Genomic DNA, 72,089 nt, shown 5'->3' with positions numbered 1-72,089 from the left:
TCCCTTTTGTGTGGAGAAGTAACAGAAAATCTCCTGGTTCCTGATTTCACTGATCACTTTCCTATAAATGCCTGTCTCCAAATTCTCTTGTTCAATGGAAAAGGGAACAAAACACCTTCAGAGGCACTGACAATGTGGATTCTCAACATTGTTATTTGCAAAGAGTCAGAAGTAGTCACAAGAAAGCAATTCATCGCAGTCTGTGGTTTGGTCAAATTCTCACATTTGTTATTACTGCAAGAATTGTGAGGCACGACTTCGAATGCGGTACTCTGTGCATCGGGATAATTGGCTTAAGGACAGAAACATTCATTGTTTAGTTTTCAGATGCAGGATGTTGGACAATGGTGTCACTCAAGAGTTAGTGCTAGGACCACTATCTCTATGTAATTATATGCTGATTTGGAAATTGGAGTACAAAGTTAAATTTCAAAACTTCACATGATAAAACCTTAAAGGAGTGGCAAAAATGATGCAAACCAACTGCAACAGGACAAGGGTAAGCTCATAGAATGGTAGACAAGTAGAAAATTGGATTTAACATAGGGAAGAGAGGACTGGAAAGTTTTGGCAGAAGGGATAAAGAAAACAGACGAAGTAAGATTGTTTTAAAATGTGCGCAGGGTCAGAGAGGTCTTGAGACTAAAGGTGCAGAGACCTTTGAAGGTTGTAGGATATACTGAGACATTAATTCAGCAAGGATATGGGATCTGGGGCTTCACAAATATAAGGATTAAATACAAAAGAGAAGTTATGTTGAACCTTTATGAAACGTTGTGTGCCGGCCACAGTTCTTGTCACAATTCCCCAGGTGTGAGGGTCCTTGAGATTTTAGGAATACTTCCTGTATGGGACATAGGAATGAGAAATGGAATTTATAAAAGATTTCCAATTCTATCCTTTGCCCTCTTAAGCTCTGCACAAAGCCAGGCACTAAAGCATGCTGTTTTAGTTTTCATTTTGAAATTGTTGGAGAAGCTGTTTCAATGCTTTGCATTTTTAGAATCCCTACAGTGAGGAAGTAGGCCATTTGGCCCATCAATTCCATACTGACCCTCTGAAGAGCATCCCACCCAGACCCAACCCCTTACCTGTCACCCTTTATTCTCATGGCTAATCCACCACATTCCTGGACATAATGGCCAATCCACTGAGCCTGCGCATCTTTGGATTGTGAGAGGAAACCTGCACAGACATGGGGAGAATTTCCAAACTCCAAACAGCCAGTTGGCAGAGGGTGGAATTGAACCCGGGTCCCTGCTGCTGTGAGGCAGAAGTGGTGTGCTAACCCCTGAGCCACCATGCTGCCAACCTTTACAGAATCTCATTACCATATTGATAGGAGTCATTCAGACTTCCTAGGCTTCTTCCTTTGAGACAATAGAGAAGCACATCCATTACTGAGTACAGTATTGGTCTTTCAGCTTTAATTAAGTCTGTTCAAGTATCCATTATGTGTGTGCTGTACCTGCCAGCGCATTAGTCTGAAGTAAGAATTAATTCTGGCTTCCAAAAAACCTTAAAAGAATTCATAATATGAAAAGAACAAAGCCTTTGAAACATTATCATTTGGCTTTAACAGGCCATCAAGAAAATGACTGATAATTCCAGGGAAGAACATTGAGAGGATGGTCTGCTTGAAATGTGATAAAAGACCATTAGCTCCTCTGCTGGTGCTGCAGAATTCACAAAATGTTTTGCATTTTAATAAACTGTGTGGGAGTAATGGTCAATCTAGATGAGAAAAATCATTGTCTGAAACATGTAACGATCTGAATCACAGCATTCCTGTGGCCTAACAGGAAATAAGGCGGACAGAGGTAGTTCTCCCTATCCTTGTCCATGAGTAACACAGTTACTGCTGCAGTTGAAACCCTGTCCTTGAGGGAATGGGAAATAGCAGGCTACCATACAGGTGACAGGGAAAGACCCAGATCTTCCAGATTGAACTGCAGCTGGATACCCTGAAAGAGAGCTCATCAGCCTACCATCCACTCACTATAGACCAAGAAGTCATTGATAACACTGACATGATGATATTGTTTGAAACACTGCCAAAGGATATGGTTACTAGGATTACACTCCTGCCAGACGTCCAGGTAAAACATGGGGCTTTGCATGTATTCTTCATCCTGTAGGTAAAAACAATGACTGCAGATGCTGAAAACCAAATACTGGATTAGTGGTGCTGGAAGAGCACAGCAGTTCAGGCAGCACCCAACGAGCAGTGAAATCGATGTTTCGGGCAAAAGCCCTTCATCAGGAATAAAGGCAGTGAGCCTGAAGCATGGAGAGATAAGCTAGAGGAGGGTGGGGGTGGGGAGAAAGTAGCTTAGAGTACAATGGGTGAGTGGGGGAGGAGATGCAGGTGATAGGTCAAGGAGGAGAGGGTGGAGTGGATAGGTGGAAAAGAAGATAGGCAGGTCGGACAAGTCCGGACAAGTCAAGGAGACAGTTACTGAGCTGGAAGTTTGAAACTAGGATGAGGTGGGGGAAGGGGAAATGAGGAAGCTGTTGAAGTCCACATTGATGCCCTGGGGTTGAAGTGTTCCGAGGCGGAAGATGAGGCGTTCTTCCTCCAGGCGTCTGGTGGTGAGGGAGCGGCGGTGAAGGAGGCCCAGGACCTCCATGTCCTCGGCAGAGTGGGAGGGGGAGTTGGGCCACGGGGCGGTTTGGTTGATTGGTGCGGGTGTCTCGGAGATGTTCCCTAAAGCGCTCTGCTAGGAGGCGCCCAGTCTCCCCAATGTAGAGGAGACCACATTGGGAGCAACGGATACAATAAATGATATTAGTGGATGTGCAGGTGAAACTTTGATGGATGTGGAAGGCTCCTTTAGGGCCTTGGATAGAGATGAGGGAGGAGGTGTGGGCACAGGTTTTACAGTTCCTGCGGTGGCAGGGGAAAATGCCAGAATGGGAGGGTGGGTTGTAGGGGGGTGTGGACCTGACCAGGTAGTCACAGAGGGAACGGTCTTTGCGGAAGGCGGAAAGGGGTGGGGAGGGAAATATATCCCTGGTGGTGGGGTCTGTTTGGAGGTGGCGGAAATGTTGGCGGATGATTTGGTTTATGCGAAGGTTTGTAGGGTGGAAGGTGAGCACCAGGGGCGTTCTGTCCTTGTTACGGTTGGAGGGGTGGGGTCTGAGGGCGGAGGTGCGGGATGTGGACGAGATGCGTTGGAGGGCATCTTTAACCACGTGGGAAGGGAAATTGCAGTCTCTAAAGAAGGAGGCCATCTGGTGTGTTCTATGGTGGAACTGGTCCTCCTGGGAGCAGATACGGTGGAGGCGGAGGAATTGGGAATACGGGATGGCATTTTTGCAAGAGATAGGGTGGGAAGAGGTGTAATCCAGGTAGCTGTGGGAGTCGGTGGGTTTGTAAAAAATGTCAGTGTCAAGTCGGTCGTCACTAATGGAGATGGAGAGGTCCAGGAAGGGGAGCGAGGTGTCAGAGATGGTGGATGCCAGTGGATGATGCATCTGCTGCTGCAATATTTGGAATGACAGGGTCATTATTTAAAAGGATTTCAGTCAAAATGAGCATGTCATTGCTTCATTGAAATGAGTGATAACCTTTCTCAGTTGAGCATTATGCCCAATCTTGCTTCAAATGTTGTCTGAGAGAATCATTAGTTTGAGCTAAGTAGGGCAAGAATGTTCACACCTGCTTAACCATCCCCATGAACCTCGGAGATTCTGCAATATCTTTGGGTTGTGGAAATGATGAAGGAGCTGAAGATGGTTGAGCTTAGGACATCATCCTGAGGAAATCCTTTAGTGAGTTACAGGTTCTGAGATGATTGGCCTCCAACCATTACTATCATCTTTGTTCTTGCAAGGTATGGCCCCAACCATCGGAAAACATTTCGCCTGATTTCTATTGGCTTCAATTTTACTGGTGTTCCTTGATGCCACACTTAGTCAACCTTCCTGTCTCTCTCAGTGGAAGCGAGGAAGATCTGGTCTAAATGTAACCAGAGAATTTAAGGAATTACTGAACAGTGTGGGTTCAATATTATTATCTCATTTCCACATTACCCAAAGGAATGCATACACCTTTCATAGAAAGATTCACCCAGACCTCCATAAGAACATGCAAAATGCTGAGAGAGACAAAGGAAGTTCCAAACATTACCTTATTGTCACCCTGATCTACACCTCTCCAGGCTAACATGAAATCGCCTGCAGAGCAACTCAATGGTAGAGAGTGCAAGACAGTGCTGCCAAGAAAGACAGGCCCTACAATTGATCAGCAGTAGATAAGCCAGTAGCTTTCTGTTGTGAAAGGAAGTTGACACTTCATCAAGCAAGCTACGTCTTTACCTTGAGTTAGTGAGAGAACCAGCAGAACAAGTCCAGGATCGAAACATGAAAACCTGGAACACAGCAAAGTTGCTGAGGCATTGAAATTGACACTGGTAAGCAAATAAGAAGAAATATGTGAAAAGCAGAGAAACATCATCAACACCAGCAACATTATTAACTAATGAAAAATATTCACAAATAACAGCATGTGACATTGACAGCTTCACAGCAAATGACACAACACTTCAGTAAGGCACTCAACAAGGTTCCCCATGGGACACTGGTGAGCAAGGTTAGATCTCATGGAATGCAGGGAGAATGAGCCAGTTGGATATAGACTGGCTCAAAGGTAGAAGACAGAGGGTGGTGGTGGAGGGTTGTTTTTCAGACTGGAGGCCTGTGACCAGTGGAGTGCCACAACGATCAGTGCTGGGTCCACTGCTTTTCGTCATTTGTATAAATGATTTTGATGTGAGCATCAGAGGTATAGCTAGTAAGTTTGCAATTGACACTAAAATTGGAGGTGTAGTGGACATCAAAGAAGGTTACAATGGGATGTTGATCAGATGGGCCAATGGGCTGAGAAGTGGCAGCTGTAGTTTAATTTAGATAAATGTGAGGTGCTGCATTTTGGGAAAGCAAATTTTAGCAGGACTTATACACTTAATGGTAAGGTCCTTGGGAGCGTTGCTGAACACAGGTACCTTGGAGTGCAGGTTCCTAGCTCCTTGAAAGTAGAGTCACAGGTAGATAGGATAGTGAAGAAGGCGTTTGGTATGCTTTCCTTTATTGGTCAGAGTATTGAGTACAGGAGTTGGGAAGTCATGTTGCGGCTGTACAGGACATTGGTTAGGCCAACGTTGGAATATTGCATACAATTCTGGTCTCCTTCCTGTCAGAAAGATTTGTGAAACTTGAAAGGGTTCAGAAAAGCTTTACAAGGATGTTGCCAGGGTTGGAGTATTTGAGCTAAAGGGAGAGGTTGAATAGGCTAGGGCTGTTTTCCCTGGAGCATCGGAGGCCGAGGGATGCCCTTATAGAGGTTTATAAAAGCATGAGGGACATGGATAGGATAAATAGACAAAGTTTTTTCCTGGGGTGTGGAGTCCAGAACTAGAGGGCATAGGTTTAGGCTGAGAGGGGAAAGATATAAAAGAGACCTAAGGGGCAACTTTTTCACACAGAGAGTGGTACGTGTATGGAATGAGCTACCAGAGGAAGTGGTGGAGGCTGGTACAATTGTGACATTTAAAAGGCATCTGGATGGGTATATGAATAGGAAGGGTTTGGAGGGATATGGGCCGGGTGCTGGCAGGTGGGACTAGATTGGGTTGGGATATCTGTTCGGCATGGACAAGTTGGACCGAAGGGTCTGTTTCCATGCTGTACATCTCTATGACTCTATGACTTTATGGTTAACAACGTCAAGCACAATTCCTACAGTGTCAGAAACAAGCACATAAAATTGCCCATGCAGCCAATTCATCATAGAGAATGGTGAATACTAATTACTCAAGATGGAGGTGCAAAATTCTATCATGTAAGCAATGTCATGAATAATGACTTTTGAGTATAGAAAACAAGCTAAAAATATTCTTAAGGTTTTTCAATTTAATTATAAGATTCCATTTTCATCCACTTTTAGTTTAAGCCTATTATGAATGAAAGTTAATGATTGAAACAATTATACATGCATAGAGACATTATTATTTTAAAGAGAGATGCTGCATTATTATGTTACTCCAATATGAGTCAGGAATTACTGTATATGTCTCCATGAGTGTCTAGAATTATCACATCTCTCACTGTTGCCTGACAGTCAAAGTAGTGAAACACAATGTGTCAGTCTGCAACACATTGTGTGATCTGAGAAATACATGTGATGAATTTCAAACACTTGAGTCTAAATGTATGTGCATTTCAAACGTCTAGGAATCACATGACATAGCAATATTTTTCTGTGATAAATTGTTGTCAGTACCACTCATTCAGTACCCATTACAATCTTGTAATGTTTTTGTAACACATTTGTAGTATAACAGTAACAAATTCTGATGTGCAGCAAATGAGATTGATTCCCACGTTTCACTTATCTTTCTGATGTCACCATAATGAATTAATGCCTAGATTTAAGTGGAATAACAACATTACTTTCCTTTAGTGCCTGAAGTTCTGTTATCAGAAAGGGGCTGGCTGTACCTCAGTGCAGTTCCATCGCAAAATGATAAAAGGGACCTAAGCCAGCACTGGCTTTAATTGAGAAAGAAGTATCCTGTTTCAAAGAGCACTTTCAGAAATGGGTGGCATATGTAAAGGGCTTTAATCCACCTATAACCATGATAAGCTTCATCAGACAACCAAATGACAAGAATAAGAGATTCACACAGCCTGATTACATTTCAAAAGTATTCAGGCAGTGCATCCCAGACCATAACATCTGACTGGATAAAACCACTCTCCTTTGGCTCTTCTGTCAGTTGTCTTAAATATGTTTCCTCCAATTACCACCCAGTTTGACACTAGAAACTGCTTCTCCTCCTTTACCCCAGCAGAGAAATTCCTGAGTTTTTACACTTTGCTGTTCTAAGGAGAAAAATAAAATCCAACCTTTCAATCTATCTACATAACTGAAGTCCTGAATGCCTGTAAGATGCCAGGAAACCATCCATGTCAGTAGGAATCAGGAGTCATTTTTAATTGAAACAAATATAAGATCCTGAGAGGACCTGACCAAGATCGAAAAGATGATTCCTCAAGTGGGAGAATTTAGGATAAAGGGTCATTGTTTAAAAATATGGTGTCACCTATTTGACAGAGAGATGGGAAAATGTCCTTCTCTCAGAGAGTTGTGAGTGTTTGGAAAAGTCTTCTTCAAAAGGCAGTGGTTGCTTAAATTTTAAACATTTTTAAGAGATGGATAGATTCTTGGTTATCAAGGGGTGAAAAAATATTGGGAAATATGCAGGAATGTAAAGTTGAAGGTAAAAGTCTAATCAGTCATGACCGCATTAAATGACAGAGCAGGCTCGAAGGGCCAAGTGGCCTCGTTCCTTGTTCATATGCTCCTGTGGAAAGCTTCACTCTGGTTGGAGCCATGTCTTGCACAAAGGGAGATTGTGGTGAATGCTGGAGGTCACACTTCTCAGCCCTAGGACCACACTGCAACTGCTCCTCAGGATGGTCTCCTCGACCCAACCCTCCTTAACTCCTTCAACATTGCTATAACCCATAGATATGACAGAATATTAGTGGCTCATGGGGATGGTAAACCAGGGGGAAAACATAGAGGTAAAAACAATAACTGCAGATGCTGAAAACCAAATACTGGATTAGTGGTGCTGGAAGAGCACAGCAGTTCAGGCAGCATCCAAGGAGGATGCTGCCTGAACTGCTGTGCTCTTCCAGCACCACTAATCCAGGGGGAAAACATAATCTATCCTTTACATAAGAAAGCCTTGGTAGTTGGCTCCATCTAGTTAATGCAATCTTTAAGTGTGATGGCTATGTGCTAAAAGTAATTTTAAATATTTTTCATCAATAACCAAGAGGGGAGTAAGACATTGGAGAGTCAATTTCCCTTGCTTATCAGGTCAGAGTAAATTTGAAGGCTTGCCTGGAATATTTTCACAGATGAATGACTGAATCGAGATTGGAAAAACAAATTGTTCCATCCACAGCTGTTACAAACCAAAAATAAAACTGCAAAAGAGGTTTTCTGAGGTCTCTAAGATTAAAAGTGTGAAGGTGTCCACAAATGATATTACTGCTTTTATGGAGCAGGATGAAGTAACTTACATAAAGCTAGAAGTCCTGTCTCTGGAAGAAGCTGTACACCGGGTAACTCAACATATGAGGTCCTGCCCAAAAATCAGGAGAATGAAAATTGAAAAAGAGAGACAGAGAGAGGGACAGGAGAAAGTAAAGGGAATAGAGAGAAGAAAGGGAATTCCAGGATGGGGAAATGCAAGAGAAAAGGAGTTTAAATTGAATCAACTCGACCTGATAAGGGGGAATAGTTCCACTGAGGGCATTACACGTAACTCAGAGTAACGATTGAAGCAATTAGATTTGTCCATTTAATCCCTAAGTATGGTGGGGAAGAGGTAACACCCTTTTGAAATAACTCCCCAGAGACCACTATCCTATCACCAAGTCACCCTGTGTACATGAACAGTCCTTTACTGTAGTACAGCCTCATACAGAGTCAGACACAGAGTGTCTGTACCTCTGACACTTACCCTTTTTGTACGTCAGTGAGGGCTCCCTGGTTGGATCAGATTATCAGCCGCAATCAGGGAAAGATGTTATATGAGGGCCAACTGGCTGAGCTTGTTACAATCTCTGCATTTCTTTGTCATTTTTGAAGCAGTTAAGCGGTCAGTCCAGCAATGGTTATTGCTATTGTAGAGCAAGCTGACAGGGAAAGCTCACAAAGTTTATATCCTCTTACCTGAGGAGAGTGAAACAGACAATGGGGCAGCAAAAGGGGCAATTTGAAGTGCATCCCAGTTAGTACCAGAGGTGAACGGGGAAATGTGCTGTAAATTCAGGTGCCTGATCAGATATACCTGGAATTTATATGGCTTACCTTTTGACCAGTGAGTACAGTCACTCAAAATTAAGGCCTCCTACAAAAATCATCATGAGATAATTCTCCTTGATGAGTTCAAAAATCTAATATCCTTTCTAATCCAGATGCATGTAGAATGACAGACGTTGGCAATTCTGGTTGATGGCTATGAATTAAAATACAAATCTATAAACTCAGGGAAACTGGGCTCTGGGACTTATCACAGGCTAGAAGAGACAAGTGTAAGATAAAGAGTCCTGAGACAAGCTGGAGAAGACTAAAGGAAGACCGGCAGAGAAAACAGAACTGCATCTGGTTATTAAATGGAGGAAGACATATAGAAAATTGTCCAATGTGCCTCCTTGTGGGAGGTCAGTACATATAGAGGAAAATATTTGGTGTCAATGATAACATCCCCAATCCAGGAATTCAAGCTGTAAGACTAATGCCTGGAACATTAAAGGTCAGTATCTGCTCACACATGACGGTTTCTCAGAATACCAGTCCCCAGTTAGTGTCAAAAGGAACAGAGATGAAGAGAGAGATTCACATTTTCCAGGACACCAGCCGCTCACACACATTATTAGTGAGGAAAATAAAGATTTTCTACCCGAAAACAAATCAAATTACAGTGTGTGGATAAAAAGGGGCGAGTATGAGGTGCCATTGACTAGGGTTTATTTAGAAAGTAAACTTGTTATAGGACTTATAATGCTGGGTGCAGGCCCAGGTTTGTCAACGTCAGAGATAAATATTTTATTGGGGAATGATTTGGCCTTCAAATAGAAAAGGACAGCCGAGGGGGAATGTAAAGGCTGGGGCAAGTCATCAGAAAATGAAGAAAAAGTCAGGAATCAGGAATCTTAGAAACAAAATCCCCTCAGGCTCTCTCCACCCTGACTGCTCATCCTGGGGTTACATTTAAATATAGTGGGAGTGAAAGGGAACAGGAATATGAAGGCACATAGGTGACATGATCACTCTCATTGTAAAGAAATTATCATATTTGGAAATCCATGTTCACTTTTTATCATCAGCTGTGAAAGAAAGTGTCTTTTCAGCAGCAACTACAAGAAGGAAGTTGGAGGGGTTAGCAACTTAGCACCGCATAGTGTTCTAACGTAGTCTGAGTAATAGCAATCCATTCTGTGGCACCCACAGACTGAAACTTTTCCTAAGACTGAATGACGGTGTTGTGAAGACTTCCACCAGCTTGTAGAATTATCTTTTACTGAACAGTGGGAAAAAGATCAAACTGGTAAAGTGCAGTTGGGGTTAAACAGGAGGTACTGGCCTCTGCAGAATCAAAACATTGACAATCAGTGAATAATGATTTTACTCAATTCCACTCCATTGAATGAAGTTGAACAGAGGTGTCTACCTGCATTGCTTTGACCAACTCTGTTGCATTGTGGGATGCTGTAAGTGCTGTTCCTTGGGCTGAATGTCTTCACTTTCCTATTCAGTACAATGCAAGGGCTCTAAAGCATCCTGTTAGCTTTGACACATCCTCCCACTCTCAGACCTAAAGAAGGGTCACTGGACTTGAAACATTAACTCTGCTTTCTCTTCACAGATGCTGCCAGACCTGCTGAGGTTTTCTAGCAATTTCTGTTTTTCCTTCATGTTCCTTTCTGCCTTGCCTCTCTACCAGCTCCATCGGATTGAGCCTCCCCACATCTTCACCCAACTCTTTTATTTAGCTCTTCATCGCCTCACTTGCCCCTGAGCCCAGTTAGTTATATCAAACATCATCATACACTGTCGATGCATTGAAGCCAGGGTGATGGTGACTGTTAATGAAGCCGCCTCCCCTCCCCAACTCTCAGCAGTACCTCGTGCCCTCCTGAGGTTTATCATCTTCCTCTCTTGTGTGCTGAATAGTTCGTCTCCCCTCCACATTGCAGCATGCTGTCTCCAATCCCCACCATTGACTTCTTCAGATTATCGATCTGATAACCCATCTTTCACTTTTCGGGAACAAACCCTCTGGACTGACTGTGATCCACTCCCTGTATGAGTTGGCCCCTTCAAATTTACCCTGACTGACCTAACGGTAACCCCTGCACTGTGACCACAGGATTGATTTTGACTCACTCTCTGGACTGTAATGGTACAGAATCTCTGACCCTGATCATCTCAAGAGCCAGACTGATCATGTCCGAGCCCCTGAACTCATATTGAATGTCAACCATGACTCACTGTGCCAATGCTCCCAGACTGATAAGGGTTACCCTGGGCTTATCCATTTTGTTCAAGCATACGGAGTGTGTTTGCCACAGAAAACTGTGGGCATATTTACGGGTGTAACATTGATATCACAAGGTGCCCACAGTAACATGTCAACTCCCTTCACTGATCACTGCTGGAAGACATGACAATCTGCCCGGCTTTGTGCCTGCAAGGCAAGATGGGCATACCACGAGGCTGTATGGGCGGAATCAGGTGGCAATGTGTATAAAGACAAGGCCAGACAGCGACACTGTGAGTGTCCAAGCAGGCATGAAATGTGTAAGTGTGAGGAGAGCAAGTGTAGAGCTGACGATCTGAAACAATGCGATCAGTGCCTGTCCCTGTCCGCAGCTCTGTAATGCAGGATATTGGGCAGCAGTATTGAAGTGCGCTGTATTATAAATGAGTCAGAGATGTGCCATGATGATATGTTGAGACTGGTCTAAATCACTACCCACTAAGCATGCTCGGAACTGTTGTGGAATTCAAGACAAACTGCAGGCGTGAAGGAGCAAGCAGTGATCTGGAACCTTCAAGTATCCACTCAGAATTCCATGTTAGTAATTGTTGCTACTCTGTCTTCAATCACTTGGAAAAATAGCAAATTGTGTATAAATGAGGTGGGATTAGCTAAGTATGAGATGCTAATGCATGCAAATGGGCCTATCACTACTTGCTTGAATTATTAGTAGATTGTGGACAGGCTTTGAGGAGTCAGGAAGTTACCTGCTCTTATAGCCACAGTACTTACATGGCTTCTACAGTTATGTTTCTGGTCAATGGTAACATCCCAGGAGGTTGACGGTGGGGGCAGAGTCAGTAATGGTAAATCCACTGAATGTCACAGTGGTTGGACTTTCCCTTGTTTGCCTGGGACCTGTGCTGTTATCTGCTTTTAGCAATCTAAACTTGAATGTGGTATAGATCATGCTGCATATTGACATGGACTACTTCAGTATCTGAGGAATCATGAAGGAGAACATTGTGCAACCATGAGGAGACATCCCCACTTCTGATGGAGGGGAAGGTCATTGAGGAAACAGCTGTGAATGGCTGGGTCTCGTATCAGTGTTCCCTCTCATTCTCTTACCACCGAGGCCTCTGGGTAGCATTGACTTCCAGAGTCTGAAGTGATTGATGTGCTGACACTGGCTGTCCTGCATGGAACATCAGAACTGCACAGCTTAAAGGGAGCTTTGCTTAGCACACCACTCAGAGGAAATCCTGCAGAGGTGCCTTGCGGCTGATGCGACTGACCTCCAACAGACATAACCGTTTTTCCTTCATGCCAGGCACGACTTCAACCAGCAGAAAGGTTTTCCCTCTGACTTACGTTTCCCTGGGATTCATTTGCAATACATTTGGACAAAAGTTGCCTTGATAGTTTTACTTTTCCTCTTCAGTTCAGTTCTTCAGTATCGTTTCACACCAAGGCTGAAATGTGGTCAGAATCTCAGTGTGGCCAGCAGAGTCCAAACTGTGAATCCACGGGTGGATTGTTGCTGAGCAAGTGCCATTTGATAGCATGGTTGGTGACTCCTTTCTATCACTATGCTGATGATCAAGCTTAGATTGATAGGTTGGTAATTTGGGTGGGATGGCTTTCACCCACATTTTGTGCAAAACTGAGCACCATTCCACATCGCTGGGTAAGTGCCAATGTTGTAGCTGTGCTGAGATATCTTGGCCAGGACTGCAGCTAGATCTAATAAAATAGCTGGAATGTTATCAGGGCTCACAGCCCTGTGGTAGTGTGTCCCCCCAACTGTTTCCTGTTATAATATGGAGCGAAGTGAATTGAAGACAGATTGTGGTGGTGGGAGTCATGCTGGTGGCTTGAGTATTAGATATTCTGTGGTACTCGTGTAAGAAATTTGGAAGTAAACTGGGTACTACATGGAAGATTCAATCATTAAAACTTCCTTAACATTTATTTAAGTTAAATATGTGACTTCAAGTGTGCTCTTTCAACCTGGGATGTGACATTGATAACAAAAGATACAGAAGAAAATGCAGAAGAAAATAAGGAGATACTTAGGACAATGTCATGGCATTTTTGGACCTGCAGTCTGAGGAAATTAGAAATTAGTCTGTTGGGTGATGCAAGTACCATCAATGTGAAATGTGAAGTGAGGCTGGAGGAGTTCTGAGCACATGCTGAGTCATATATTGTTTTTGAATGGGGTGAAGTGATAGAGATTTCACAGCGATGGTCTTTATTGCGGCTCAATGTGGGCGACTTATAAATATGACTTTTAAGATGTTGCCTGACCTGGCAAAAAAGTCAGATAATGAAAATGTGGCTTTTGATAGACCATTAGCTGGTGGATACCAAAAGCCACATTGCAAGGCATGTTTTCCATCAATGAAACAGGGAGGGGAAGAAATAGTAGGCTAATTTGTGAATCATTTGAGGCAAGCTTTGAATGAATGCAATTATGTTGTGACAGATCTGAATGACCAGATAGTGTACCAGGAGCCCAACTTTGAAGGTCGGATATTTTGAAGCACATATTGCTACAAAAAGGAGGTGCCCTAACATTGGTAAACACACTGAAAATTACAGTTGCATTTGACACACACCTTCACAACATGAAACCAGCCGCATTTCTGGTTTCAGCACAACAAAAGCTAACAAAATCCAGGCCCTTGCAAATCTGAGCAGCAGACGTCTAGCAGAGAATATTTTGGATGTGGGAACTTGGACTATTTTTGCAGTGATGCTTACCGCTCTGGCAAGGAAAAGGTCTGCACAAACTCTGGGGAGAAGTATCATTTCGCTAAGAAATGCAGAAGCAGATCTCCACCAAGAGGTGAACCTGGCAAACCATGTAAAACAAAGAGAAAAGAACGGAGTCAAAGAATTGCAGAATGAGAACATGAATAGTAGTCACATAAGTGATTTCCATTAAAATGTGCAATTGTGGGAAAGTGCTGGTTATTGCTGACACTGTTGAAGTGAGTGTTATTGTAGGCTTAAGGAGTATCATAAATGTTATGTTGGACCACTGTGGAAGGATCTGAAAATAAAGAGCATTGAACACACGTCTCAGATATATGTCAGCAAATGTTATCCTGAAACATCTACAAGGACAGCAGCAATCAAGAGTGACTTCAATTAACATAAAACATCAGATTGGCAGTAGTACCCTGGATGAAGAGTTCATAGAATACTTTCAAGATACGTTCTTAGAGTGACATATTTTGTAACCAACCAGAGAGCCAGTTATATTAGAGGTGGCATTGTGTCATGTGACAGGATTAATTAATGACCTCCAACTAAAGACACCTCTGGATACAGCAACCACAGTATGATTGAATATAACATCCAGTTTGAAAGGAAGAAGATTGTGTCTATGTCTAGTGTTTTAAAGCTAAATAAGACAACTGTGGGAGCATGAAAGCTGAGCTAACTGAAGTGAACTAGAATACCATGCGAGAGGATAAATCAGTGGCAGACATTAAAGTGAATATTTCAGAAAACTCAGAATGGCCACATTTTTATTATAAAGATAAGTTCTAAAGACCCATCATCTGTGCTGAACCAAAGAAGTTAGGGGTTGCATCAAGGAAAAAACATATAAATGCAAAATGTGTGGCAGACCAGATGACTGATCAGATTATACAGGATTGTAGGGAATGACTAAAACGTTAAGCAGGACAAAGAAATGAGTGTATGAAAGGAAGCCTAATAGAAATGTAACATGGATAGCAAGAGTTTCTATAGATATTTAAAAGGAAAAGAATAAGTAAATTAGAGTGTTGGTCTCTCAAAAGTGAGACAGGAAAGTTAACAATAGATACTTAGGCAATGGCAGGTGAAATGATAAAACACTTTGCTTGTTTCTTCACTATAGATGATACAAACACTTCAGTAATAGCTACAACTCAAGAGGTGGAAGGGTGAGAGGAACTTAGCAAAGTTAAAATCATAAGTGAAATGATATAAAGCAAAGAGATGGGCTGTGGACTGACAAGTCTCTAGACTTCCTTCGATGAAGAAGAGTCTATTGAACTCGAACCATTAACTTTGCTTTCTCTCCATAGATGTTGCCAGACATGATGAATTTCTTCAGCAATTTCTGATTTTGTCTCAGATTTTCATGATTCTTTATTTTAAATTATAACTTTGTTTCTCTCTTGTCAGATGTTTCCAGACCTATCGTGTTTCTCCATCACGTTCTGTGTTTATTTGACAACCTGGTTTAATTCTTTTTACCCTGTTGTGGAATGTTTTCCTTCTAGAATTAGAGATGCAGGTGTTGGGGAGATGAAATTGAGTGTCACCTCTGTTACTTTTTATGCTGGCGGGATGGTATACCGAGTGAGTGAGTAGATAACGCAGAGGGAACATGGACTTAGTGGTGTCAGGGTTTGGACTGGGTGGGAATGGGCGGGTAAAATATTGAAGACAATAGTGAGAGTGGTAGAGCATGAGCCTTGATGGGAGGTGGGAGCAGAGACAGAGTGAGTGTGAGGTGTCAGAGAGAAGATGTTCGCAGTTGTGCTCATGAAGTGGAGATGGACATTGACCATCTCCCTTCAGTGCTCTGCATTCCTTTAGCCAACTCCACTGCCCTAAGTGGCAACCTTGCACCAGATTGTATGGTCTGGTGTCATGGTCTCTTTTGATGTTCTTGGGGATGAAGCCTTTGTACCACCCCATCCACCAGGACCTCTAGGTCCCTCCAGCAAACAGGGCAACAAATTTCCTTTTTCTGCCCTGCCAGGAACTGTACTGGGCAGCTCTGGGCTAACATGCCTTTTAAAGATGGCAGCAGTTTGTTCCAGGAATGGTGTGTGTTAGGATGGGACTAGAATCAGGAGAGAGGGGCATCATTGGGGTGGGCAGGTAGTTAATGAGGTGAGTTTGGTAGGATGTGACAAAAGATCTCACTCGGACTGCAAAATACAGATATTTCGCTAAAAAACATGCAATTCAACCTCAAGCGTGTACTTTCAGCCTGCAATGTCAGACTGTGGATCTAAGGAACAAGCCAAGTTGGACATTCACACGATACTTCAGAATGGAGGTGGTTGCAAATGCTGTGGTTATATGTAGGAATGCACAAGGGCGAGACCATGAGGTATTCCAGTGTGAAGACTGGGTACCACCCGTTGGTGGTTTAGATTAGATTAGATTACTTACAGTGTGGAAACAGGCCCTTCGGCCCAACAAGTCCACACCGCCCCGCCGAAGCGTAACCCCCCCATACCCCTACATCTACATTTACATTTACATTTACCCCTTACCTAACACTATGGGCAATTTAGCATGGCCAATTCACCTGGCCTGCACATCTTTGGACTGTGGGAGGAAACCGGAGCACCCGGAGGAAACCCACGCAGACACGGGGAGAACGTGCAAACTCCACACAGTCAGTCGCCTGAGGCGGGAATTGAACCCGGGTCTCAGGCGCTGTGAGGCAGCAGTGCTAACCACTGTGCCACCGTGCCGCCCACAGATGAAGTAGATGAAGTAAAGCTCTGCCACTAATTGTCTTTCCTAAGTTAGTCTAAGGTCCTGTTCTGTGTGCGTGTGTGGTAGAGGATGGACCATGATTGAGTCTCACTAGCAGAGGAACTTGTCCATCATAACAGGATGTACCTTATTACATCTCAATAACTATGTACGGGTTACACTAATTCTTGTCCATATTAACTGTTGCTAACAAGAGGCAGCGAAGACAAGTACTCCATCAGGAGACTGACAGATTCCCACTGATTCTCCATTTGGAGGCTGTGCAATTTGTCAGAATGGGCAGAGCTCAAATATGAACATTTTCAGAACTTTATGAAACAAGTGCTTCAAGTCTTATCATGTGCACTGATGTGGTGGATTCCACCATAATTAAGAAGGCAAGTATCTGGGACACAACCTTTCCTGTCAGTTTTGTAATTCATCCTGACTGAATGTGGCAGGACTACAGAGTGTGGATTTGGTCCATTAGTTGTAGGATCATTTAGATCTGATTACTGCATGCTGTTTTTCACTGTTTGAAACACAAGTAGTCCTGTGCTGTAGTTTTATCAGGTTGATATCTCATTTTTAGATATATCTGGTGGTGCTCTTAGACGTTCAAGGGACTGGGTTGGCACTGCTGCCTCACAGCACCTCACAGGGTCTGGGTGGGATGCTCTTTGGAAGGTAGATGTGGACTTAATGGGCTGAATGGCCTGCTTTCACATGGTAGGGATTCTATGAATGTTTTACATTTACTTGTAAAGTGTCAGTTCTTGCTCAGTGCTATTAGGGGCTGATTATATTGGGTTGACACCCTCACATACAGGAAAAAAAATGCAAGTGTTAATATGAGATATGCAGATGAACATTCTCCAGGCAAAAGTGTCCCAATATATCTTATAGATCTGTAGAAATTAGAGAAGAAAAGAGTCGTAGTGTCGTACAACACAGAAACAGACCCTTCGGTCCAACCAGTCCTTGCTGACCATAATTCCAAACTAAACTAGTCCCACCTGCCTGCTCCTGGCCCATATCCCTCCAAACCTTTCCTATTCATGCACTTATCCAAATGTCTTTTAAATATTGTAATTGTACCCACATCCACCACTTCCTCAGGAAGTTCATTCCACATGTGAACCATGTTATGTGGAAGACGTTTGCCCCTCATGTCCTATATGTCTTACCGTGTTATTGTTGAGTTATTTGATCAGTGACTTTCAAACCAATTAATATTTTCAAGATTTTTGAAGGTTTGTATTGTAGGTTTGCTGAATTTTACAAATATTTTTGCTTGTTTTCTATTTTCCTTATTTCCCTTGTTTCGCCAAGGGTATGAGAAGACCTCCTGCTTGTGGGCATTGACCAGTAGTGTATCAGGTAAGTAAGAGTGATTCATAGATTTCCTTGCATCTTACTTTACATTTTATGAGGAAAAGCTTTTCTCCCATTTCATAGCACACAGATCAGAGACTCTTCATGAGGCAGGAAACATGCGTCCTGTGTGGATACTTTGCTGAGAACTCGTGCATCTCTGCAGGGCAAGAAAAATGCTTACTTTATGGCTTTTGTATTGTCGGTTTGCCAGTGAATATCATTTGCAAAATAAGAGTGCTATCAAAAGCGATCAGTATTGTTTTGGTTCATCGCACTGAATATTAGTCATTATGAGTGATAAGAGCTTCTCATTTTAATTCCCATTGTGTCAATCATCCTCGGCCTGCTGCTTCAGCTCATTCTTTCCTGTGGTTTAAGAACCCTGGAATTGTTTCCTTCCAACTTTCAACCTTTGTCATTGCTGAATTAAATGGTCTCAGCTGGCAAAGTGGGAGGATGTTACATTTGGTTTCAGAGACTAAGCGAGAATGGGCAGAAAATTGCCAGGCCTTGAAGGTGTAGATACGTACACAGAAGGTGGCAATGTAGCCCATCATGTCTGTTCTTTTTCAGAAGAATCCAATTAGTCTCGTTTCTGCACATTCTGCACGGGTTTGTCCTGTTGACCAATATCCAATATCACCAGTTGGATCTGCCGACTCTCTTGGTCAAAACACTCAAATAAAAAATGGACATTTGGCTGGCACAGTGGATGCAACTGTCAGTGATTCCCAAGCAAGGAAGGAAGTGAATGTAGGTACCCAATGAATAAAATATAACAAAGAAAATTAATCAAAATAATTGGGAGGAACCAGTGCGATGGAATATTTTACAACCTATTTTTAATCTGAGTGACTCTTGAGAGGTTTGTCATGGGTTAACTGAAAACTAAAGCATTCTCTTTTCCAGTTTAACAACATGACATGACCCCAATCTCGGAAGACAAACACTACTGTGTTAGATTGACATTTCCATTTTCCATTCTTGTGCTTTCACTGAGTGGGAGTGTCAGTTCATGCTTAATTATTGGGAATGTTTGTCCTGTGTACTTACATCAAACACAGATTGGAGTGAAAATGCTCAAACTCATTTAATTTGGAACTCTTAGAGCTGTCAGACAGAAATAACTTCCATTTGTCAATTTGTGTTGGACTCAATCCAAATTTCAGAGAAGGGAACCCATTGTTTGACTTGCTATGCTTCACAAATTCCTATGATTGCAAACGAAAGAAGTATAATAATCTCTTTGAAGTTTATACTGGCTTTCCCTCTTGCTTGGAGTGAAGGGTATTGTTAGTTAAATAATAATATTTCGTTGTGTTGTCGTTTGATGTGCTTGTATTCAGGACAAACTAGCCATAAAGAAGACCGGTTTAGGAACTATATTTGGGCTTGGACTTATTTATAACAGTACTTATAATATGTTAACACTAGATGCTACAATTGATGGTGTTCAGAGATGTACCAGGCTGTACCTTACTGTTACATTATTGAAAGGTTATTCCATAAATTCTCCTGTCTAATGCTAACTGGTCCACTCCATCTTGTAAAGTTACAATTTTGAAAACAATGTAATAGGAGCTTAAATTTTCTTCAGAAGGTCCTTTTCTTCTAGTCATGGCTACTTAATCGTTGTGCAATATTAAAATTCATATGCTGCATGCATGACATTAGGCCCCTGCCCAGCTTTCTAAGTATTTTTCTCTTCCCCTTTAATTCCGCCCACACAGTGCTGCTTTGGTGCAGTGGAAGTACAGCTCCATGACATCATTGGCATGGTTGCTCCAGGGTTCCAAAGCCCTTACACAGCAGCCAATAACAATAGTTAAACTTAAACAATTTATCATCTTCTTTTAATGTCATTTCTCTTGGAAAACAGAGAGGAGGAATGAACATGAGAAAGAGAGAAAAGTGTGAAAGTGAAGGCACAAGTAGAGAAGAAGACAGGAGCCCGGGAAGAGAGATAGTGCAGAGAGAAACCTGGCCACAGTGTGAGGGGAAGAAAGAGGTGAGGCAAAAACTGAAGATGTAATGAGAAGTATGAGGGAGAGATGGAGCTGGGGAAAGATGAGGATAATGAAAGGGATTTGGGTATGGGGCAAAGAGAAAAGAGATAAAGAATGGGTGATACAAGATGAAAGAGTAGGAGAAGTTGGAGGGAGGAGGAGAGGACAAGAAAGAAGAGAGAGGAAAAGGGGGGCAAACAGAACTGGATTAGAAGGAGAAGGCTAGAGGAGAGTGGAACATGAGAGGACGATGCAGAAGGCAAAAAGGCAAAGTGAAAGGGAGACGAGAGACAGTAGTGTATGCAGGTTTGAAAGGATTGTCACGTGAGTGGATAGTACGTGTATGGAATGAGCTGCCAGAGGAAGTGGTGGAGGCTGGTACAATTGCAACATTTAAAAAGCATCTGGATGGGTATATGAATAGGAAGGGTTTGGAAGGATATGGGCCAAGTGGGACTTGATTGGGTTGGAATATCTGGTCGGCATGGATGGGTTGGACCAAAGGGTCTGTTTCCATGCTGTTTATCTCTATGAGTATGACTTGTACCGAACTTGATGTGCTGGCTGTCTTTTGGAAAAGGTCACATATTGCTGAGTACTCAGAGTCAGATTGTGCAAATGATGGGCAGGTTAGGTCGATTAGCCATGCTAAACTGCCCATAGTGTCCAGGGAAATGCAGGGAGTGGGTCTGCATGGGATGGTCTTTGGAGGATTGGTGTGAACTTGATAGGCCGAATGGCCTGCTTCCACACAGCAAGGATTCTATGATTCTATGAGTGATGATGCCCACCATGATGCTGTCAGAGATCCAATAGTAAAGACTTCTTGCCTTGCTTCCAATTGGACGCAGATATGTCTCAAGTACTTGAAAGGTCCCAATTCAAGATTTTAGCTGGTGAGCCAGAGAATGAGGATTATGGTAGAAAATGCAAAAAGGTGTGAGAAAATCAAAAACTTAAAAAGCTCAGAATATGACATGGAATTCTCAAGCTTAATGGTTAATAATTTATACCCAACAGAGTCTTGACAGAACCAGGACAGCAAATGACAGTTTAGATTATTGTTGGCATTAAGATTGTCAGTTTACTGCTAATGGTATGGACCAAGAGAAGATATGGTGTGGAGGAGCCAGTGTTGGACGGGGTGGACAAAGTTAAAAAACACACAACACCAGGTTATAGTCCAACAGGTTTATTTGGAAGCACTAACCTTCGGAGCACTGCTCCCTTCATCAGGTAGCTGTCCACACCGCTCCGAAAACTAGTGCTTCCAAATAAATCTGTTGGACTATAACCTGGTGTTGTGTGATTTTTTAAAAAAAGAAGATGGATCTTTCAGAAGTTAAATAAAATTTTTAAAATGTTTGTAGCATTTGAACGCAGGAAAAGGTTGAACAGTTACAAGTTTAAATAAAAGTTTTGAGAGTTATAGCAAAGATCAGGAAAAAGGGGAAGAAGTTCATGACTGAAAAAGAAATAATGTTCAGAAAGAAACAGGTATACTGAGTAATAAATATCAATTTAGAAGCTTCTCTGCCAAGAATATTTACAAACAATGAACCAAGTTTTACACAAGAGTGGACATGATGGAAAAAAGATATGGAATTTCTTTAAAATTAGAAGACAAATCTAAGGCACATTGTGTTAGCACATTTCTTCACATCTGTTGGAGATGAAGTAGATAATGTGATTGTCAGTCAAGGAATCATGGAAAAATCAAGGAAATTTGAGACAGTTTTCAAAGTGTATGGTTTTTAACCTGAGAACAAATAAGATTTTGGAATAAGCCAGATTTAAAAGAAATAACCAACACCCTGGCAAATCAATAAAAGATTTTACCGATGATTTATTAAAGGTTATTTGAGATTACTAAAAAACTGTATTGACTACCAATCACATTATTGTTGGAAAGGCTGATGAATTTCTATCAAAGTTATTAAAGACAAAGGAAGCCTCATCCCAGAAAAAAACAATCAAACAAGTAAGATAATCAATTCAAAGTAAAGCACAGCAATCCTCAGAGCTGAACAGAAGCCATGGTACAGGTAACCTCCAGTATTTACACAATTCCTCAAATACAAAATGGCCACTACAAGGGAAGGTGCAAAGTCCCTGCAGCATGGTAATGCAAAAAAACTTCAAAGGTAAGTTTTGTATTCTATTAATAATCAAGAATATTTCCTATTTAAGAAACTTGGTCACTTTCAACACACTGAAGTAGAAGTCCAACCTTTAAAACAAAGCTCTCCATGAAGTAAAGCAATCTTCTCCAGAAGATGAGCCAAAAAACTTTCTAGCAGAGGTAAAAACTTTTGCAATACATTCTGGACCACAGATATCTATATCAGTTGATATATAATTAATTTCAAGCTCATAGCAGGAGAAGGTGTAAGCGTATAGACTTTGCTAAAGATATACAGGGCACTATTCAGACCACAGATGGAATAATGTGAACAGTTATGGGTTCCATATCGAAGGAAAAATATATTGGTATTAGAGTCAGTCCAGAGCAGGTTCACTAGGCTGATACTGGGAATGGAGAGATTGTCTTATGAGTAGAGATTGAGTAGGTCAGACATGTGCTCATTGGAATTTGGAAGAATGAGATGCAACCTGATTGAAACATACAAGGTTCTTTGGGGATTTGACGGGGTGGATGGGGAAAAGTTCTTTCCCCTTGTGGGAGAGTTTAGGGCCAGAAGACATAATCTCATAAGAAAGGATTGCACATCTAAGATAAAGATGATGGGAAGGTTCTTCCTTCAGAGGGCAGTGAACCTTTACTGCAGAGGGTTGCCAAGGCTGGTTTGTTCAATACATAAACTGAGATAAACAGTAAGGGAATCAAGGTTTAAAGGGAAAAGGCAAGAAAGCGGAGTTGAGGGTTATCAGAGTAGCCATGATCTCATTGCTTGGCAGAGCAGTCTTGATGGGCTGTATAGACTATTTCTGTTCCTACTTCTTATGGTATTATTGTATTCTCTTACAATGGACAGTGGTAAGTGAAACAAAAACAGCAAGTGCTGGAGAAACTCAGTAAGTTTGGCAACATCTTCAGAGAGAAAACAGACTTAATATTTCAAGTTCAGTGAACCTATGTCAGAATGGAGAGAGACATTGCACAATGAGCAGAAACTTAATTACACAGGATTAGGAGGAATCCAATTGAAAGCTATGAGAATGCTAGAAGCAACATTTCAGTGCAAAGGAAGACAAATACTGGGAACTTAGGACACTCTTGTCTCTGTTAAACAGAAGAGCATGAAATGACCTTTAGGAAAGTGGAAGATGTCTAGCATCGTAAGAACATACAACAAAGAAAAGGAGAAGGCCACTCAACCCTTCGAGCCTGCTCCACCATTCAATAAGATCATGGCCGATGTGATTTCAACCTCAGGTCGACATCCCCAATAAATCTTCCATGCCTTTGGTAGTCAAGAATCTATCTGCCTTAAAAAAACTGAAACATTCTGCATCCACTCACTTTTGAGGATGAAATTCCAAATACTTTCTGAGAGAAAAAAATGGTTCCTCATTATTGCCTTAAATAGGCAACCCCTTACTTTCAAACTATGGCCACGGTTCTAGATTCTCCCAGAAAAGGAGGATTAAGTGACAAGAAGTCACATATGTAAACAAACTTTTTGATATTATTGAGAAGACTAGGAAAACAGAATACACTACCACATGGAGGAAGGAGGCCAAATCTTTATAACTGATTACAACTGAAAATACCGTATACATTTATGAAAAAAGTTGGATTTCAACTTGAAGACATGACCAAAATGGGAGTCTTTCCCCAGTTGCATGCCAACAAAGTGGTGTTTGGGAGTCATCCCAATCGTAAACCAAATGATCCAATTATCATTTGTGAAGATTTGTCTCAACTCAGTAAAGGTGTAGCAACATAAATACATCAAATGTCCTCAGTGGTTGGCAGTTTGAGAAAATTACCTAAAGGCAGCATGTTCACTAAATTGAATGTAAACAGTGGCTTCAGTCAAGTGCCATTGGATGAGAAGCTAAACCTATTTGCAACTTTCATTAATCCTTTGGAAGATTTTGTTTTACTTATTTGCTGTTCAGTTCTATAAATATTTCAAAGACTGATGTCTCATATTAGCATGGTCTTAATGGAGTTATATGCCATGTGGATGATATTTTGAGATATGGCGAAACAGTTGAACAGCACTTCCAGAGAGTTTGAGAAGTGTTGACTTATTTACAGCAAGAAGGCTGACATTTCATGAAAAATTAGTATTTTTGAAAAGTTCTATTTGTTTCTTAGGCCCCATTACAAGCAGCAAGAGCATAATGGCAGATCCACAAAAGACAAGGTCCATTATTGAATTCCACATCCCACTTCAATCCAATCCCTTAACCATTTTCTTGGTATGCTCAATGAAATGATAAAATTTGAGAGTTAAGATTTGTTTAATTTAATGTATATGAACAATTTAAACTACAGTTGACAGCCAATACATAGTCTAAAGCAATTATGAATAGTTCCACGCTGCAAGAATTTAACTTTATTGATTAAATCAAATAATTCTTCCAAATATTGTAGCAAGGTGTAACAAAGTCAAATAAATGTGCTACACGCAGGTACAAGATGAAGACTGCTTCAGACATCACCAAAACTGCATGCAACGTCGAGCCAGAACAAGGTGCTTACTGGCAGAGTCATGAAAATGTTCTTTGAGCACAGGAATTACTGAACATCATCGAGAACTTGCTTGTGTATGACAAGAGTCTAGTAATTCCAGTCTAACTCCAGGAAAACATCTTAGAAAAACTATATCAGGGTGACACAAAGCGTATGTCTCATTCTCATCCATGTGATGCCAAGAATTTCAACACATAGAAAAATGATTTCCAATTATAAAATTTGTCACAAACAGCCAAGACCAGAGAAAAGCATGAATGACATTCCCATTTCCAATCAGAGCAGGGAAATGCTTAGGAATTCATTAACAGCAAGTAGCACTTGATTGTCAAGGATTGCATTTTCAGATGTATCGAATTTATGCAATCGTATATAATTATTGTAACAGTCATTAGAGAGTTTAAAAAAAAGGATCCCCGACCAAATTGTTTTAGACTGCAGCCCACAATTTTCTCAGGAATGTTTCACTCATTGCACAAATGCATATAGAGTTGAACATTTTACAAGTTCTCCCAAATATTCTCAATCTAATGATAAAGGAGAGCAAGGTGTCAGAACGATTAAATCGCTCTAAAAGAAATATACAATGTTACAATACTGATGATAGAGATAATCAAACCCCACTACTTTATGAGACACATCAAAAGTGTAAATGTATTAATTGATCACCAAAGTCATCAATTTGTTTCTATTCTGTGTTACTATCCAGGATAAAAGAAATATTCACCATGATTCTGTAATTAACTTTGAATAACTTGTTTATTAGAAATAAAACTATTCTTACAATAAGTAGCAAAATTGATTAACAATTAAGGTACAAATCGGAATTAACCTATGTAGCCTTACTCTCAAACACTCATATCCTCACAGCAGAAAAGACAATGCAAAGCTGCAGAGATGAGATGTGTTTTATCAGTATGAGGAGGAACAAAACACCACAGTGGGCCAGGAATCCAAATTGAAAGGATAACAGTGGGAAGATGTCTCCAAGTCCAATTGATTTCCTGTCAACAAGATTGAGATGCTGACAGTCATGTAATCGATGAGATCTTCAAATTGGACATGATTTTAGATGACAGTCTGTTAGAAATTCTGATAGTTGACTTTATTTAGTTCACACAATAATTTAGCTAAAAGAGAGAGATAGATTTTTGCACTCTCTCTGACATTTTCAGGGGAGAGGGAGAACTTTTTTGCTGCAGGCCTTCTGAGGCCTTTGCTTCCATTGAATCAACACAGATATACTGGACAACACTGTAACTGCAATCCAGAGGCTGTTGATAGGCACTCATTTGCCCAAGATCTCTAAAAAGCAGTTTCTCTAGCAATTAAACCAGAAACCTCATTTCTTATAAGGCTTGGCTTGCTTTCTTTTCACAAAGTCATTTGACTTTTCTTTTATAGATGAACCGCAAAAATCCAACTTTTGACTTTTCAGTTCCAAGCAGTCACATTGTGAACATTTTTCAACAGAGAAATTGTCCCCACTTTCTGTCTCTTCTAGCTTCGTTCACATGGTTTTTTTTTAAGAGTTTTGCATTCGCAACAAGCACAGGTTTCAAATAGCACTCTTAAATGACATGTGTACCCCATTAGTATATGAATTAGTACCATCTGAATTATGGATTGGAAAGGATTGGAACTTCCCCAAGAAATTATTTCTCTGACTAAATATCTAGGATTATTAAAGAATGCAAGGCAGAGAGAAATTGTACAAAACATAACAAAAACTTACAATAGGTGATACCATACTAGGAACCTAGAAAAATTAAATAAAAGTCAGAGATCAAAACATAAAGGGGATAACTGTCCAGAGATGCATGAATGAAGAGAGATCATATGTTGCACACATGCCAGAGGTACTGTCCCGAGAAACAGAATACATCTTATTCTAACATATCATGGACAGGGCAAGCCCTCATGTATTTGGTTGAACTAGATGTTGAAACCAAGAAAAAAAAGGAAGACTATATAGTGCAGCCCTCATTGCAAACAGTCAACTTCAAGAAAGAAGAATTACAAGAGTGCTACTGATCTTCCAATACAATCTGAGAGAGTAGAAGTGCTTCCTGTCAAAGTAAGTCTGTAAAGTCAGACACTTGGGTACTTTTTAAATGCAAACACAAAATAGAACATGTATAAAATTACAATCAGGAGAAAGTCTGTTGGGGGTGTGGGTGATGCAGTATAAGAATGTAAGAAAGTGTTAGAATGTGATTGACATCTCCTGCGTTTTGTTGTATCACACAGTTCCTGCTGTCTTTGGACTGTGCTTCATTTCTCAGTTGCCAAACAGGATTTTCACATCAGGTTTCATTGATTTTCTGACATTCTTTTATGGATGGAGAGCCTTTACGCTGTTTTAGTTTTTTTCTTGCTTTCCTGTTCCTGGTGGAATCTTCCTGGTTTACCCAGAGCTTTGAGAGGTATGAACAAGGGATTTTAACTGGGCAAAAATTCACTTTCCCAATGGGCGTCACCTTCCTGGTTGAGAACTTGTTTTGCACTGATTTGCGTGCTATGAACTCTCATTATCATCCTGGTCTGCTGGAATTACAATCACTGGCACAAAGAACGAGAAATACATATGTTCACAAAGCTGACTCTTAATAGATATATACCTGGTATAGTCGAAAAAGGTAGTGTTGGAAAAGCACAGCAGGTCAGGCAGCATCCGAGAAGTAGGACACTCAATGTTTCAAGCATAAGCCCTTCATCAGGAAGGGCTTATGCCTGAAAAATTGACTGTCATCCTCTTCGGATGCTGCCTGACCTACTGTGCTTTTCCAACGCACCCTTTTTGATCCTGATTCTCCAGTATCTGCGGTCCTCAGTCTCTGGTATAGTCTACTCCTTCCTCCAAACTCCAGGGAGTACAACCTTCTTCAGCAACTTGGTTCCTTCAGAACTGAAACATTCCTTTGTGCAGACAGATAGGTGAAGGGTGAGGCCTGGTCAGATCAACCATCTCTCATGAGAAGCTCCAGTCAGACATGGTCTTGCCTAAAAGTCACACAACACCAGGTTATAGTCCAACAGGTTTAATTGGAAGCACTAGCTGCTCCTTCATCAGATGGTAGTTACCTGATGAGGGAACGGTGCTCTGAAAGCTAGTGCTTCCAATTAAACCCGTTGGACTATAACCTGGTGTTGTGTGACTTTTAACTTTGTCCACCCCCAGTCCAACACTGGCATCTCCAAATCATGGTCTTGTTTGTTATTGTTTAATGCTTTCAGTGTAAGGAATGAAGCCTGACCAGATCAACAAACCTGCCCCAACAGCTCTGCCACTGATGTTAGCAAAGCTGACTGGGGCAGGCAAGTGCAGCTTTGGTGGGCAGGTCGAAACAAAGAGTCAAGAATGGGAGTTGGTGACACAGTCTGAGGTGTCTGATGGATGCTGGGAATTGGAATGAGAATTACCATGATAGGTTCAAAGGGAATAAAGATAAAGAAGCTGCATATTAACCAGTAGATGGAGGGTAGGACATTGGTACAATTAAGTATTAGCTCGTGTGGAGAAGAGTTTCAAAGAACAGTAATACTGGACTTGAAACATTATTGTTACAACCTCTTCAGATGCTGCCAGACCCACTGAGTTTCCCCAACACTTTCTGTTTTTATTTCAGACTTCCAGAATCTGCAGTATGTTGCTTTTACTTTTTGGATCTTATTCAATGTTTTATCCTTCCCCCTCCACTGTACACTATGCCTCCCCCCTCATCACTGTAGGTGGCCTTTTCCTTTCCTCTGGCATTCCCTCCATCCTGTTTCAGTCTTTTCCAATGACTATCAACCCTTTCACTATCTCCCTCAATATTCTTGAACCTGCCCCAATCCCACATCCAGGTTCTGCCCCTTATGAACTTTACCTGCTCCTTCTCCCTTTCTAATATGAGGGACTGGGGACAGGGGCTGTTTTCATTTGACCTGATTTGGGAGTGAGATCTGGAGGCTTATTGAAAAAACATGATTTGTTAGTGTCACAAGCCATGCTCACCCCCAGGGTTTTATAAAGATATTGGTGCTTGATGTGTAACTAGAATTAACAAATCAGAGGCTTTCTCACAAAATGCAGTGGATATTCAATCTCCCCTTCATCACTCATATGTTTCTCTTATTCTCCTGCCAGGTCTACGCCTGTCCCTTGAAGGGGGTCAGGAGCCTTACCTCAATCCTGCTATCTGGGAACATTCACCTTCACTGTGTGTGTTCTTCCCCTGCAAGCAGGGGTGGCAGTGAATGTTAAGAGACATTATTATGGGTACATGAGCACTGTGGCTACATTGATAGCTGACGATAGATATGTCAGTTCCCGAAGGTGTGATTGCCCATGTGCATTACTAGTTCAGGACCAGGTAGCAAAGACACACCACAACTTTCATGCAGTTCCACTAAATATTGTATATCTTTGTTACACCACTAAACAAGAGTATATACTCATAATGCCACTGGTTGCTTAAAAGTCCATGAATCAAGATCTGCCTAAGATGGTCAATCCATCAACAGATCAGCATCTTCCAATGATTTTGGAGCAGGTCATCAAACTGCTCTACTTTGCTGTTGCAGTGAGGCCTTTTGTTTTCAAGTGATCTTGTACCATGTCTCATGCTAGCTCTGGGCCAGTATACCTGTTTCTGATCCATTTAATTAGTGTTCAATTACATCAGTGTCCTGTTTGAAGCCATCCCCAGTTGTGTTCATCCTGAATCTCCCTTCAAGGTTATGCTTGAAGAGACATAGACACTGTCCAGGGTGTTATCTCCAACTCCCTTATCCCTGTGTTCATTGAAGCTATGGGTCACAGTCCTCCAACACAGCTCCAACAAAGATTTAAAAAAAAAACTACTTCACCAACTTTTGCATCTTGCTCACTATCTTCCCACCTTGCCCTTCCTATTGTCTTAGTCATAATGCAGTTCTTTAGTCTAGATATCACCTTCTACATTGTCCATTCAAGAGTCAAAACCCTGGTTGGTGGAACATCACTTTATCCTGTTCACATTCATTAACAGGAAATAAATAAAGACATGGTTGCATGATTCAATGTGATTAAGCAATACAAGACTGTATAAGGCATTGACTTACTGAGCTTTGGTGTGCGTCTGTTGGCTTTCACACATACGACAGTCCCTCCTTGCCAAAACAGTTATCTATTTACATTGAGAAGTGAGCCTTTGAGTCTCTATAATGCATAGGTCACTCATATGTCCAGATCTTGTGTAGTGACTCTGTCTGGAGGTGCTCTTGATCACTTAAGTTATCAATGGTATTATCCATCATTCCTGTTCCTGTTGACAATTTTTTCTTTTAAGACGGCAGCTTCTATTTCAGGATTTGCTCAGCTATGCTCCGTAGCCAGGCATTGCTCCTAGATTAACCACTGGCTTCTAGTTTTTCCTCAAATCTTTTGATTGGTTCAGATCTTCTTGGCATTTATAGTTTTGTTCCTTAAGAACTTCCAGCTTTCTTTGAAACTTCTGGGTTTCCACCCTGCGTTCTTTACATTCTATCAAAGTTGTAGCATTACGTGGCAATATATTTTCCCATGTCCTGATTGAGTTTTTTCATCTTTGCTGGTATTTATTTCTGGAATAAAGGATTCCTAATGGGCTTGAGAGAGGAAACGCTGGGAGGATATTTCCCTCATGGGAGCTTCTGGGACAAGAGTGCATAGTCTCCGAATAAAGAGGCATCAACTTAAAACTGAGGTGAGGAGGTCTTTCTTCTCTCAGAGAGTTGTGAGTCTTTGGAACTCCTTGTCACAGAGAGCTGTGGGGACAGAATCCTTGTATATATTTAAGGCTGAGATAGACAGATTCTTGATCTGTGTGGGAATCAAGAATTGGGGGAAAGGGCAGGAAAGTGGATGTGAGGAATGTCAGATCAGCCATGATCCTATTTAATGGCAGAGCAGGCTCGAGGGTCTGAACTCCTCCTATTCCTATTTCTTATGATCTTATGGATTGTCTCATGAGTGATTTGAAGCCTCTTGTGTCTGCTGTTTACCTCCACCTGATCTTGCTGGTCTGTCATTTTCTCTCGCATTACTTTGAGCACAAGCCAAAGGTTCTGTGGATATTTCTGCTGAGCCTGATCTGCTTTATATACAAGTTACTCCATAACTTCCTGTAAACCCACAATCTCTTCATTGAATTGATGACACAGAGTTTATAGTCCATCCTACTTCCTTCCTTTCGCTTTTAGCTCTTTATTTACCTTTGTGAGCTGAGCAGAGATATCCCTAAAGCTTTCGTCATCTCAGATATGGGATTCTCAAGCTTGAATTCATCTTGTGCTAGCTTGTACCTCCATGAATTTTGATTTCTCCCCAAAGAGCTGAAATTTTAACTCTGCCATTTAGAAGTTCCACTGTTCTTGTATATTCAGGTCTGCAAGTGTTTCTGGAATAGTCTGCTCCAGTTTGTATTGTTTTCCTGATATCTGACTGATTCCCATGGATTGTGACTAGTGAGAGGGCATGTCCTGCTGGTATAGCTGTCATTGCTGGTTCTGCAGTATCTGCAATGTAGAACAAGTGTGATGCCCAGGGCACCAGCATTACTGATCCTGCCTGGAGAACCAGTGAACAGTTATATGATGAAAGCTTTCTATTTGTAGTTTCATCATGGCTTTCAATGTCTATGGGCACATGCGCCTTAGAACTTTCCAAGAGTAGTAGCATACTGGCACTTGCCTGGTGTCAATCCTAGCCACTAACCAATAGTCACCAGTTTTATGAAGATTTATAACTTCTACCAACAGTTCAGATGATGTTCACACTTTCCGTGAGATTGACAGTGTGAAATGTGTGTTCACTGCTCTTTATCATGTTCTGTACATCACAGGATTTTGGAATGTCAATCACTTCAAGTATGTACATTTGGTAGGATACCAGATGATCTTTACTCTTGGTTGAAAGATAGTCACAGTGCATGGTCTGTTTAAGTCAGTGCATGCCTCTTTTTTATCAGCAGCAGCCATTACTGTAGTGCACTGCCTCTGCCAGAGGCCTTTTCTCCCACCTGCCTTGCAACATTGATTGAAAGCCTGTTTCCTTGGTGGATGTAGAAGACTCTTTTACATGCATTGCTATGTTTGTGTGTTTTATGATCGTATCAATTGTTGAATTTGTACTTAGCACCAGTTAGCTTCATCAATCTGCTGGAATCATATCATGTTTATGTCCACCTGTTAGTAGTTGTTGATGCTCTAAGTTAAAAGTTTATCTTTCAAACCTTTCTGGAAAGCTTCCAAAAATGTGGCTGCAATCACCAACGCAACAATTCTGTTTGCTAACTCCCCATCTGAAAAATCCCAAAATTAGTTCTTTTTCTGCAATTGCTCACAAAGTGGTCCATGGATTCTGTAGGATTCTGTCTAAATGACATGAATTTTAGTCAATGAACATAAAAGCTTAATCTGACTCTGAATCGATCTTATAATATGGTTCATATCTTTGGGCATCTTCTAGCTCTTCGGCTGTTATTGCTGACATATCGGTAGAAAACTTGGTTCCAAACTGCCAATCAAATATTTTAAGGCTCAATGTTTTCAGCACTCCTAATCCTGTTGCAAAGGCATTGAGAGTTGTTGCATGCACTTCAGCTTTGTGACTTATAGACTACTTTGTAACCTGCTGGATAAATATTTTCTTTCAGCAATTGTTCAGAGATGCTTCTACACATCTCTGGAGTAGGTGGGACTTGAACCTGCACCATCAAATCCTTAATGTTAGTGCTTTATGTCTTTTTTGCTGTTCTCACACACACAAAAAGTGGCTTTTTCTCTACCACCAAATCATCTATGGTCATTTTCTCATCTGTTATCCACCATTTTAAAACTTTAACATTATTTAAAACCAGTGACAGAGTAATTCACCTGTAGATTAACTTGTTCGCTGAGTGTTAAAGTATAATAGGCCTCATCATTACATTATATTGTTTAGGGCATGCCCACTGCGCACCAGTTAATGGTAAACACACATCATGGATTGGTTAACTCCATGGCTTAATGTATTTAAAATAGTAGAATTCATTGCAAGTTATGAGGCAGATATTACAGCAACAATCTGATTTAGTTGTAGCCAACATGTTGACCCATAGTGGATTACAGGCCCATCCAGAGTTGCAATATTATATACACAGCATGAAGTCCTAAAAGGCATGTTGTCTTTTAAAAAGGCAAGGTACACGTAGGACACTTTCAGACTATTTGTGGCAATGCTTGGTTGCCAGAATAGGTACAACTTTTGGTTTTGATGAATCTGACAAATAATGTTAGGTAGGAAAAAAGGCAATGCCTTACTTTATAAAATATTTCAATGCTACATGTGCAATATGATGTAGAGGAGCCGGTGTTGGACTGGGGTGGACAAAGTTAAAAATCACACAACATTAGGTTATAGTCCAACAGGTTTAATTGGAAGCACACGCTTTCAGATTGCTGCTGATGACAGCTACCTGATGAAGGAGCAGCGCTCCGAAAGCAATCTCCAGCAAATGACCAGGTTGATCAATGTTGGTTTGATCAATTCCCCCACTGGCTGGGGGCGCCACAAAGGTCCCACTTCAGCTGAGGTATGGTGACCCTCAGTTTAAACTTATCACTGCCTTTACCTTTATTACGTAAGGTGAGGACATTGTAAAATGTGAAGAAATTGAAGGGCGGCATGGTGGCAAAGGGCGGCACAGTGGCACAGTGGTTAGCACTGAGACAGAGACCCGGGTTCAGTTCCTGCCTCAGGCGACTAACTGTGTGGAGTTTGCACGTTCTCCCCGTGTCTGCGTGGGTTTCCTCCGGGTGCTCCGGTTTCCTCCCACAGTCCAAAGATGTGCAGGTCAGGTGAATTGGCCATGCTAAATTGCCCGTAGTGTTAGGTAAGGGGTAAATGTAGGGGTATGGGTGGGTTGCGCTTCGGCGGGGCAGTGTGGACTTGTTGGGCCGAAGGGCCTGTTTCCACACTGTAAGTAATCTAAATTGGAAAATAATCTGTATAACCATGTTTCCATATTTTTTGACACACAGCATATACGTAGGCAACCGAGTTTGCATAGGGGCTTTGCTGGTCATCTTGAAATACCACTGAATAAGAATGTTACTTGACTGATTGCAATTTTACAGTCGGTAATAAATTATATTTATTTAAAACGTAAGATAGTAGGGAGCGTTTCTTTCCCATACAGCTTGGCAAAAGTCACATATTTAAATTGGATTTGGTAAAAAGCAGCACCTATACTTGTTATAAATGCCTCCATGATTTGGAAATAACAGTCTGGAACATTAGGGCAGTTATATAATGATGTAACACATGGCATGTGGCTTGCGAGCACTGAGAAGGGGGATGTCGCAAGATCGAGGAATGGAAGTCCTGAGATCCAGCAGAAGTTTTCCATTTTGTTGGAATCTGGGGGTATAGGAAAGCTGGGGAACAGTGACCTGAGAGAATGCGTTTCAAACTTAGTCGTTCCTTTTGAACTATCAACCATGGAAGCAGCAGGTGCTATCTATGTCAGTACTCCGCCAGCAGCATTTATTTTATTGTCAGACAGCATTTAGTTTAAACATATAACTTCATTAAAGTTAACAGTTAGAAAACCATGGATTAGGGATGTGTGATTGCCTATCATATGCTCCTAATATTTATCAGGGCAGCACTCTTGGTGAGTTTGCCAACTAATGCAGTCTTTAATTAGCATAAATTTCCATATAATAATGAATTATCTGACAAAAGGCTCAAAGGGCACTGCTTACGCAGTTTCCAAAGCCCAATTTTAACCTTGAGTTGCAGTCTACTGGGGAGGGTCAAAACAAATTTCAAATATTCCTGCTTTCCCCAGGGTGAGGCCCTGGCTTTCTCAACGGCCAGGTCCTACCTGGGTGCCCCGAGCAGCTACTCAGCAGGAATAGCTGTCCGGCAGGTTCGTGTGGAATTGCAGCTGACAGAATCCTACTAGCTGGGACCGGGGGAGTGGAGACAGGACTGAAGCAAGACAGAGGCTGGGACATTTGGAGGCAGTTGCATGTTCAGCAGACTGGTACAGAGTGGCCTAGAGTTTTCTTGTGGTGCATGCAGCAAAATTAAATAAGGTTTAAAAACTCAACTGTTTGAAACTCTTCCAACTTTTCTGCTCTGCTCACCTGGTCAAAACGAGCCATAACAGTTTCCCCACTCTAGCCGTAAGTTATAATGGCATTCAAACCCAATTGTACAATTTAGATATTTGAAGAAGGAATCCACTGGTTTAAGGTCATAGCCTTGTCACCTACTCAGAAGAACAGACTGAAAGAGAAAACCAATGAGAGGGTAAACATCCCACTTAATTTGAACAGCCATCATCGTGTTTCTGAAATTTAAAATTAAAATTGGTTAAGCTTCACAAATGATTCAGGACAGTTTTTTTCTTAAATACATAATCAATATGATGACTACTAAAAATATAAACACTTGCTTTTTATTTCAAACCAGCACCAATAAAAGAACATCAATAACGACTGTTACTGCAATTGTGACTCACCGAGATAGCACCCAGGAAATCAGGCCCCACTCTTCACAGAGTCATCACAAAACTGAATACTTTTCAAAGGAATATACAGAATTTCCAGACAACCTGATTTTCAGACCTAGGTTTGTATGGGCCATGTTTCTGTCCTAAACATGAATCACCCTTTGTTATGGGGAACTAGATTCCAGCTACAGGTAAACAATTAAATTCAATTCAGTAAGTTCTACAATTTTTTTGAAAACACAAATATGTGAGTATAAACAAGGGAAAAAAAAGCAGAGGGAAGACTGGAGATTTTCTGTAACCATTTTTCCTCAGGGCAGGATTGACTGGTACGAGAAATCATAGTTTGAAGATATTAGGAGGAAGGTATAAAGGAGACATCAGAGGTAGGTCCTTTATGCAGAGAGTTGTGAATGCATGGAATGCGTTGCCAGCTGAGGTGGTGGAAGCGAAGTCATTGGGGACATTTAAGCGACTGCTGGACATGCACATGGATAGCAGTGAGTTGAGGGGTGCGTAGGTTAAGTTACTATATTTTACATTAGGATTAAGTCTCGGCACAACTTCATGGGCCTAAGGGCCTGTTCTGTGCTGTACTTTTCTATGTTCTATGTTCTATTTTCAGAAGATTTGTTTGGTTGATTTTGGTTGATCAGAAGGTTCCTCCTTGACCTTTTTTCTGAATGATTTCACTGGTTTGCAAGAGGCACAGGGTGGTTCACCTATGAGCAATCTTGGACTTATCCAATTCAAAGTTACAACTTGTAGCATTTGCTGAGCGAAAGAGAAGCTGCTTTTCTTCAGGTTGAGCCATGAACTCAATGAGTGGTGAAGCAGACGAAATGAGCTAAATGGCCTATTTCTGGTCATTTGCCTTATAGTCTTATGGCTTAATGCTGAGAACTGATAGAGAGAGATTTGGCTGCTGCAGACCTGTTGATTTCTCTCCTGGTCTGATTAGCTTTTCCTATCTTGTTCACGGCCCAACCTGACGACCAGTCCAATGGTTATTGACAGGCAGAGAATCGTTGTCATGGATAACAGCTTCCTAGTCCAACCAGCATTGATTGTCTACAGTTTGTCTGCACATTACTGGCACCCACAGATAACACAAACAGGGCTCACAATAGGGAACAAGTTCTTATTTTAAAACATGCAGCCCTCCTTGTAAATCCCTGGTTTAAAACAAATATTTCTTATTCAATCCACAGTTTTAAAAAGTGCAAGAATTAAAAAAAACATGGTCTTTACAGTGTTAACCTGCTGTTTCCAATGTAACACACTGTAATATATCTATTATATCAGATTTGAATAAACGTTGAAGCTCAAAACATAAGTTTCCTGATATGACAAAACAGCATTGTTTAACCTATTGTATTTGTATGTTGAGCTTAAATCTCTAAATATAGAGTGAATTTATGTCATCTTCATTGGAATTAATCTATTTTACTTCAGTCTCAATCCAGCCACACCTAAAAACTGACTTGTATTAGGTCCATATCATTTGAATGATTGTATGTATTATTCATGTTCAGAATAAATGCAGATTGGTCACATTGTTGCATTTATCAACTGATACATGGTACTCTGAAGACTTTGAACTTAGCAACTGCCAAAAATATCAATGAGGCAATTGTCAAATTAATTGGATACAGTTCGGCACCGAACCCGAACAAAATGCCATAATCTAGAGTCAGAACAAACACATCTTTTTTGAGTGGGCAAGTCTGTTGTTATTTTATTGTTAATCTTTCCAGTAAATGTAAGTGGGATTCTCAGATTCTTACTACTTCTGACAATTATTAGAAAAGTTTTATGCTGCAAATAATCGATTTTACATTGGCTCGGCTAATTTAGCTTAAGAGCCGTGAGTCATTAGTAAAAGGATGTCTTTGTTCATCTTGTCTGTCTTGAAGTGAACTCAGAGGCGAAAGCACACTAAACATCCAGTGACTTTTCAAGACACCTACACCCTCTTGGAATGAATTAGACATTTATAGGAAGTTCCAAGTTTCTGCCGCGATTAACAAGTTTTTGTTGTAAGTCTGCATAAATGTTCTATGAATTGCAGGGAGACACATAAGTGCAATTCATAAGCATTACGATTTCACAGTGACAAATTATGACTACATTTATTCTTTTTCGAGAGTGTAGCACTGGAAAAGCACAGCAGGTCAGGCAGCATCCGAGGAGCAGGAGAATCAACGTTTTGGACATATGAACTCTTCATCAGGAATCAGCCCTGATGATGGGCTCGTGTCCAAAACTTCGATCCTCCTGCTCCTTGGGTGCTGCCTGACCTGCTGCATAAGCAAAAGAAATAAGGAGGATGAGTTTAAGACTCAGTTGGAAATTGGCAGGTACGATGTTGTGGGGATAACTGAGACATGGCTTCAAGAGGACAGGCACTGGGAAATGAATATTCAAGGCTATATGTGCTATTGAAAGGACAGACTGATGGGCTGAGATGTTGGGGCGGCCCTGTCGGTGAGGAATGATATTCAGTCCCTTGTGAGGGGGGACATAGAATCAGGTGATGTAGAGTCAGTATGGATAGAGCTGAAAAATTCGAAAGGTAGAAAGACACTAATGGGAATTATCTACAGGCCCCCAAATACTAGTCTGCATGTAGGGTGTAAGTTGAATAAGGAGTTGAAATTGGCCTGTCGCAAAGGTATTACTACAATTGTTACAGGGGAATTTCCACATGCAGGTAGACTGGGAGAATCAGGATGGTACTGGACCCCAAGAAAGGGATTTTTGTGGAGTGTCTCCGAGATGGATTCTTAGAACAGCTTGTGCTGGAGCCAACCAGGGAGAAAGCAATTCTGGATCTAGTGTTGTGCAATGAACTGGATTTGATCAGGGACCTTGAAGTAAAGAAGCCATTAGGAGGTAGTGACCATAATATGATAAGTTTTAATCTGCAATTTGAGAGGGAAAAGGGTGAATTGGAAGTGTCAGTATTGCAGTTGAACAAAGGGAACTATAGAGCTATGAGGGAGGAGCTGGCCAAAGTTCAATGGTTCAATACCCTAGCAGGGATGGCAGTGGGACAACAATGGCAGGTATTTCTGGATATAATGCAGAAGGTGCAGGATCAGTTCATTCCAAAGAAGAAGAAAGATCCTTAGGGGAGGCAGGGGCGGCCGTGGCTGACAAGGGAAGTTAAGGACTATATAAAGATAAAAGAGAAGAAGTATAATATAGCAAAGATGAGCGGGAAGCTGGAGGACTGGGAAACATTTAAAGAACAACAGAGGATAACTAAAAAGGCAATAAGCGGAAAAAGAAATGAGGTACAAAGGCAAACTTGCCACAAATATGAGGGTAGTAAAAGCTTTTTTAGGTATGTGAAAAGAAAAAAAAATGGTTTAGACTAAAATTGGGCCCTTGAAGACAGAAATGGGTGAATTCATTGTGGTGAACAAGGAAATGGCAGAAGAGTTGGATAGGAACTTTGGATCTGTCTTCACTGGGGAAGACACAGCAATCTCCCAGATGTAATTGTGGTTGAAGGATTGGGTAATGGATAAACTGAAGGGAATTTATATTAGACAGGAAATGGTGTTGGATAGACTGTTAGGTCTGAAGGCTGATAAGTCCCCGGGACCTGATGGTCTGCATCCCAGGGTACTTAAGGAGGTGGCTCGAGAAATCGTGGATGCATTGGTAATTATTTTCCAATGTTCTATAGATTCAGGATCAGTTCCTACGGATTGGAGGGTGGCTAATGTTGTCCCACTTTTCAAGAATGGAGGGATAGAGAAAACAGGGAATTATAGATCGGTTAGCCTGACGTCAGTGGTGGAAAAGATGCTGGAATCAATTAAAAAAGATGAGATTAGGACTCATTCGGATCGCAGTAAGAGGATAGGTCAGAGTTAGCATGGATTTATAAAGGGGAAATTGTGCTTGACTAATTTTCTGGAATTTTATGAGGATGTAACTATGAAGATGGGCAAGGGAGAGCCAGTGATGTAGGTACCTGGACTTTCAGAAAGTCTTTGATAAAGTCCCACATAGGAGATTAGTGAGCAAAATTAGGGCACATGGCATTGGATTGAAAATTGGCTGGCTGACAGGAAGCAAAGAGTAGTGATAAACGGGTCCCTTTCGGAATGGCAGGCGGTGACCAGTATGGTACCACAAACTTCAGTGCTGGGACCGCAGCTGTTTACAATGTACATTAATGATATAGATGAAAGTATTAAAAGTAATATTAGCAAATTTGCTGATGACACAAAGCTGGGTGGCGGGGTGAAATGTGAGGAGGATGTTATGAGAATTCAGGGTGACCTGGACAGGCTAGGTGAGTGGACCAGTGCATGGCAGATGCAGTTTAATGTGGATAAATGTGTGGTTATCCACTTTGGTGGCAAGAACAGGAAGGCAGATTACTACCTAAATGGAGCCAGGTTAGGTAAAGGGAAAGTACAATGAGATTTATGTGTTCTTGTGCATCGATCAATGAAAGCAAGCATACAGGTACAGCAGGCAATGAAAAAAGCTAATGACATGCTGGCCTTCATAACAAGAGGAATTGAGTATAGGAGCAAAGAGGTCCTTCTGCAGCTGTACAGGGCCTTGGTGAGACCGCAACTGGAGTATTGTGTGCAGTTTTGGAATCCAAATTTGAGGAAGGACATTCTGGCTATTGAGGGAGTGCAGTGTAGGTTCACAAGGTCAATTCTTAAAATGGCAGGACTATCATATGTTGAAAGATTGGAGTGACTGGGCTTGGATATACTTGAGTTTAGAAGGATGAGAGGGGATCTGATTGAGGTATATAAGATTATTAATGGATCGGACACTCTGGAGGCAGGAAGCATATTTCCGCTGATGGGTAAATCCAGAACCAGAGGACACAGTTTAAAAATAAGGGGTAGGCCATTTAGAACAGAGTTGAGGAGATACTTCTTCACCCAGAGAGTGGTGGGTATATGGAATGCTCTGCCCCAGAAGGCAGTAGAGACCAAGTCTCTGGATACTTTCAAGAGAGATGGATAGAGCTCTTAAAGATTGTGGAATCACGGGTTATGGGGATAAGACAGGATACTGATTGTGGATGATCAGCCATAATGAATGGTGGTGCTGGCTCGACAGGCCGACTGACCTACTCCTGCACGTATTGTCTATTGTCTATTGTCTACTGTGCTCTTCCAGCATTACACTCTGGACTCTGAGCTCCAGCATCTGCAGTCCTCACTTTCTCCCATCTTTATTTGTTTTTATGGTGAAGATGACATCAATAAAATAAATCTAATTCTCCAATCTGAATATCTTACTCCTTTAAATCTGACTTGATCAAGTCATTGCATAAAACTGGAGCTTGCAGTCTCAGGCAGAAAATGGCAATTCATCTACGTTGGCAGTTCATAAAATATTTCTGCCTCGACTGAAATTGAATTGTTTTTGTTTTTTCAAGGAGAATCTGCTGGAAATATAATTCATTTTTGCACTAACAGACAGATCTCATCCTTTGTCTCAGTGGGCCAATTTCCTCAGAAACAAGTTGACTCACATTACAGCAACGGCTTAGAGAGTCTACCAGGTGAAAGGAAATCACGCTGGGAGGAGTTCTGCTTCAGTTCCCCATCAGGTGACTGCTCATTTTCTACATGAATTATTCAGTGACTCATAACTGTGAGGCTATAATAAAGGGAAATGTGGCACTTCACTCAAACAGCTTTATGTCATTCACAATGGCAAATCCAGCTGCTCACAGTGCAGAAAAGCAAATTCAAGTCAAGGACATTATCTGCAAGAACAGAGCAGGTAAAAATGTGAAATATAAAAATAAGTTGATCTCAAGACGTTAGTTTAAAATTCTAAAATTAACCATGTTCCTGCTGGAATAATTGCATGAGTTGTGAGTTATCTAACATTTTACATATGTTGCACATAACATACACAAAACTAAATAACTCGACATACATTGCAGCCTAAGGTCTTGATCTTTTTTTCAAAGATTCATGTTGAACAGAAGAACTTCCATTGCTAAAGGGTGAAGTTTATTATTATTGATTCCAGTTGATGTGTTAATATATATAGAGTGACTTAGTCTTAGTTTTCTGGTCCCATGCAGGAGAATCAGTCGCAAGACTCCACCACTGGACCCAGTGGATTGCAATCTCTGTAGCTCCAGCCTGCGTGACATCCCACTGTTTGTCCTCCATAACAGTACTTCACCAGGTCACCTGTGGCTGACTGCATCTTGCTTGGACAAATAGTAGTAATGGTCATGAGTCTTGCAGATGGCCCAAGTAACAGGAGTGGAAGCTGCTTTTGAAGCTTTTGGTGAATTGCTTACAGTGAAGACTTGTGACAAAGCATTTGAAGATGGTTGGATCGAGGACAGAGAAGTTCCTACAGTAAATGATTCCAACAACCTCAACCATCCTCCTTTATGCTGGGTATGGCTCTAGCCAGTGGGAACATTCTTCCTGATTCCCACTTTACAAGTGTAGGAGGAGTTCAGTCAGATCATCAGGTCTGTCCTGACCCTCCAAAGAGCATCTCACCAAGACCCAGCCCCTTGATCCTATCCTGTAACCCTGCATTTACCATGGCTAACCCACCTAGCCTGCATATCGCTGCGCATCCCTGGACCCTACAGGGTAATTTAGCATAGTCAATCCACCTAAACTGTACATCTTTGGACAGTGGAAGGAAATCGGTGAAAGCCCATGCAGACACAGGGAGAATGTGCAAACTCCACACAGTTACCTGAGGCTGAAATCAATCCATGTGCCTAGTGCTGTGAGGCAGCACTGCTGACCACTGAGCCACTATGCTTCCCTGAATATCCTGGATGTGATATCAAGGGCAGCTGCTCTCAGCCTGCCTGAAAGAAACAAAAATGTATGTTTTAAAGTCTGTCACTGAGATAATGCCAGGAGCATGTGGCTGTTTTTATGCATCCTCATTGGATACTGGCATTTACCTGTTGTTCATATATCTTCCGAGAGGCCCCGTACCACATCTACTTACTAAAAAGACACCAACTCCACTAAAGTTGTGAGGGGGTAGGGATTTGAACTGACCACCCAACAAAGCAGCTCATTTGGTTAGAGTACTATGTGTTGGCAGGCAACCTGCACCCTTAGTTGTCTGTCTTGGATAAAGTCCAGGCTGAAGTCTCAGAATCCTGTTCCTCTGGATAGTTTATGAAGCCTGGATAGTCTGTCATGGATGCAAGGTAGCTCAAGGGAAGTTCAAGAGCTCCATGAGCTGGAGATAGCCAATTGGGCCATAAGTTGAGGATGAAGGGTTCTGGCCCGAAACATCGATTCTCCTGCTTCTTGGATGCTGCCTGGCCTGCTGTGCTTTCCCAGCAACACATTCTCAACTCTGATCTCTAGAATCTGCAGACCTCACTCACTGTCTCCCAATGAGGCCATAAACTGACCTCCCTGCAATAAGAGAAAAGACATGGGAATGGTGTGAATCAATTCCTTTTAGGCCATATCATAAAAAAGAGAAAACATAACAACACGATAACTTTTGCATTCTATTGGCGAATTGCAATTCCTTGTGGTTCCTGTGGCTGTTTTGTTGTACATTACATGTGTGTTCAGTGAAGATATGAAAAAGCTACCAACAGAGAGATTTCCTTCCGATTGCCTTGAACTCCAGTTTGGCTAAGGCTTCTTGATGCCATACTTGGTAAAAGTCAGCCTTAATTTCAAGAGCAGTAGGTCTCATCTCTCCTGCGGAATTCAACTCATTTTGCCCATGTTTGAACTCAGGTTACAATGAGGTCAGGAGCTGAGTTGCTCTGATGGAACTCTAACTAAGTGCCAGTGAGCCATTTGTTGTTAAGCAAATTCTGAAGAATGGTCACTGGGCCCAATACGCTAACATTGCTTCATGTCCACAGATGCTGCTGGACTTGCTGGGTTTCCCAGGCAATTTTTGTTTTTGTACTGCTAAGCCAGTACTGCTTGATATCAAGTTTAGCTGGCGTGACAAAAGTTAAAATCTCTTTAGTTCAAGACATTAAGGAACTTGCTGTTCTTTCTTTAACAAATCTATTTTGGTAAGAAAGTGGCATTGTAAACCCTAACAATAGCAATGTCCAAATGAAGAATTGACTAGGAGTTTGAATTTGTTAGTATATTGACTTTCTATAGTCAATGCACAATCTAATTGAATTATCAACTTTGGATGCAATCACTACTGAGGAACTCAAGTTGCTTTGACTGGGCTTCATTTGGCATTTTTCCAACATGTATTGAATTTCTGCTTTCACCTGAACTTATTTCTCTTGACCTAAAAGATAGGGATGCTGCTGGGTAGGACAGGATCTCCTATATCTACACCATAAAACCTCTGCAGTGCAGAAGCAGGCCAGTCAACCCATAGAGTCCACACCAACCCTCTCAAGAGCATCCCACCCTACACCTGTAACCCAGCATTCCCCATGGCCAATCCACCTAAAATACACATCCTCATTTGGCAATTTAGCATGGCCAAACCACCTAACCTGCACATCTCTGGACTGAGGGAGAAGACCCACTCAGACACTGGGAAAACGTGCTCCAGACAGTTGCCTGAGGGTGGAATTGAGCTCGGCTCCCAGGCACTGGTGAGGCACCATACCGGCCCTAGAACATAAAACTAAAGTTGTACACTCTAGTTTGGTCCCCACAGATTTCTTTAAATCTGGTGGCTAACTTGTTAATATTTTTCTGCCTCTAATTATAAAAACATGGAGCCTAACCTCCTGAATGGTTTAGTATTAGCTAACTAGATGGGAGCTGGTTTGGTTTGGGAATCGTTTAGTCTTCCTTCTGACTCGTTTTTACTATCCTACATCCTCCGCTGTCGTTAAAGACCTGCTGATCCTCTGCTGGTGATAACACCTTAACATATTCATGCGACACAGTCTACTCTTTTTCCAAAGATTTGAGTGTTAATTGAATAATTTACTTCGTCAATCCTTTGACTACCCTGAATAGATCACTGAGCTGTGCTGTTGAGGGTTCACTTTGGGAGGGCAGTAACAATAACACCCTATCCCCTGTTGAAATGTTCAGGACTTTTTTATGCTTGGTTGTTTTGGGGTTGTTTATGATTCAGGCTTCTGTGAGCTATGCTTGGAACACAGATACACAGTTAACATGGATGACTCATCCACAGTCCTAAGAACTTGCCTTTGATTAGTTTCAGAGGTCCCCTTACCTCATAGCCATAAACTAATTAAAAATGATATAAACCAGTGGACTCATTTGGTGAATCCCATAGGGGATCCCAAAATACATTTGAGTCCTTTGTCCTTTGTCATATCCTCAGCAGTAAGCCCTGATCATCATTCGTTAAAGTTTCTAGTGTCTGTGATATGCTGAAGACTTTAGCTAGGTTTTTTTTTTAGATTAGATTACTTACAGTGTGGAAACAGGCCCTCCGGCCCAACAAGTCCGCACCGCCCCGCCGAAGCGTAACCCACCCATACCCCTACATCTACATCTACCCCTTACCTAACACTACGGGCAATTTAGCATGGCCAATTCACCTGACCTGCACATCTTTGGAGTGTGGGAGGAAACCGGAGCACCCGGAGAAAACCCACGCAGACACGGGGAGAACGTGCAAACTCCACACAGTCAGTTGCCTGAGGCGGGAATTGAACCCGGGTCTCCGGCGCTGCGAGGCAGCAGTGCTAACCACTGTGCCACCGTGCCGCCCAGGTTATTCCCAGACTACTCATAACTTCCTGAAAAGTTTTAGACATTCAATCGGGACCTTGATCCAACTGGATATGATTAATGCATATGGTGAAGAACTAGCTTAAATTCTCTTCTACAGCCTAAGTAGGGATTGTTCTTAAGCATATGCCTCTGTGATTTCCTGGTCAGATCAATGATACCAACCATATACTGGTGTCCTAGATGGTCTTGTCGCAGTATCTCTACCTTTGACCTTGAAGGTTTGGGTTCAATTCCCACCTACCCCAGAGATATGATATTCCTCAACAGCCTGGGCACGTATGGCATCTTTTTCAAAATTGTATCATGTCCTCATGATCCTGACTATTGGAAATGTTGACTTCTACCTGGTTGAGACTTTCAGATCCCTATATGTCCTGCCATAGGAATATCATGGGCTAGCCTTCATATTTCTTGATAACATTTGGACAAGGCCATTATCTGGTGAATTGCTGTCCACTATTCAATTGCAGGTCTGTGAAATGGTCTTCATTTCCACATCACAATCCCTTTTTTCATTTAGTAGCATCCTGGAGCTCCATCAGCATTAAATTCAGTTTGAGTCAATCAAGCTTTACTTAACTCTGTGTGTGTTGAGTGATATCATGGAGAATATTTAGTAAGGCAGACAGAAAAATGGGCCAGGCCTAAAGTACAGGATGGCTTCAAATCAGTAAATGTTGGTTCAGACATCATTCTTTTAATACTGCACCAAAAACTATGAGACAGCACTCCTGCTGCTCTTTACCTCAACTACGCCCAATTGTGCTTTCTTGGTGAGAGTGACAGATTTCTACCTCCTATTACTGGGATGAAGTAAGACCCTTCTGCTTCCGACTGGGCCCAGCAGTCCTGCCCTTGCTCTTAGTGTACCTTTCATCCTGAACAACTCTAAGTTCCACTTGTGCTCTGTCCCTTTAAATACAGTTGAGATCACCTCATGAAGGTGGTCATTGCGCCTGTTGTGTGCTTTTCGAGACATAAAATCTGGAAGTCAAAATTTGTAAGATTGAATTTAGACCGTACATTCCAAAGTGCAGTTTTGTTCCAAGTTCCAACTATACAATTCCACCCATTGCTTAGAGTTACCTTCAGATTAATACCGGGGCCAGAGCTTCTTTAAACTATACAGCATTCGCATAACTCTCGCCTGGATTGCTCCTGGCACATGGGTGGCCCAGAGAGAAATTGGGCATAGAACACTAGCTGGAGTCGAACCAATAGCCTGTACAATGAAAGATTGGGTTCTTTAGCTACAATTTCTGTACATTGATTATGAACTATCAGTGATCTGTGGTCAGTAAAACCTAAACTTCTTTGTCTCTCAACTTCCATTTGTGTTGCTCTCTGGAAATTATACGTGTGGTCTCAGTGTTGGCCATGCTAGCATACATAATGCTACATTTTTCAACTTGCCATTATGTGGTTTAGACTTCTGTCACAGGTGTGCCTGGAAATGGCTCTCACACTCAGTACTGAGTCTTCCTGTCGAGTTGACTTGCAGCCTCAAGCCACCTGGACATCCGTCTCCGTCCATGAGTCAGTTACAATTTCCCACCCATTTCAGGCAGATAGTGAATTCCTAGCATGAGCAGCAAAAATACACTCGGCTTGGAATCTGGGTTTACCAGCAGGTTTTGCGCTCTCTCTATTCTGAGAAAACCCAAAGGTCATTAATAACAGCTCCACAATTATTCATTTATCTACTTCGTTTAGTCAAAGACATACAAAAGACATTTATGCTCTCCAGTCCTTTGGCTAATAACAATGTAGTAAAATCCTTGAAATGGAACTAATGCTGTTCCTCTAATTATTTTTGACATTTGCAGCTTTGTATAATTTCTATTCTTGATGAATCGTTGCTATTAAATCTACAGATTACAATAAGTATGTTTGTTACGGTTAATTCTGTTGCTGGAAGCACATTTAATTGGGTTGGCTTAAGGTTTTTAACGTGTTAAGGTGGAGGATTTTAGAAGATTGGGAAGAAAACTATTAGGTAGAAAGATGTTTGATAGAAGATTTAACAAAAACCTGAATTAGTGTGCCAACAAAATGATTAATATTTGGCATGACTAAAAGAGTACATGAAACTAAACATAGCCTTTTATATTTGAAAATTAACTTAAAAACATAATCTGTAAGTGCACTAAGTTATCACCTGTAAGTTCAAAAGATGAATATATAACTCAAACTAGGTTCGACATATTAATGCTGTTAAAATGCAGAACTTAGAATCTGTTACATGCTAAACATAAAGTCTCTCTCCAGCAAGTAGCTAAAGATTCAAATCAAGCTACTTTAGGCTTATAGATGTAGGTTAACAAAATAACTTCCACATTGCGTATTGTGTCACATTTTTTAAGTTTTCCACAAGCGTGGCAAAATTGAGTAACAGATCAGTGCAATATTGCAATAAATAAGTGAGAGAATAATGTGCGAAATCTTTTACACAGAATGAATTCCTCCAGAGAAATGTAGACCAATGTGGTTGAGTAAAACCTTACCTTTACTTGATGTTTTATACATTCTTGGGATGTTTCAAAGTTGGTTGCAATTAACCAAGTACTTCGGAAGTTTAGTCACTTTTAAAATACAGCTACAATGTGCCTCAAAAAGCAATGCAGTTGTTTGGTGTGCATTTGAAATTGTGATGCAGGACCTAAGTCTAATGCTTCACATGAAAGATCATATACTTGCTACCCTTAGGCATAATCAGTATCCCAGATCACGTCATCAGATTTCTGAAGTATGGCTGCCAGGCGAATACACTCAAGTTCTATCAGACACAAATTCTATTACTGAATCAAGGACAACAACTGACAAGCCTAATAGATTTTTGATTCAGTTCTTCTTACAGAGACAATTTGCTGATCCCCAAATCTGTACTTGCTTGAAATTTGTAACAGGTGTCATAGGCAGTGCTTAGGAGGAGGAATCCTGGCTGACCTACTCTTCACTGAGATTTGAGTTGCAGAAACCAATGATAACACATCTCCTCCAGCTCTTTCATCTTCTGGAGAGGGTGATTTGGGTCTTATTGGAGGGTTCTTGTGCTATACTGTTAATGTCCCTACCTCTGAGAAGGAAGCCTCGAATCAAACAGCACCCACTCCAGCGGTGTGTAATAACATCTCTGAACAGATTGGTTGGAAATATTTTATGGGTTTTTTGACTTTAAAATGACTCTGCGTACACTTTAACAATAATCTTTAATTTACACAGTCATGGACCTACACAAACTCAAAGTATCCCTACCACAAGAGCTCTTTCTGGACTTTCTTCCAGTCATATAACACAAAACAAAGAACTATGGATGCTGGAGATCTGAAACGAGAACAGAAATTGTTGGTGAAGCTCAACAAGTCTGGCAGCATCTGTTGGAAAAAAACAGAGTTAACCTTTCGAGTCCACTGACTCTTCTTGTCATGTCAGCTGAAAGCATCATTATGTTATGGCCCCTTGTTCTCAATGCTATTAAGTCATTACTCTGCATTCCACTCCCCCTCCAAATCTTTGTTCCCAATATGTACATCTTCTGCCATGTTCCCCCAAATTCTGAAATGTCACAGGATTAGTGTCTGACGTGGTTTCACACCCTCTCTGATCTTGTTTCGAATTGTTTTTGAGGTTGATGGTGTGTTTTATTCTCCCTTTTCTCAGCTTCAATCTCTAGCCCTATTTTGGGTAACTGCAAAGATTCTTGGGTGTCCCTCCCTCCCTCCCTCTTGTCAGAAGTCAGGGCAGGTATCTCCATGCTCATGCTAGCTTGCCTTTTATGTGTGCCCCCAGCAAGTAGGATTTCAGCTCTTCTGTTTTCTGAACCACAGTTCCTTCCTTTTGTCAGATGCAGAGCCAATACTCTTCCTTTGCTGAAGAATTGACAACATGCTTGCTCAATGATGCTGACCAAACTTCCTGGTTGTTTTTATCTTTGGACTTCCTCACATTTTCTCACTTAATCATGGTCTTCCAAAGGTGTTGTGAGGCTTTAATTTTCCAGATAACAATGGAAGGTGCTTTTGCAGTCTTCTCCATATGAATAATGCAGTTGCAGATAATCCTTTTCACAATGTGCTGATCTGTAACTCAAGAGCACAAAATTAATGTCATTATTTTTCTTCAGAATTTTTTGTATTGTTCTGCCTCCTCTTTTTGACTCCGGGTTTGCGTGCAGGTATTCTAGTGTTCACCTCTTGGCAGATTTCTTTCTCTTTCTTTTTTCTGATCTGCTGAAGTATTTCTGTGGTTTGCTAGCTTTGTATTTTCTTTTCCTTTAAGACTTGCTGCTCCTACGTTCTTCACAGCCCTTAATTTGCACACATTTCCATCATATTTCTTAGACCATAAGACATTGGAGCAGAATCTGGCCATTCAGCCCTTTGAGTCTGCTTCACCATTCAATGAGATTGTGGCTGATCTGATAATCCTCAACTCCACTTTCCTGCCTTTTTTCCATAGCCCTTGCTTCCCAAACTAATCAAAAACCTGTCTTGGCCTTGAATATGCACAACGACTGAAATCTACAGTAACGATTTTCATAGATTCACAACCCTTTGAGGGAAGAAATTCCTTCTCAGTTTTGTCTTACACGTTCAACCTCTCATCTGAAATTATGCTCTCTGGTTCTAATGATGGGGGAGACATCAGTTGTTCATTCATTCCAATGATAATGCTTTATTTACACAGCTCTGAATATCTCCAGGCTCTCTTCTAGATATATTTAATCAACCTGTTCAATGATGGTATGACACAGCACTGCAGTAGGTGGGACATAAACCCAGCCATCGTAGCTCAGAGGTAGGGACACTGACACTGCACCATGCACTCTCTGCAAGCTTGCTCTTCTAGCCTAGGACTTTAAATCATCATTCTGGATTAGTGGTGCTGGAAGAGCACAGCAGTTCAGGCAGCATCCAAGGAGCTTTGAAATCGACGTTTCGGGTAAAAGCCCTCATGAAGGGCTTTTGCCCGAAACATCGATTTCGAAGCTCCTTGGATGCTGCCTGAACTGCTGTGCTCTTCCAGCACCACTAATCCAAAATCTGGTTTCCAGCATCTGCAGTCATTGTTTTTGCCTCTTTAAATCATCAGCATAGCATAACCACACAGGCTCATGCTGTTAACCCGTTTCCCTACATATGTCAATCCAGTACAGCTGCTGCACTTATCGAAACCACTTGACACAATTAGCATTATTGTTATTACAACATGGCATGTTGCTCAAATTTGTGATTCAGTCAAAATGCTTGAATTATGTGATTTCCACGAGGGAGGACATTCACACAAAGAGAAAATATTGCAAGTCCAGGCGTCAAGGTAGAATAAGAGTTAATTTACTAAAGGTGACTAGGGTTAGAGGGAGGAGCATTAAATATCTCTGATGATGTGGTCCATTGACCTGCCCATGGGAACTATCTGGTTGGCCGAATCATGAGGCTTGACAAATTACATTTAAATGATCGCTATGTTCTAGACAAACTGTGGACAGAGCAGGCTCAAACACTGCAATTCTGAGTGGCTGGGGAGATGTGGTAGTGAAGGGGAAGCAAGTAGGTGGCCTTTTCAGAACTCATTGTGGGTTAGGAGAAGTACCTGCTGCCCTGAAGGAATAGCTTTTAGTCTCACTCAGCCACGTTTGAAAGCCTCTTCTTCCCGGCCAACCCTATTATTAGCTTTCCTCCTTATCTTTTAATCATGACTACTCTCTTTATTTCTGATCCAACCCTCTCTTGGTTTTCAGTTGTTGAGGTCTAATCCCCAGGTTCCCCAGCAGCAACCTCCTTCAATTGGACTCTCTTCCTGCTTACCCCACAGCCATGTGGACAGTTGCTATGACTGTGTTCATACATTCTGCTGTTAAGTTCAGTGGGATCGCCACGCTGTGGCTTAAACAGGTACTTGGGCCATTTTCAATCTCCACCCCACCCCAGTCCTCTTGTAAATATCGGAATAGAGTGTTTGTCATACATTAAACCAGAAAGTAAGAAATTTCTATCACAACAAACAATGGAACATTTACAGTAAAGTTTTTAGTTTGTTTCAGATCAAAGCTTTCATTATTATATCTTACATAAAAGCCTTGCCTTTACTTTTCTACTTACATTGCTAAATATCTAGGTCTGTGCAGTTACTATAAAACAGTGTGAAAGTCACATAGACTTGAACCTAATATCTGTGCCAGGAACAACTGTACCCTTAGCACACTGTAATTCAAGTCAACATCCACAGCAAAGCCAAACACACTATTCTCCTTGCTTGCAGGACTCTCTCCCAGACAATATTCACTGGTACTCTGTTTTTAAACTGCAGCGGTTTATATGCAGAGAAAGTCTGGCCTGCCAGACTAAGAGTCCTGGTAAATATGAAGAACAATAGGAAATTACTAACTTTCACTGGTAGTCCCAAACATAACTATGCTGTGAGCAAACAACTTGAAGGATACTCTCTCTTCAGGATAGTTATGCTTCAAGCTTGCTTTTGTATACTATCAAATATGACACAGTCTAAAATGCTTGCAGTATTAAAATCTCATGGAGATAAAACTTTAGCTATCTTTATTCACTGGATTGAGGGCTTTAGTGTTGTCTTCATAAAATATATAACAGTAGAATTTTCATTACAGAAAATACTTGAGAATCAATATTTTAAATTGTTATAGAGAGAACCTGAGCTCCCTTATCCAGCAGATATGACAGCACTGACTTCAACTCAATACACCTCACTGGTTGAGATACACATGCTTATCTTCTCAAGCTATTACGCTGGCCTGAAGCTAGTCAGTTTGACTCTAATAATTATGAAAATTGTCTGCTTTTAATCTGGAGTTAGCCTATTGTTACAGCTTGGGATTTCCTTCTGGACTTTTTATTTATTCTGAAGGTGAAAACATAATTATAATTGACACATTACTACTTTCAAAGTTCAAATTAAATGATGATAACAAATGCTAAATAATCTGAAAGAACTCGGGCAGCTCTAAGAAACATGCCATAGGCAATGCATTAAAAAGGGAAGCATCAGGCATCTATGCAACTTCAATATGCTTTACCAACTGTACATGTGAACCATTTTCATTGATTATTTTGTTGCTTGGTGACATGGTAACTGTAAATTGTATTTACAACTCCCACCACTGAACTCTAGGGATTTTGCTGGCTTTTGTATTCTATCCTGAATCATTTCTGTGAATCCATCACACAGTTATCATTAAGCCTTGCAGTCATGTGCTTCCTTTTTCAATAGGAATAACTCTCAAATTACTGCATTTAATATTAAGCCTGACACATTTAGACAATAGACAGACAATAGACAATAGATGCAGGAGTAGGCCATTCTGCCCTTCGAGCCTGCACCGCCATTCAATATGATCATGGCTGATCATTCCCAATCAGTATCCTGTTCCAGCCTTATCTCCATACCCCTTGACTCCACTATCTTTAAGAGCTCTATCCAATTCTTTCACACATTTCTTGGTGTGAGTGGAGTGGAGAAAGGTCTGAGAGACCGATGTGGGGAAAGAAACCTTGTAGGTTTTCGGGGTGTGCAGTAGCAATGGACTGTGTGAAGAGCCATCTGATTTTTTTAATTTCAAAAAATATACTTTATTCATAAAATAATTTGTTGGTCTGTACAGTTGGTCATGCCATACATACGTAAACATTTACATACAGAGATCAGAGTTTATCATTTTTATATACAGGTCTGTACGTTTATCAATCATATGTCCATATATTTAGCTGAGGCGTCAGCAGAGCCCAAATGACTGCGTAGGCAGGCAGATGTTACACAGTGGTCTTTCCCTACTGCACCTTGGCGGCAGCTGCCCCAAGCTTCAGCGCGTCCCTCAACACGTAGTCCTGGACCTTGGAATGTGCCAGTCTGCAACACTCAGTCGGGGTCAACTCCTTCAACTGGAAGATCAACAGGTTTCGGACCGCCCAGAGAGCGTCCTTCACCAAGTTGATGATCCTCCAGGCACAGTTGATTTTGTCTTGGTGTGTGTCCCGGGGAACAGACCATAGAGCACGGAGTCCTGCGTCACAGTGCTGCTCGGGACGAACCTCGACAAACACCACTGCATTCCTCTCCAGACTTCTGCGTAGGCACATTCCAGAAGGAGGTGTGTGACAGTCTCGTCCCCTCCGCAGCCGCTTCGAGGGCAGCGTGCGGTGCAGCTGAGAGTCCGGGCGTGCATAAAGGATCTCACAGTCAGAGCCCTTCTCACCACCAGCCATGCCATGTCTTGGTGCTTATTGGAAAGTTCTGGCGATGAGGCATTCTGCCAAATGGCTTTGACAGTCTGCCCAGGGAACCACTCGATAGGATCCACCCTCTCCTTTTCCCAAAGGGTCTCAAGGACCCTAAGTGCTGACCACTTCCTGATGGACTTGTGGTCAAAGGTGTTTTTCTTCATAAACTTCTCCACGAAGGACAGGTGATACGGAACGGTCCAACTACTCAGAGCGTTCTGCGGCAGCGAGGCCAGGCCCATCCTTCACAACACCGGGGACAGGTAGAACCTCAGTACGTGTGAAGAGCCATCTGATAATTCCAATGGGCTAGTTAATGAAGGAGGCACCTTAGTTGCTCCTGGTCTTACTTAAATCTATTAGTGATAGGATGAGGCCCTTCAGTCAGAATGAATTACCCATTTAATGTCTGCAAAGGGCGGCACAGTGGCACAGTGGTTAGCACTGCTGCCTCACAGCACCAGAGACCTGGGTTCAATTCCCACCTCAGGCAACTGTCTATGTGGAGTTTGCACATTCTCCCCATGTCTGCATGGGTTTCCTCTGGGTGCTCCGGTTTCCTCCCATAGTCCAAAAAATGAGCAGGTTAGCTGAATTGGGCATGCTAAATTGCCCATAGTGTTAGGTGAAAGGGGAATGGGTCTGGGTGGGTTGCTCTTCAGAGGGTCGGTGTGGACTTGTTGGGCTGATTTAATCTACAAATTGGATACAGCACAGTTATTTGGCAGTATTAAGGGGTATGCATGTGAACCTGAGGAATATAGCAAGTAAAGCTGATTTACAGAGGGCACAGAGACACATAGCAGCATGAGATTGCTGCTGAACTGTAAACCTAGATTACAATGGGGTAAGGATAGTGTTTTAACATAGCAGGATAAAGGGCATTCAAACAGAATAGAAAAGGGGATAAGAAAAATGAGGGGTGTAGCGTTATTGGTTAAAAAATCAAATATGGCCAAGGTGAGGATTTTATACTAAAAAAGACTACTTGAGTTGAGCTCAGAGACAAAAACTGGACATTTAAATTGCTAGGTGTACACTATAAATCCACAAATAGTAGTAGTAAGGTAGAAGAGCAGAATGAGTGCAAAAACAATGGGGCACCTTAGTTGGGAATTTCAACTCGCCAGATAGGAACTGGGATACAAACCATATGACAGGCAGAAAGGGCACAACGTTCTCGAAATGTAATTAAGAGAACATTTTTAGCCAGCATGTAACAAGCCCTGTGAGAAAGGACAGAATTCTAGATTTGGTCTTGGCCAATGGAACTGAGCAGGATGGATGAAGGAGAAGTTGATATATTAGATATTAGATTCCCTACAGTGTGGAAACATACCCTTTGGCCCAACAAGTCCACACCACCCCTCCGAAGAGTAACCCACCCAGACCCATTGCCCTTCCCTATATTTACCCCCAATTTACCTAACACTACGGGCAATTTATCATGTCCAATTCACCTGACTTGCACACCCTTTGGATTATGGGAGGAAACTGGAGGAAACCCATGCAGACATGGGGAGAACGTGCAAACTCCTCACAGACAGTCACCCAAGGCTGGAATCAAACCCAAGTCCCTACTGCCAAGAGGCAGCAGTGTTAACCACTGAGCCTCCATGCCACCCAGATGATCATTTTGGAGATGTCTCATAATAATTATCTTTTGCATCATTATGGAAAAGGGAAAATATAGAGCAGGATGTTGTGGCCAGGGAGTTTGGAGTTTAAAAGTAGGAAAGTCTTGTACAAACTGAATCAGATGTTGATGAAACTACCTTAAGTATTACCTACAGCTTTGATCCCCTGATTTAAGGAAGAATATTCTGGCATTGGAGGCAGTTAAAACAGGAGAAATTAATCTGATTCCTGGGATTAAAGGATTGACTGATCAAGAACAGCAATAGATCTTAGTTCTTTAGTTCTTAGTGTTTAAAAGAATGAGTGGTGATCCTATTTAAACATACAATATTTGGGGTGGCCTTGACAGGTTAGATGTTGAGGAGATGTTGCCACTAGTGGGTGATCTTGAATAAGGGCGAATGAGAATAAAGAGGACATTCATTTAAAACTGAAATGTGAAGGAATTTCTTTCCCAGAACGTAGTAAATATCTGGAATTCTCAACCCCAGAGAGTTGGGAAGGCTAGATCGCTGAATGTATTTAAAGAGGGGGGTAGATGGATTTTTGGAACATTGGGAAGTTTTAGGTTATGAGGAACTGGCATAAAAGAGGAGTTGAGGCCTGAGACAGTAAGCTGTATCTTATAGAATAGTGGGGCAGGCTTGAGGAGAACAAGTGAGCTGCTCTTGTACTTTTATATTTCATATTTCTTATGTTCTAATGTATTATGCAATCTGTGAGATCATGCGCATAATGTAAAGCCTTGCCTATGTGAATGTCTTGTTTTCAGCAAATATATGTTTGCAACTTAAAGATTTTACAATGAGACTGAAATAAGTTTACACAATTGGCAAGTATTTTCACTTTTTGTTTCAGGTTCTCAAACAATCCACAGTCCACACCAATGTCTGTCACAGAAAATTCATCAATAGATTGTTGGTATCGGCTTAACTTTGTCATAAAATGTCGCAAAACATTGTTGAGTTTTTACAGAAGGAACTACATCCAAAATTGTATGAAGCTTCTGCAATGATCCTGAAGGTAAGACAAATTCAAAACTAGAAATGTCTGCATTGATAGACTTCTGTTATACAGGAAAAATACAAATATGAAATCATGTAGATGATGACAGCTCATTCAAATTGGTATTGTAATGCAACAGTGGGAACTATCCTAATGCAGAAGTGATTTCCCACTCACTTGGAGGCGATAAAGTTTTGATAAGTTCTCATTTACCTTCATATCTACTCCTTTGCTGATAAATAGTCAATACCAATCGAGATTCTAGTTACCCATGGCAGGTTTTGATCAGGAATGAGAAGCAATTTAGAAGGATTGTATTGTGAGCACAGTCTTTCCAGTGACAGTAAAAATTACTGCAACAGTTGATCAGAATATATATTGCTATTGCAAGCTACCCTCACTGACTTCACTATGCAGTGCAGGTACCTGAAAGGAGAAAGGTTAGTTACGCCTTAGCATCAAGCATTCAGTAAATCCAGCGATGAAATGAAAAAGACAGTTCTGATCAGGACACCGGTCATAGTTTTATTTTATCAAATCGATTTCTGACTGTGAAATAAGTAAAATAATTGAAAGCAAATTTCACATGGCCTTGTTAACCTGAAGTGCTTTCTCCTACCTGGATTTTAGCTCCCTCTGCAGCATTCTTTTAAAAGAAAATGATTGTCCTCCTGATTATTTTTGGCCTATCCTGCACAAGATGCTTCATGGACTGAGCACCTCTGAGAGGTGATGCAGGGTGAGATGAGCAGTTGAGAGAACTCGTCAATGCAGTCAAAGGGTTTCATGTCAGTGAAGGGATCCTGGTCAAGTCCGTCAAGGACAGCATGTGTGCTTAATCCAGGGCATTGTGGCACAGACAGTCTCACACAGGGCAGCTCACATCTCAAATGCATTATCTGGGCCGAAATGACACCAATTGTTAAAGTTCACTTGAGAATGTAACTTTTAAAAAAGTTTTGCAATTTACATATGAAAGACCTGAAAACCAATACGGTCATTCTAAAAGATGAGAGACTTAACCATCAATCAAGGTCTTTTTCAATATATAATTTCTGTTACATCACACTGTAAACATTTGCTATAAATTCTGTGTCCTAAGATCTTATACTCCACAACCACCTGATGAAGGATCAGCGCTCTGAAAGCTAATACTTCCAAATAAACCTGTTGGACTATAACCTGGTGTTGTGTGATTTTTAACTTTAAAAGACGTGCCTGAGTCACTTATTGCACAATGAAAAGATGATATCCTCAAGTGCAAAGGGACATGGAGCCGATTATCTCTCCAATTGTACTGTAAGTACATTGGAAGTTGTTGGAGGTGATTCTGAAAGATACAATTTATATGCATTTGGAAAAGCAAGGAATGATTAAGGATAGTCAGCATGGCTTTGTGCGAGGGAAATCATGTCTCACAAATTTGATTGAGCTTTTGAGGTGGTAACCAAGAAAATTGATGAGGGCAGAGCATTGGATGTCCTTTGCTTGGACGTTAGTATAGTCTTTGACAAAGTTTTATGTGGTGGACTAATTAGGAAAGTAAGATCACATAGGATTCAGGGTGAGGTTGCCAATTGAATTTAAAATTGACTTAGTGATACGAGACAAAGGGTGATGGGGAGTGTTGTTTTTCAGGCTGGAGGCCTGTTACCAGTGGTGTTCCACAGGGATTGTTTTTTGGGTCTGCTTTTGTTTGTCATTTATATAGGTGATTTAGATGAGGGTATAGAAGCCATGGTTAGTAGGTTTGCAGATGATACCAAAATTGGTCATATGGTCAGTGTATCTAAGATTACAAAGTGACCTTGATCAATTGTGTCAATGGGCTGAGGACTGGCAGATGGAGTTTAATTTGGATAAATGTGAGGAATGGTATTTTGGTAAAATAAACAAGGGCAGGACTTATACAATTAAAGGTAGGGCCCTGGGTAGTGTTATAGAACAGAGAGACCTAGAGGTTCAGGTACATAATTCTTTGAAGTTTGCATGACATGTAGAAAGGGACGTTAAGAAGGCATTTAGCACATTTGGCTTCATTGCTCAGACCCTTGAGTGTAGGAGTTGAGATGTCACATTGAGGTTGTATGGGACATTGGTGAGGTCTCTTCTGGAATGCTGTGTGCAGTTCTTGTTGCCTTATTATTGGGAGGATATTATTAAGCTGGTGAAGGTTCAGAAAAGATTTACGAGGATGTGGCTGGAAATGGAAGGTTTGAGTTATAAGGACAGGCTGGATAGAGTGGGATATTTTTCACTGGAGCATAGGACATTGAGGAGTGACCTTATAGAGGTTTATAAAATAACGAGGAGTATGTATAAGGTGACTGGCAGTTGTCTTTTCCCTAGGGTGGGGGATTTCAAGACTGGGGGCATATTATTAAGGTGAGAGGAGAAAGATTTAAAATGATATAAGAGGCAACATTTTAAAAAGAGAATCATTCATGTGTGGAATGAATTTACAGAAGACGTGGTGGATGTGGGTACAGTTACAAAACTTAAAAGACATTTGGATATGTACATGAATAAGAAAGGTTTGGAGGGATATGGGCCAGGAGCAGGCAGATGGGACTAGGTTAGTTTGGGATTATGGCCAGCAAGGACTGGTTGGACTGAAGAGTCTGTTCTGTGCTGTATGACTCTATGACTGTATGACTGTTATATGCAAAGATGCCTTCAATGCATGAAGTGTATGTCTTGGAAAGAAAGGTATAAATGGTCATGTCACCCCCACTTATGCTCTGCTGTTATCTCTCTGCAGCATAACCAGTGAGTACTTGTTTGTTTGCTATCCCCTTTTTCCTCCCTCTGGACTCCATGTACTCTGTTCACTTAGCCCCTCGCTCCCCATCCCACCCGCTTATCAGCACAAATGCCACCCTTCTCTGGTTATTATCAGTTCTGATGAAGAGTCTCTCAGTTGAAATGTTATCTGTTTGTCTGGGCACAGTTACCTGCTGTGTTTCACTGCTTCTGTTTCAGATTTCCAGCACCCGCAGTTCTTTGTGTTGATTTTTCTTACTGTCAGGTTTGGCATGAAGCTGAAGGGATGCAAAGAGCTCGCAGCTTATTTGAAACGCAGATCAACCTCAGAACAGCAGCCACATGCTGCTTGTACAAGCACAAAGCATTGTTCATCAAGTTCACTGAGTATGTCTGTTCACTGTTTACAAACAATAAAGATATAAATTGGACTACATAAGGACTCCATAAAAATTCAAAGTTGAATTATTCAAATTTGAAGTGGTTTCATTTCCAGTGTTATACATGTTTCCATAAGACCATAAAGCATAGGATCATATGTCGCTCATTTAGCCCATGGAGCCTGCCCCATTGTGTAATGACTGATTTGCTTACCTTCAACTGTACTTTCCATCTTATCCCTTTAACCGTGGGTTCAGTTCATTGAACATATTTAATGACACAGCCTCCTGACAGCCCTCAGTAGTAAAGAATTCTACAGATTCACCACCCTCTGAGTGAAAAAAAAATCCACCAAATGGGTGATCCATTTATTCTGCCCTCTGATCCTCGATCCTCCCACAAGGAGAAACAACCTCCCTTTATCTACTTTATCAAGCCCCCTCAGAATTTTGTAATAAGATTGCCTATCATTCTTCTAATCGCCAATGCATGCAGGCCCAAATTACTCAACCTGTTCCCTTACAACAAACCCTCTGTACTTAGGATCAAATGAGTGAACCTTCTGTGGGCTGTTTCCATTGCCAGTGTATGTTTTAGATCAGGGCATCCAAACTGTTTGCAGTATTCCTAACATTTAGATTCCAGGCTATTTTGATATCTACTTTCTATGTTTCAAAGATTTTTTAAATTTTTTTTTACTCTATGCATGAACTGACATTTCTAATCTTGCTTCAACTTCTTTTGCTTGCTGTGTTTCTATTATACACTGGAGAGCACAAATGATTTGGGTTTAGTCAAGTGCCCATCATTGACATCTCATACATTATAATTAACATCACTATTCTGATTAGCATGCTCAAAGATTGCAAACGTGTGCACATGGGCACTGGATAGTATTAGGTTTGTAAAAACAATTCTAATTGCTATGCATTTGATTATATTGCAAGATAAGATTAATTAACTTTGTAAATAATACCCTACCTTGGTTTCTTAAATGTTTTTCAAAGATTAAAATGAAGGCAAACAAACGTTCCAATGCATCCATGTAATGCGCATATTATTAGCATGACCAACAGATATTGCCATCCCTAACTGTCTTTGATAACGTGGTAATGAGTTGCCTTTTTGAGGTGCTGCTGCCCATGTAGTTTAGGTACATCAAAACTGTTCAGATCAGAGTGGTGCTGAAAGAGCACAGCAGGTCAGGCAGCATCGGAGGAGCAGGAAAATCGATGTTTCGGGCAAAAGCCCTTCATCAGGAATTCCTGCTCCTCGGATGCTGCCTGACCTGCTGTGCTTTTCCAGCACCACTCTAATCTTGACTCTGATCTCCAGCATCTGCAGTCCTCACTTTCGCCACATCAAAACTGTTGCCAAGGAGGGAATTCTAAGACTGTGATCCAGCGACATTAAAGGAATAATGATGTATTTTGAAGCCAAGATTGCGTGTACTTTAGTGTGGAACTTGCACTTAATGGGATCTATAGTCTGCTGTCTGCATTCTTCTAGGTTGCAAAGTACAGAGATTTGGAAGGTGCCGTTGAAGGAGCCTTGGATGAGTTCCTGCATTGCATCTTGATTTTATCACACTGCTGTTCATTACATATTGGGAATGAAGCGAGTGAATGTACAAGGCGATGGATGGTATGACATTCCAGTTGGCTGTTTTGCTGGTTTGTCATCAAGCTTCCGAAGTGTTGTGGCAGCCACACTCATCCAGGCAAGTGAACAGAACATAATCACTCTTCTGATTTGCGTCTTTGACACAGCCACTGCAGAACATTCACCTTTGTACTTCCACTTGCAGCTATAGTGCATGTGTGTGGGGGAAACATTTCAGTTTTTGGTCAATGATGATCCCAAGATGTTGGTATCGGTGGATTGGATTATGATAATGCCATTGAATATCATGAGGAGCTGACGCAAATCTCTGTTGTTGGAGATGGTTGTTGCTACTTATCAGCTAAAAACCTGAATGTTGTTCAGAGTTTGCTGCATGCACCGATGCTGTGTCACCCTCTTGAATGAGTTGAGAATGGACCTGAACGTAATGTAGTAATAAGCAAACATTCTAATTTCTGACAGAATGATGGAGGGTAGATTATTGATGAAACATTTGAAGATGGTTGGGCCTGGAACACTTCCCTGAAGAACTCATACAGCAATGTCCTTCGTCTTTGAATATTACCCCCCAACTGCAGCATCTATATTATTTTGAGTTAGATATAACTCCAGCAGTGGAGAATCTTTTTTATTATTCTTATTGACCTCAATTTTGCTTTGCCACACTTAGTCAGGTGAAGCCTTGATGTCAATGACATTCAATCTCAGCTAATCTCAAATTCAGCTCTATCGCCAACCTGAAGATAAAGAATGTAATGAGATCAGAGTGAAGTGGTCCTTGTCAAGTCTAAATTGAGCATTGGTGAGCAGGTTATTGTTAAATAAGTGCCATTTGATAGCACGATCAATGATCCTTTCCATAATGCTGTCGATGATTGAAAGTAGGCGATTGAATGATAATTAGTTGGATTGCGTTTGTCTTATTTCTTGTGAACAGGACAAACCTGGGCAATTTTCAACTTTGATGTAGTGGCTCAAATGGAGCAGCTTGGCAGCTGTTCGACTAGTTCTAGAGGAATGCCTTCAGCACCAGAGATAGCATGTTGTTTGAGCATATTGTCTTTTCTGTACCTGATAGTTAGAAGAAGAATATAGAATTCTCCTACAGTGTGGAAACAAGCCCTTTGGCCCAACAAGTCCACACCAACCCTCTGAACAGTAACCCAACCAGACTCATTCTCCTACCCTGTCACTCTTCATTTACCCTTGACGCACACAGGAGAAAGTGAGGACTGCAGATGCTGGAGATCAGAGCTGAAAATGTGTTGCTGGAAAAGCGCAGCAGGTCAGGCAGCATCCAAGGAGCAGGAGAATCGACGTTTCGGGCATGAGCCCTTCTTCAGAAATGAGGAAAGTGTGTCCAGCAGGCTAAGATAAAAGGTAGGGAGGAGGGACTTGGGGGAGGGGCGTTGGAAATGTGATAGGTGGAAGGAGGTCAAGTGAGGGTGATAGGCCGGAGTGGGGGTGGGGGAGGAGAGGTCAGGAAGAAGATTGCAGGTTAGGAAGGCGGTGCTGAGTTAGAGGGTTGGGACTGAAACAAGGTGGGGGGAGGGGAAATGAGGAAACTGGAGAAATCTGAGTTCATCCCTTGTGGTTGGAGGGTTCCAAGGCGGAAGATGAGGCGCTCTTCCTCCAGCCGTCGTATTGCTATGGTCTGGCGATGGAGGAGTCCAAGGACCTGCATGTCCTTGGTGGAGTGGGAGGGGGAGTTGAAGTGTTGAGCCATGAGGTGGTTGGGTTGGTTGGTCCGGGTGTCCCAGAGGATTTCTCTGAACCTTCCGCAAGTAGGCGGCCTGTCTCCCCAATATGGAGGAGGCCACATTGGGTGCAGCGGGTGCAGTAAATGATGTGTGTGGAGGTGCAGGTGAATTTGTGGTGGATATGGAAGGATCCCTTGTGGCCTTGGAGGGAAGTAAGGGGGCAGGTGTGGGCGCAAGTTTTGCATTTCTTGCAGTTGCAGGGGAAGGTGCCAGGAGTGCCACCAGGACAGAACCCCACTGGTACTCCAATTGCCACCAGGACAGAACCCCACTGGTCCTCACCTACCACCCCACCAACCTCCATATACATCGTATCATCCGTCGTCATTTCCGCCACCTCCAAACGGAACCCACCACCAGGGATATATTTCCCTCCCCCCCCTATCAGCGTTCTGAAAAGACCACTCCCTCCGTGACTCCCTCATCAGGTCCACACCCCCCACCAACCCAACCTCCACTCCCGGCACCTTCCCCTGCAACCACAAGAAATGCAAAACTTGCGCCCACACCTCCCCACTTATTTCCCTCCAAGGCCCCAAGGGATCCTTCCATATCCACCACAAATTCACCTGCACCTCCATACACATCATTTATTGCATCCGCTGCACCCGATGTGGCCTCCTCTACGTTGGGGAGACAGGCCGCCTACTTGCGGAATGTTTCAGAGAACACCTCTGGGACACCCGGACCAACCAACCCAACCACCCTGTGGCTGAACACTTTAACTTCCCCCTCCCACTCCACCAAGGACATGCAGGTCCTTGGACTCCTCCACCACCAGACCATAGCAACACGACGGCTGGAGGAAGAGCGCCTCATCTTCCGCCTAGGAACCCTCCAACCATAAAGGATGAACTCAGATTTCTCCAGTTTCCTCATTTCCACTCCCCCCACCTTGTCTCAGTCCCAACCCTCGAACTCAGCACCGTCTTCCTAACCTGCAATCTTCTTCCTGACCTCTCCGCCCCCACCCCCACTCCGGCCTATCACCCTCACCTTGACCTCCTTCCACCTATCACATTTTCAACGCCCCTCCCCCAAGTCCCTCCTCCCTACCTTTTATCTTAGCCTGCTGGACACACTTTCCTCATTCCTGAAGAAGGGCTTATGCCCGAAACGTCAATTCTCCTGCTCCTTGGATGCTGCCTGATCTGCTGCGCTTTTCCAGTAACACATTTTCAGCCTTGACGCACACACCCCACCTACACATCGCTAAACACTATGGGCAATTTAGCATGGCCAATTCACCTAAGCTGCACATCCTTGGACTATAGGAGGAAACCAGACCACCCGAAGGAAACCCACGCAGACACAGGGAGAGTGTGCAAACTCCACACAGAGAGTCACCCAAGGCTGGAGTCTGTGAGGCATCAGTGCTAACCACTGAGACACCGTGCTGCCCCAGTTCAGTATTTTTTGACATTACTTGCAGTGAACTGATTTGTCTGAACACTAGCCTAAAGGGGACCTAATACTGGGGACCTTGACAGGAAGCTGAGATACATCATTAATTTCTGACTGAAAGTGTTCACAAAACTTTGAGTGGTATCAAGTTCATGGAGCCTCTTCATATTTGTCATTAATTGTTTACCTCCATTTATGACTGAATGTGATAGAAGCTTTAACCTTGTCTCCACTGGTTATGGGATCAATTAGCTTGGCCTATTATACGCTCCTTCCACTGTTTCGCATAAATGTAGTCATAGGGACAAAGGAAATAGGGATAAGGGTAAACTATTTGACCCATTAAAATGCTTCATATTGGATTATCTACTTCTATACCATTTTTTGCCACCATCTCCATATCCCTTGATATTGTTCTTCTTCAGAAATCTATTGATTTCTGTCATGAATATGCTGAATGATTGAGTTCTCACAGAACTTTGGTGTGGAGAGTTTCAAAGATTCACCAGCTTTGAGTGGAGAAATTCCTCCTCCTCCCTGCCTTTACTGGCCTGCCCTGCATTCTGAAACTGAGTGTCATGTGTGACTTCACCAGATTCTCACTTCATCAGTGCTGCTTGTGGTACGTTCCTCAATGGTCCTTATTGAGCCAAGGTCAATCCATTAGCCTGACAGTTATGATAGACTGAGGGATAAGCTGGGCATGACGTTAGAGTATATTTGAGCACAACCTTACTGATATTGATGATCCGCAGTGCCTTATAGGTGCCCAATTCTAAGCTGCTGGATCTGTTTGGAAACTATCCCACTGAGCACGTTGATGGTGTAACGGAACATGATAGAGGGGTCAACAATGTGAAAACAGAACTTCATCTCCTGAAGGGTTGTGTGGCAGCGGTTCTATCACAATACTGTTCCAGACAAATGTAACTGTAACAAGGAGATTGTTGAGGATGAGGTCTGGTGAGTTTTTCTCTATGGTCAGAGGTTAATAGAGTCATGAGGGGCATAGATAAGATGTATTATAAGGGTTTTCTCCATAGGGTGTGGGAGTTCAAAACTTGGGGGCATATTTTTAAGTTGAGAGGAGAAAGCTTTAAGAAGGACATGAGTGGCAACTCTTTTTGTACAGAGCGTCTAGAATGAACTGCCAGAGGAAGTTGGATGGATGCATTTAAAAGACATTTGGAAAAGTATATGAATTGTAATGGTTTGGAGGGATATGGGCCAAATGCAGGCAGGTGGGACTAGTTTAGTTTGGGAACATGATCATGGACTCATTGGTCCCAAGGGTCTGCTTCAGTGCTGTATGACCCTATGACTTGCTGCAAGACCTGCCTGACAAATAAGTCCTTCAGGACTTGGACTGTAGCACTATTACTGAGACACTTTTCATGATAACTGTTGAGGTTCCCTATCCATAATACATCTCTTTACATGACCTCCTCAGCAAGTGTGTGGAGGACTGCATACCAAGGAAGTCAATCCGGGTGTTCCTCAATAGGAAACTCTGGATGAATCAGAACATACAGAACCGGCTAAAAACCAGGCGTGAGGCCTTCAGATCAGGAGACCCACTCAAAAATAAGGAATCCAAGTCTGACCTTCTCAGAGCCATTAAGACAGCCAAGGACCAATACCGATCCAAACTAGAGACCCAGATAGACACCCAGTGACTATGGCAAGGACTGAATGACATCACAGGTTTTAAAAAGAGACAGTGCAAGATAGCAGACGATGACACATCCCTCCCAGATCGTCTCAAAGCCTTCTATGCTCGCTTTGAGCAGAATTTTGGCGGAGAGGTAACACCTATTTCGACAAGTCCTGACGAACCTATCCCAATAGTCACTGCATCAGAGGTCAGTTCAGTCTTCCTTCGTGTGAATCCGAGGCAAGTGATGTGACCAGATGGAGTACCAGGCCATGCACTCAGAGCATGCATAGATCAACTGGCAGAGGTCTTCTCAGACACCTTCAACCTCTCGCTGTAGCAGACCACTGTCCCTGTCTGTTTCAATAGGGGCAACATCATCCCTGTGCCTAAGAAGGCTCATGCAGCATGTCTCAATGACTACCACCCAGTGGCCCTAACATCAGTAGTCATGAAGTGCTGGTTGTGGCATTAGTCAATTCCAGCCTCCCCACTACTCTTGACTCACTCCAGTTTGCCTATCAGACCAATAGATCCACATCAGATGCCATATCACTTGCCCTTCACTCCTCCAGAGAACACCTTGATATGAAGAACAGCTACGTAAGAATCCTACACATTGACTACTGCTCAGCCTTCAACACTATTATCCTCTTGAGACTGATTACTAAACTTAGTGATCTTGGACTAAGCCCCACTCTCTGCAACTGGATCCTCAGTTTCCTGACACACAGACAACAATCAGTGAAGGTTGGGGACAATATTTCATCCTCACTAACACTCAACACTGGAGCCCCCCAGGGGTGCGTACTCAGCCCCTGACTGTACTCACTGTACACCCTTGACTGCGTCGCCAAATACCAGACTAATGCAATTAGTTTAGTTTGCTGATGAGACCACCATAGTCAGTTGAATCTCAGATGGCAACGAAACAGACTTCAGAAGGGAGGTGGAAGACCTGGAAAAATGGTGCACTGAGAATAACCTAGCTCTCAATGATTGTAAAACCAAGGAACTCATTATTGACTTTCGGTGAGATATTACTCATGCCCCCCTACACATTAACAGCACAGAGGTGGAACGAGTGGAGAGTATCAAGCTCCTGGGAGTGGTCATCCACAGCAAGCTTTCTTGGACTCTTCATGTGGACACACTGGTTACAAAGGCCCAACAACATCTCTTCTTCCTCAGGCAGCTGAGGAAATTTGGCATGACGGCGAATATCCTTGCCAACTTTTACGGTGCGCATTGAGAGCATTCTGTTTGGATGTAACACTACCTGGTATGGCAACTGTACCATTCAAGATCGGAGACGGTTACAGAGAATGGTGAACTCGGCCTGGACAATCAGAAAGGCCAACCTCCCATCTGTAGAAACCATCTATCAGGCCCGCTGTCAAGGAAAGGCTGCCAGCATTCTCAAAGATCCATCCCACCCTGGCAATGTTCTTCTACAACGTCTACCATCGAGGAGAATGTACAGAAGCCTGAACACATGCACCAACCGGTTTTGAAACAGTTTCTACCCTACTGTTGTTAGAATACTGAATAGACTCACAAACTCTTAACATTTGCCTGTACCTGTGTTTTTGTTTTTGCCACTGTTTACCTATTAGTTCCTTATCTATGCTACTTAATTCTGTGATCTGCCTGTATTGCTTGCAAGACAAAGCTTTTCACTGTGTCTCAGTACATGTTACAATAAATTCAATTCAATTCAATTCAATTCAATTCAACATGTTGATTCCTCAAATCTGAATGCCTGCACTAAACATACAAATTCATTGGTTGTTCTAATTATGAAGGCTGTTAATTTAGATTGCAGTTTATGTAGTAGCTCTAAACCTCTGCTGTCTAAAATATGTTTGTGCTTACATATATGGTTCACTTACAACACTGGGAAGGGTTTATTTAAGAACACAACTGATACCTGATACTCTAGTGCCATATTGAATTATTGTCCTAGTCTGGACATTTCAATGGTACAGATGGTTTTCTGAGAGGATGAAGCAGAACATCTGCTACCTGTAGAACACATGTTAAATATAAATTAAATCCTCTCTAGACCTGTCTTGACATCACATCATGTTTCGGTCTGGCTCAGCAGGAGGGCAATCAGGAAAATCTGTATTCTGGTGCTGCCTTTTCAAACCTACATCCTGCACAGGCTGCTGAAAACACTGTACTTCATCAAAATACTATTACCAAGCAATTATAGTACTCCTCCTTCAATCCATCATCACACAGATTTAATTCCTTTGTTCAGACACATCTGTGTTAATGATGTCAATTTAATCTCCTTCAGAAGAAGGCTATGTGGCTTAAAATTGATTACATTAGACATGCTTTACAATTGTTGTCCATTTTCATTTCTGTAACCCCCTGCATTCTACAACCTCTGCTCCCCAAACTCATTTTACTCTTTTGAATGCCATTCTATACAACAATCCCTCCCCCCACCACACCTTTTTTCACTCTGCAATTCTTCCAATATTGCAGGACTCTCTTCCTAAACCAATCCCCTTCTCATCTGACTCGCTTCTTTTCATCATTCTTTAAAAACTTTTTGTCACTTGTTTTGTTCTTCCAATTCATGTATTTCTGATTTTGTCTGTAGTTTTATTTTAGTTTGTAGCTAAGTTCCTTCATTATCCATCCATGTATGAAATGAGAATTATATTGTTTTGGTGATTAAAATAAAGGTCTGTAAAGCACTAGAAGGCTGTTACTCATTGTCATCTTTGAAATTTCCTGAGTTTAACCTTTTGTTATGGAAGTAGTAAATTCAAGGTGGACAAATCAGCATTTTCTATTATCAACCATTTCCTCATATCAACCATTTCCTGTTATCAACTATTTCCTCTTCTGTGATCCACCATTTTCTTTTCCTGTATATTTCACAAATGGAATTATTTACAATTTTACTTTCGCTAATTTGTTCCTTTGGATGTGTTGAACTTGGCTAAATTCACAGTAATGAAGTGTTGATGGAAAAGTATTTTCCTGTAATTCTTTCTTTTCCATGAGACTACCTTTATTTTCAGATCTCTTTCAGAGGATATCAAACTGAAAGATGACAACTGTAGTTGATATGACACATTGATTGATATTTTAAGTGGTTAGATGTCAACTGAGTCTCTTTATTGCCAGGCCATATTTATGACTTCACTAATAAGGTTTCACATGACTTGTTCAAATTGAACAGAAGTACTAGAAAACTCTTTAATGTAGAATATTCTACGAGGTGCATCTACAAATCTAAGATCCATTGAACAACCTTTTTGTTATGCTCTATTATAGCATTCATTGTTATAGTATTTAGTTTGACAGCAGTACACACTGGCGGCAACGAGAAGAGCAGAGCAGTTGACATCGATGGAGAGGGAAAGATGAATTGTTTCCGTTTCAGTAATATCAATTTAATGTGAACTTATTCAGTATTTTACCGTTTGTATAATTTATTGTGTATCCCAAATGGAGTTGGAACGTGGCAACATTATACACTTTTCACTGTACTTGGGTACTAGTGACAATATTGAATAAATCTAAAACTATATCTGTCTGACTGCACCTGTTAAGTATGAGGGATATTATTCTGCGTTAAAAGGATTGAATTGCTGTGGTCATTTTAGACCAGGAAATTTCAAGTTTTGAACCTCTGCCTAGTGCTAGATTCACTAAACCCAAGCAGTGGTGCTGCTGGGACTGAAGTGACCCCCTCTTTCTGAATGACCAACAGCTCTTGAAGGAGGGGTTTTATCCATTGAACAAACTGGAAGCCTGACGCCAGGCAGTCAGATGCCTTGCCCACATGAAATCTAGTCAAAACTATAAGAATTGGAGGAGGCTGCATTTCCACTGGCCTCCCAGTGTGTGGACAGAGCTACTGCTGCCTTTAACATCCTCACTGGGTTTTCATATTCTCTTTAGTTCCAGGCAGCGCTGCGCAATGAAGAGGCAGTTATGGATGTAAATAGAGAAGAGAAACCTGCAGCAAATATGACTGGAGTTATTCTAGGTCCAATATTTTCATTCTTCCCTCGAACTTTAGCCAGACATCTTCTTTTGTATGACACTTCAGCCAGCAACACTACTGGAACTTTCCTGAAGTGAGGAAATTATCTCACTGTGGTTAATCTTGGGAGGAGGGCGAGAAGAGGTTACTCAGAAACATGTTTGAAAGTCTGGATTTAACATGCAGAGTTGGGGGCTTATTGATAATTATCATGATCTGAATCTGTATGAAGGCCTGAAAATTGATATTTACACATTCCACATTGAAAGTCTGATTAGACGCAAATTTCCTGGAACTGTATATGCTGTTTAGCTGGAAGAGGGGGGGAAGCCCTCTATCTCAGTCATGAAAAGGGCTATAGAGACAGTTAATGAAGAGTATATGGGAGGAGATTATCTGGGAGGTGACTGACTGAAGCCCTGACCCAAGTATATGATTCCAGTATCACTGTAAACTGAAATCCTGTCATGAGTGGACAAGGTAAACCCCTATCTGAAAAACTCACTTGTCAATAACTACCATCAGCACTGCAAGCTCTACAGCACTTTGTCCAATTGTACATTGATATTAACACTTTCCACGCTAATACATCCTTCACAAGCAATATTCAAGCCTCAGGTGCATCTCACAGCACTTCAACTGTATGAGGCATCCCACATACACACAGGAAAACTAGCCACAGCACTGATTGACAATCCTCAACGTTTTTCTTCCTGGACAAGATGCCTTTTGACAGGGGGTTGAAGCAGGACCTGGTTGGTGGAGAGGATGTGCAATTTGATTAAAGGAACTTGGAGGGTGTCTTCCATTGCCAGAGACCTGCCTTTCAGTAGATCACTCAGTGTTCTGAACAGAGGTGCCATGAGAATTGTGAAGTCTACAGATTCAATTATAGCTGTTCCCTTCCTGACATTTAAACTGCCCTCTTGGAATTCTCAGCAACCGCCCACCTCTTTCCCTGCTGTTCCTAAGACTGCACTTTCTAACAGCATCAGGCAGAAGCATTTTTACTCTATATTTTTTATTTATTTTTATGATATCTACAGAGTGTAAGCCCTGAGGTGAACAGTTTACTATGTGTTTTTTATTCATATTTTCATTATTTACCAGTTTTAATAATTCATAAGGTGCAAGCATCACTGGCAAGTCCATCATTTATTAGCCATTCCAAACTGCCCTTGACAAGTGATGGTGAACTCACTTGAAGCTGTGGAAAAATGGTGATATAGGTCTAAGTCAGGATGCTATGTTACTTTGAAAGAGGTTTGCACGTGGTGATGTCTCCATGTGTCTGTGCCTTGTCCTTCTAGAGGTCGAGATGTGTTTGGAAGGTACTATAAAAAGCTGCTTTGGAGCTGTCCTGCAGTCCCTATTTTGGATGGTACACACTGTTGCCACGATGTGTTAGTGATGGAGTGAGTGAATGATTAAAACACTGGATGGAATCCAAATGATTTGTCTTGGATGGAGTTGAATTTTGATGGAGATGCACTCATCAGGGAAACGGAGTGTATTCTATCACATTCCTGACTTATTTATTGATATATACAACTGAGGTTCTTCTACCTTGTAGGTACAGAACTAGATTAAATCCATTTCTTAATCAGCTAATCTCACCATCTCTCGCTAGCGGAGAGGTTGATTCGTCTGCCTCAACCTGGAAGATGCTTAAAATGGTAAATTTAAATAAAATGTTAATTGAAAACAAAATTTCTAAAAGAGATTGCCCCTTAAAATTTTAATACTTATTAACTCTCTGACCAAACATACAATGAATTTCATTCTGTTTCATGGCACTCCTGGTTATAGCTGGGACAGGAAACAGAGAATGTACATAAGGTTCTAAATGGCAGAGTGTGACTTTATGTCAGACTTAGATGAGGGGAGTGAAACCATGGTAGCAAATTCGCAGACAACACAAAGTGTTTTGAGAAAGTATGTCACATGAAGGACATAAGGAGGATGCAAACAGACATAGACTGGTTGAGTGAGTAGGCAAAAAATTGCCGCATTGAGTATAATGTGGGAAAGTATGAAGTTGTTCACTTTGGCTGGAAGAATAACAAGATATGGAGAATGACTACAGGATTCCAAGGCAAAGACTGAATTGGTCTTTGCCATAAAAGGTTAGTATGCAGGTACAGCAAGTAATCAAGAAGAGTAATGAGATGTTATCCTTTATTAAATGAGGAATTGGACATAAAGTTAAAGGTGTTATGCTATAGTCATTGTTGAGACCACATCTCAAATATTGTGTGGGCATTTGATCTCCTTACTTAAGAAAGGATGTAAATGCATTGGAGTTTCACAACGAATGAGTGGGTTGTCTTATGAGGAAAGACTCGAATTGATTGGGTTTGTTTCCATTGGACTTAGGAAAGTGAAGAGCGTCTTGATTGAAGTGTATAATATCCACAAGGGATGAATATTCCTCCTTGTGAGTGAGGGCAGAATGTTGGGGAAATATTCAGATAATGTGGTTGGCAATTGCAGGACAGAGATGAGAGGAATTTTGTTTCTCTTTGGTGCTTGTGCAACTTTGGAACTCTCTGCTGCAGTCTGTGGGAGAGATGGGTATTTTAAAGGCAGAGCTCAATAGATTGTTGTTAGGTAAAGGAGGCAGAAATTATTGGAGGTAGATGGGAATGTGGGGAGTGTGAGTGGTGTTAGGTAACAGAGTCAGAGATTATTGGAGGTAGATGGGAATGTGGAATTCAAAACACAAACTGAGCAACCATGACCTTATTGAATGACAGAGCAAG

Source organism: Chiloscyllium punctatum, chromosome 8 (assembly GCF_047496795.1).
Source record: "Chiloscyllium punctatum isolate Juve2018m chromosome 8, sChiPun1.3, whole genome shotgun sequence".
Lineage (NCBI taxonomy): Eukaryota > Metazoa > Chordata > Chondrichthyes > Orectolobiformes > Hemiscylliidae > Chiloscyllium > Chiloscyllium punctatum.
The sequence above is the reverse complement of the archived record's forward strand: the minus strand, read 5'-3'. Positions refer to the sequence as shown.